Raw genomic sequence first — 72,089 nt, forward strand, 5'->3', positions numbered from 1 at the left:
TTACTTAACCAACTAAGAATTTAATTGAACATTAAATGCAAAATAAAAACGAAAACATCATTTTATTGTATAAAGTTAGTGGTAATTAATGTTTCCTTACTTTGTGTGTTTTTTATCTGTGGACAGTAATGATAAAATGATTAATTTTAGGGCAAAATGGGAAATACTAAAAAAGAAAAAATTAGGTGTCGCAACAACGGCATGGGGATGAAGATGGACCTGTAATTGCCTATATGTCATCATGGGGACGTTGATGAAAGAACAAAGTGGAGAACTATATAGGACTCAATTTTTTTTTATTATATTATATATATATAAACTTTTAATAACGATAAAAACCTTTTTTCTTACTCGTCCAGAGCATATGAGGATATTTAAATCCTTATGATCGGTCCTACATATCATGTAGGTTGATAACATGCTTAACCTTCTATGGTCTGTTTTAATAGTTAGACGGTGACCAATTAAAGTTTCTAATGTTTAATTTAACTCATTTTAATGTCAATGACCAAATTATAAAAAAAAAATCAAAACTTTCATAGTTAATTTTATCAATAATCCAAATAATAAACACGGTACATTCAAACACAGGTGTAACAGCCATGATTGTTGATGCAAGTTGGTTATAGGTATTTAGTTTTTAAATTTTAAGTTATAAATATTTTGTTATCCTTATTCACACATGTTTATGATTAAATTTGATATATTTGAAGGATTGAACATAAGATATTATTTTAGAGTTTAGAGGAAAGTGTTGTATTTTATTTTACTTCATATTAATCCGATATTGTTGCTTTTGTTAGTGTATTGTTGGCAGGGCTGTTATTTGGTCGGCTTTTTCAGTTTTCGGTTTAATCGTTCGGTTTTTTTGGTTTTTTTACTTCTTAAAACTAATCATAACTAAACCAAATAAGGTTCGGTTTAATTGGTTTTAGTTAATTCGGTTATGATTTATTCGTTTCGGTTTACCGGTTAAACAAAATAAAATTTTGCATATAAAAATAAATACTAAACTAAAGGGAAAAAACTTAATAAAATTTTACTAAATGAAAAAAAAAATACATTAATACATAACATATTATATTTGGTTTTTCATGATATGCTCTTTTGAAGTGACAATGTAGTTATACAAGTTGTAAATGCGAGTTAATATAGTTTTAGTGAGGAAATAAATGACCGAAAGTTAATTAACATTGTGCTAATTAGTTGTTTTTTAATACAATATATATATAAATTATAAATTTATAATGGTTAATAATTAAACAATGAGTTATTAAAAAAAATTAGTAAGTGATCCATCAATTTATATATATATATATATATATATATATATATATATATATATATATATATATATATATATATATATATATATATATATATATATATATATATTAAATAACTTATTCGGTTCAATCAAAATAATAAAAATTTAACCAAAACCAAACCAAATAAAATATTTTTATTCGGTTAACCAAACCAAAAACCAAATAAACCAAACATCATTTGGTTCGGTTTGGTTCAGTTATTCGGTTTCGGTTTTTTATCACTCCTCTAATTGTTGGTTGATATGTGTTCATAGGGAAGTGAAAAAAGAAGCCTTGACGGTTGACTTGGAGAATTTCAGTAGAACAATCGAAAAACATTGTCATCTTTTACAAAGTTCTTTTATTGGTAAATTAAATTTAGAGTGGAAAGTGGAAGTGAAGTTCCTTGAAAAGATATTGAGGTCACTTTGAGAAGTAATAAAATTGGAGTTTGGTATCCCGTAGGGGACTTCTCACACATTTCACACACGCCTGGAGATCTCGGATTCGATGGAGCATTTGATCAAAACAATAAAAACATCAGCATTACCCAAAGTTGGAATGATTACGTGCAAAGTCGGTGGTCAACTGAGGCAAACTGCTTTGACGCTATTGAGTAGTATACTAATCAAATCCTTGCGATCTTTTTATTTATTTATCGTAAAAATTTTATATTGAGTTGGAATTGTCATAAAAATTTATATTGATTTGGAAGGCACGCAACAATAAACTTAGTCGTTAATTTTTTTTCCAAATAATAAAACAATTTTTTTTAAAACTATATCAATAGTTCTAAGTATCATAATATTATTATGCATGACTTGTTAGACTCTATTAAAGAGTTCCACATTAACAAGCACAAAGAAACCAAACTTATCAAATGTAAATGATATAAACATGTTAATTTTTCATGCATGGTTTTTCATGTTTTGTGATGCAACTTTTAAAGCGGTTTGTCTTGCCGTGAAACTCTCATCCCTTGAGCCCATGATAGGAGAAACTCATGTTAGATTACATATTTGTATTTCCCTCTAACTCATCCAAAACACAAAACATCAATCAGTTTAAGTGTCGATCTTCCTTCTAACAGTCAAATCAAGAAGTTCACATTGGCCGCTTTCTTGGCGAAAATCCTGACACGCCTAAATACATCAAAAGAACATCTCTAATCATATTATGTCGGTACTTGAAACTCGGGAGTTCTATACAATGATCTGCATGTTCCCCAAAAGAGTTTAAGCATGCCTTGCGACAAATTGGGCATCTCCTATCAACCGAAAATAGCAGAATCATGATATAATATTGAAGGATGTACAATACTCTGTGGTGACATATGTTTCCCAATACCATCTATATGGATAGCCAAAAGAAAATCCTTAGCATGTGGTGCTTGTAGACACTCAAAAATAGTTTTTTGTATAACAACCATATTGAAGTGTACTTCCATGTTTTGGGATAATTTTACTAAAAATTTATATTGATTTGGAAGGCACGCAACAATAAACTTAGTCATTAATTTTTTTTCCAAATAATAAAACAATTTTTTTTAAAACTATATCAATAGTTCTAAGTATCATAATATTATTATGCATGACTTGTTAGACTCTATTAAAGAGTTCCACATTAACAAGCACAAAGAAACCAAACTTATCAAATGTGAATGATATAAACATGTTAATTTTTCATGCATGGTTTTTCATGTTTTGTGATGCAACTTTTAAAGCGGTTTGTCTTGCCGTGAAACTCTCATCCCTTGAGCCCATGATAGGAGAAACTCATGTTAGATTACATATTTGTATTTCCCTCTAACTCATCCAAAACACAAAACATCAATCAGTTTAAGTGTCGATCTTCCTTCTAACAGTCAAATCAAGAAGTTCACATTGGCCGCTTTCTTGGCGAAAATCCTGACACGCCTAAATACATCAAAAGAACATCTCTAATCATATTATGTCGGTACTTGAAACTCGGGAGTTCTATACAATGATCTGCATGTTCCCCAAAAGAGTTTAAGCATGCCTTGCGACAAATTGGGCATCTCCCATCAACCGAAAATAGCAGAATCATGATATAATATTGAAGGATGTACAATACTCTGTGGTGACATATGTTTCCCAATACCATCTATATGGATAGCCAAAAGAAAATCCTTAGCATGTGGTGCTTGTAGACACTCAAAAATAGTTTTTTGTATAACAACCATATTGAAGTGTACTTCCATGTTTTGGGATAATTTTACTAAAAATGGTACTCACCAATCCATGTTGACCAAAAGGGAAAATTGGTCATTAATGAGAATTTGTGAGATTATGAAGTTGTGACTTCATGAAAATGGTCAAGATGAGTTTAAGTCACTTATAAGAGATAAAATGAGTAAGTTCAAAAGAAAGAATGCATGAGAAGATGCATTTTGACCAAAATGGTAAAATGGGTATTTTTATGCTTGTATGGGCTGTGGCATCCCCATTTTTCACGGCCAGAAAAGACCTGTTTTGTTTATGCTTTGTAAAAATCAGTGTACTTTTCATAAAAATGTTGCGGAATTTGTTCCCAGAAAAACACAATAAATACGTTTTCAAAACATTTTCGAAGAAACGTATTTATTTATTTTAAAACGTTCGGGATGTCATCGTCAATACAGAAACATAAGCATAAATGGAACTTACATTTATTTACACTAGTGATCTACATCTCTTTAATCTCTCAGTTTAATGTGACTTCATATCAACACATGTGATGTAAATAAACTGAGTGGGTCAGGTTGGGAAACCTGGTGAATAAATAGGGTTTTCAACCCACAATAATATAATTATTATGTTTAAACAATCAAACAATCAACCCAATTACCCATCGCCATTATCTTCTTTAGTCTGAAGGATCTACCCTAAGAATCAGCTATCCCTCGTTTATTTATTCCTAAGGATCATCCTAAGGAATCGGCACGAAGTCCATCATTACCAAGGCTTATAGATTATAACTGGTGAGCACGTAGTCCAAACCATCTGGTAAACACTTAGTTCAAAAGTAACTAGTGAACACACTTAGTTCAAAATACCTAGTGAACACACTCAGTTCAAAGATACCTAGTGAACACACTCAGTTCAAAAACACCTACAGGTTACGAGCTTGTTATCGTTCCACTGGACTGGCTAGTATCGTCCATGGTTATCATCTATACTCCACTAGATGACTGGATCACTGTCAACATTGATGTCTTCCATCGTGTTATCACAAAACAACTATTTCATCTACCCATGTTTTACCCAACACATTTTGTAGATATAAAATACATATGGTTTAAATCATTTAAAACATATATAAAAATCTTTCACCCAGCATACACAGCAAGTATTCAGACAATATGCACACATAGCACGTAATTTATATTAAAATACTTCATATCTATGTGTAAGATCAAAGGGACTATGCACTCACCTGAAAGGTGGTGACTCAGCACTCGGACAGCGCTTTGATACTCTCAAAACAATTTTCCTTCGATAAAACCTAGTACCAATACCACTAGGGTTTAGTTTAACGATAACCGCGACAAATTAATAGTCTGACTATTATTATTATTATATAAGCGTTAAATAACACTCGATATAACTCATAATAATAGCCCAAATAATTATTTTTAGGACCTAATAATGTTACTATAATTAATTAGAAGCTATATTAAAAGTAGTGTAGGCGTAGCTCACTTACAGCGGGTTTTATCGAAAACCGGGCTTTACTTGGAGCAGCGTTTCCGAAACCGAAAGACCCTTTTTCTCGGGACTCCGGGAGCCTCGGGGCTTCCTTAGGGTGCTAGGGGATCACCTAGGCTTAGGGGAGGGTTAAAACCCTTAGAGAGAGAAAGAAATCTAGAGAGAGAAGGAAAATGGTGTGAAAAAGTCGGAGACCCTCCCCCCCTTTTTATACCCTACGAGGCCTCGGACTACGCTGGGCGTAAGGCTCGCATCGTACAACACACGTCCGAACAGGCTTGGTGCGACGTGGTTGCTTGTGGACCGAGGAAGGCTAGAACGCGGAGCGTATGGACTTCGCACGCGAGGCGTACTCGGACGCTGGGCGTCTTCGGATTACGCGGGGCATATGCGAGGACAGGTGTCACCCATCCAAAGTGAGGCGTGATCAGCAAGCGACGGTCCAGATCATGCCACGTCCTCATTATTGCATCAGGCTTCGCAAATTCATGCTTCAACTTTAAAAATTCGTAACTTTCGCATACGGGCTCCGTTTTTTACGTTACTTATATCCACACGAAGGTGGGAACGTACTCTAAAACTTTCGTTTATACTTCGTCGGCTAATTTTGAATTTATTTTAAAATTTATATTATTAACAGGCCGGGACAGGATTAGTCCGTTAAAAATTCATAACTTCATCATCTGACGTCCGTTTTCGCCCATCTTTTTCTCGTTGTGCTATTCTTAATGAGATCTTCGATTCTCGTTTAGGTCGTGTCGGCTAAAAACTGCTCGATCTAATATTCGAGTTTCGGGCTATACACTACTAATCCGAAACTTCGAAAAATCATAACTTCCTCATACGAAGTCAGATTTGGGCGTTCTTTTTATGGACGCTCTCGGTTTAACGTATTCTACGACTTTCGTTTAGATCGCTAAGGATAAATCTTGCTCCATCGTAAATTCATTATTTACGCTTCCCGGTATCGTGTCGGTTCCGTTGCGAAACTTCGACGGGTCATAACTTCTTCGTTATAACTCAGATTTTGGCGGTCTTTATATGTACGGAAACCTTGTAACATATACTACAACTTGGTCAAGATTATTTATTCTAAATAATCTTTTGTCGAAAAGTCATTTTCGACACTTATTGCCTCTAATTTGACTAGCCTGGATCTACGGGCGTTACATGGGCTTTGTGACTTAATAGATTAATACCCATATTAAGTTAGTGAGAAATGGCTAAACGGATTTGTAGAGTACGCTCCCACCTTTGTGTGGATATAAAGATAAAAAGATATAGAACAACGAAGTTATGGGCGTCGGAAATTGGAGGAAAAGTTGTCCTCAAAGTTGGAATTAAATCAACAATGCACTTTGTTGATCTCCACGTATCGCGACGCGGTAAGCAGATAACCATGATGCAGTGGCGTAAGTTAGATGCCATTAACCGAAGTCAAATGGTCACCAAGACACGGTGGAAACCCCACCACGATGCGGTTTCAAGGATTAAAGACAGGTTTTAGACCTGTTAGAGCTCATTATGATCCATTTCATGGGGAGATCAACTTGGAGATCAAAGGTGGCGATTTTGGAGTAAAATCCATGCCAAGAGAAGTTAGAGATTGTGGATTGTTAAGATTTTCATCCTCTCCACATGAAGGTATGTTTTCTCCACTTTTGGTGAAATTGTTAGTTTGTGTAGATTGGTTAAATTGATCAACGTAAAGTTGGATTATGATGTAGATAAGAGTGTTTAGAAGTGTAACGTCTCAAAAATAAGACCCAAAAATTTCATTTTTAAAGTCGTAAAACCAATATCCAAAGAACATCATCATAAAAATCCAAATAAAACAAATATATCAATTAGCGTATCACATCACAGTAAATCAAGAAAATGCGGAACGAGGTGGTGTGTGCCCTGCAATCATCCTGAGATCTTCTCTTTGGAATTGGAAGTACCTGAAACATAAACGGAAAAACTTAAGCACAAAGCTTAGTGAGTTCCCCAAAATACCACATACCATACATAATAAACACATAATGGGCCTTGCCCGTCATCGAGCCCCGCCCGACATCGGGTCTCGCTCAGTATACAGATCGGGTCACGCCCAGCATACATATAAACATATATCATATAAACACATACACATGCAATAATCACATAGATACATAGCATACAAAATGATCATCGGGCACCACCGGATAAGCATACAAGTACATAACACATGCAAGAGTCACGTAGGCATCTAGCACCCTAACATAACATAATCATGGGCCGATATTGGTGCCTTCGACTCGTTAAACCCAGTGAGGAAACTCATCTCGAACTGTTGAATCACATGAATAAATCTTTGGCTGCTGGTCTGACAAATCCCCAAGCTATCAATACCAAATATCATCCAATTAATAATTAGATTCCGATCCATAACCATCAGTCCAAAGTTTGGGTAAAAAGACCATTTTACCCCTTACCTAGTTTGGTCCAAGACTAAGGTCCAAACCTTTTCTCCAAAAGGCCCAAATACCAAAATAATTATCCAAGGCCGAAACATGGCCCAATCCAGAGATCCAATAATCTGAGGCCCACTTTGTTGAGTACGCAGGGCGTACTCATCTCGTACGTGCAACATACTTTGATGGGTTTTGAGCACTATAACCATCATATGGTACACATACAACCCAAATTCTTTGGATCTAAGTTTTCTCAAGTTATACATGCAATTTTCATATTATCCAAAGCATGAACCCTAACTAGCATACAATTTTGAGATTTACAACATAAAATAAGTTAGATGAATACCTCTTTGTTGTAGCTTGTAGAACTTGGCCTTTCAAGAGCTTAGTGCCTCAAATGTGATACCTCAAATGAGTCACAAACACCAAAAGCAAGAGGAGGTTTATGAGAGAGAGGTTAGGAAGCACCAAAATCGGCTAGGGTTTCACCTTGGAAAAGATTGGCCGATTTTGGGAAGGCTAGGGGTTCAGTTTATAGCGTGGAATCCTTAGGGTTTATTACATAAAACCCTAAGTTACTTAATCCTTTAAGTATTCCAATAATCCATATGATAGGCCCTTTGGACTAACTATTCATGGACTCTCAAATAGATTTAGTCCATCCCTAGTCAACATGGATCATTAGCCTAAACTATAAGTATTACTGATTTGCCTAATCAGTCTCTAGAAATTTAATCAGTCTCTTTTGATCACTAAATTAATTCCAAATTAATTCTTGATCAATACCAATTAAATAATAATATATTATTCATATTATATTAATAATTCACAAATAACCTCTTTCTCAAATATTCATCCTATCAAATTGCTCCGGTGAAGGCAACCCAAAAGGACCATGTTACTATCGGGTCAAGTACATACCAATTATAGTTATGGGATTATACACCTAATCCAACAGTCTCCCACTTGGATAAGTCTAATAACTATAATTGCCAATGTAACTTTAAAATCCGATTAGCAATCGTAGCTCTCAAAAGCTGCTGTCGAACTCTGACCTATTCAATAACGCGTCCTTTAGATAAGGGATTATATAATCCTCTATTCTTCAAGATATCGTGTAGATAAAGACATGGAATGAATTCATACTCATTGTCCAACAGTTTGTTTCCCGATTTCTGATTTGTTTGACATAGAACTTAATTGAACACATCAATCGAATCCTTATCGGGACCGGCACATAAGTCAAAACAAAATCATCGAGGGGCCCATGATATCGCTTATAATCCTCTTAGGATAAAAGGAACAGATAAACTTTGACTAATATGCTTGTACGAATTATTTGCTAAATTATACACAACAACATGTTTTATAACATCAAGTTACCAATGTGTTTTCATACTATCAATGCACAACCAACTCGTAATCAACAACTCATATATCTTGGTTTGAAGACTATACGATATTATCGTCTCATAATCACTTGTGATAAATTCCATGAAGTGATTCATATGAGCGTGGGTTTAATCCAATACTCAAATCTTATTTCAAGAGCACTCTTGAACGTTGTAGCAAACTTTTGATATGTCTAAACACCTTAGACAATCTACAAGCCAATGCATGACAGTCTAACCTCATAGTTTACTTCCAAAGTATGATTGAATGTGGATAGTTCGAATAATCATAATATTCTGGAAGTCAAAACATGAAAAAGTGAAACATAAAATAAATAATTGACAGAAGACAGTAAGCTTTACTTATAAATAAAACCCTTATTATTTAATCATCAAATATCAATTACATTTATTTATTACAAGTTTCTAACTGCCTATCTAATCAATAAACTAATATCTTCACTTAGGCCAATGCTCTTAGCATGCTGCAAATGCTTAACCCTACTCAGTCCCTTCGTAAGGGGATATGTTGGGTTATCCTCCGACGATACCCTCTTCTCTACGAGGAGTCTCTCTTGTACTCGATGTATTATGAAGTGATATTTTCTGTCGATGTGCCTGGATCTGCCATGATCCCTTGGTTTCTTGGTTAAGGCGACCGCACCCTCGTTGTCATAGAAAATCTCCATAGGCTCCTTTACAGGTGGTACAACTCTAAGGTCTCTGATGAAGTTCTTTAGCCATATTGCCTCCTTTGACGCTTCGCTTGCTACTATGTACTCTGATTCGCACGTGGAATCAGCTACAGTCTCCTGTTTGGAACTTTTCCATGTTACTGCTCCTCCATTTAGGGTAAACAGACTAAACACTCAGCCCGATTGAGAGTGGAAATTATATTTTTCGGTCTGAAAATTGGCGTTACTCTACCCTATCACTCTCAAGTCCTCACTCCCACCGAGGGTAAGGACCTAGTCCTTAGTCCTCCGCAGGTACTTAAGAACGTTCTTTACTGCTATCCAGTGAGTTCTACCAGGATTCCCTTGATATCGACTAACCATGCTCAAAGAAAAAGCCACATCAGGACGAGTACATGTCATAGCATACATGATCGATCCAACGGCAGATGCATATGGTACTCGACTCATTTCTGCTATTTCGGCATCGGTACTCGGACTCCGAGTCTTACTCAGTTTTGTATTACACTGGATAGGCAATTCTCCTTTCTTGGAATTCTCCATATTGAAACATTTCAACACCTTGTCCAAGTAGGTACTTTGACTAAGTCATATTTGTCTTTTACTCCTATATCTCAATATCCTTATCCCCAGAATATAAGCAACTTCTCCGAGGTCCTTCATAGGAAAACACTTCCCAAGCCAGGACTTAACCTCCTACAAGGTTGGAATGTCGTTTCCTATGAGAGGTATGTTATCCACATACAACACCAGAAAGATAAATATAGTCCCACTAGCCTTGACATATACACAGGACTCATCCTCACTTCTCCAAAACCAAAATCTTTGGCTTTCTCATCGGAACAAAGATTCCATTAAGGAAAGCGGTTTTGACATCTATCTGCCATTTTTTGTAATCATGAAACATAGCTATGGCTAGCATAACCCTTATAGATTTACTCTTCACTACTAGTGAGAAAGTCTCGTTATAGTCAACTTCAGGAGTTTGAGTAAAGCCCTTCGCAACCAATCACATCTTATATGTGTGTACTTTCTCATCCATGTCATTCTTCTTCTTGAATATCCACTTGCACTCGACCGTCTTACGACCTGGTATATTTTCAACCAAGTTGCAAACTTCATTGTCATACATGGACTGAATCTCGCTGTCCATTGTCTCTTTCCACTTTGCAGACTCCTGGCCCGCCATGGCTTCCTTGTAGTTGTTAGGTTCATCCAAATTTATCAATGTGCTATCACTGATAAACATATCACCTTTAGTTGTTATATGAAAACCATATAACACAAGTGGAACGCTAACTCTACGGGAATGTCTCAGAGGTACGGACTCGTCAACTGGTTCAATAGGAATCTCATCCTCTGGTTGATTGCTAGTGTTAGAGGTTCCTTCATCGCTTAACTCTTGAAGCTCTTCAAGATCAATTTGTCTCCCACTGTCCTCTTGGCATATGAGCTCTCTCCCTCGAAAGACTTCTCTCCTCGAAATGAAGACAACATTGTCACTCAGTCTGTAGAAGAGATATACAAAGGACTTTTATAGATAGCCAATGAAAATACAACGCTCGCTATGAGTTTCGAGCTTGTCGTGAGTCTCTCGTCTTACGAAATCCTTGCAACCCCAAACTTTGATATACGCTAACGAGGAAACCTTCCCTGTCCACATTTCGTGAGGTGTTTTGGCAACCTTCTTATTTGGGACTAGATTAAGGATATGGGTGGCGGTCTCTAAGGCATACCCCCAAAATGAGATAGGTAACGAAGCTCGACTCATCATGGCACGAACCATGTCCGACAAGGTTCGATTGCGTCTCTCAGCCACACCATTAAACTGCGGTGTCCTAGGTTGTGTCAATTGTGAAATAATTCCACATACTACTCAAAGGAAACGACGTTTGAACTTTATAGGAGGTTAAGTCCTAGCTTGGGAAGTGTTTCGCTATGAAGGATCTAGGGGAAGCTGCTTATATTCTAGGGATAAGGATTTTGAGAAATAGGAGTAGAAAACTAATTGGACTTAGTCAAAGTACTTACTTGGATAAAGTGTTAAAGCGTTTTAGCATGGAGAATTCCAAGAAAGGGGAGTTACCTATCCATAGAAATACCAAGTTGAGTAAGACTCAGAGTCCTAGTATTGATGTCGAGATAGCAGAAATGAGTCGGGTTCCATTTGCTTCTGCCGTTGGATCGATCATGTATGCTATGACATGTACTCACCCTGATGTGACTTTTTCTATGACCATGGTCAGTCGATATCAAGGGAACCCAGGTAAAGCTCATTGGTTACCAGTTAAGAACATTCTTAAGTATCTGCGAAGGACTAAGGATTGTGTCCTTGTACTTGGTGGCAGTGATGACTTGAGAGTGACAGGGTATAGTGACGCCATCTTTCAGACTAACCGAGACAACTTATGTTCTCAGTCAGGCTGGGTGTTTACCTTTAATGGAGGAGCAGTTACTTGGAAAAGTTCCAAGCAGCCAAGCATAAGACCATAGCTGATTCAACGTGCGAATCAAAGTATATAGTTAGGAGCGAAGCGTCAAAGGAAGCCATATGGTTAAAGAACTTCATTGAAGACCTTGGAGTTGTACCAGCCATAAAGGAGCCCATGGAGATTTTCTACAATAATGAAGGAGCAGTTGCCTTAACCAAGGAACCAAGGGATCATGGCAGATCCATACATATCGACAAAAAATACCACTTCATTAGACATCGGGTAGAAGAAGGACTCATCTTCGTCAAGAGGTATCGTCAGAAGAGAATCCTGTAGATCCCCTCACAAAGGTTCTGAATAGGATTAAGCATGGTCAGCATGCGAGGAGCATTGGTCTGAAGGACGATATTATTTTAGTAATTAGATAGATATTTTAGAAACTTGTCATAGATAAATGTAATTGACATTTGATTATTAAGTAATGGAGATTTATTTATGAGTATTGTTTACTATCTTGTGTCAATTGTTTACTATTATTTCTCTTTTTCATGGTTTACTTCCTGAATAATTGGATTGTTCAAATTATCCACATTCAATCATACTTTGGAAGTAAGTAGTGAATTAAGACTGTCATGAATTGGCTTGTAGATTGTCTAAGTGCTTAGACATAGCAAATGTTTGATGCAACGTTCATGAGTACTCCTGAAATAGGATTTGATTATTGGATTAAACCCATGCTCATTTGAATTACTTCATGGAATTTATCACGAGTAATTGTGAGACGATAATATCGTATAATCTTTAAACCGAGATATATGAGTTGTTGTTTACAAGTTGGTTGTTCGTTGATAATGCGTAAATGTACTAGTAACTTGATGTTATAAAACGTATTATTATGTAGGATTTGATGAGTAAATAGTACAAGCATAGTCAAAGTTTATCTGTTCCTTTTATCCTGAGGGGTAAAAAAGATATATTGGGCCCCTCGATGATTTTGTGTTGACTTATGTGATGGGCCCGGTCAGGACTGAATTGATGTGTTCAATTAAGTTCATTGTCAAACAAATCAGAAATTAGGAAACAAACTGTTGGGCAATGAGAATGATTATGTTCCATGTCTTTATCCACGTGATATCTTGCAGAACGGAGGATTATATGATACCTTATTTAAAGGACACGTCATTGACTAGGTCAGAGTTCGACATCGGCTTTTGAGAACTACGATTGTTAATCAGATTCTGAAGTCATACTTGCAATTATAGTTATTAGACTTATCCAAGTGGGAGACTATTGGATTAGGTTTCTAAGCCCATAACTATAATTGGTATGAGCTTGATTTGATAGCAGCATGGTCCTTTTAGGTTTCCTTCACCATAGCAACTTGATAGGATGACTTTTGGAGAAAGAGGTTAATAAATGATTTATTAATATATTATAAGAATAATATATTAATTAGAAATCATATTATTTAATCAGAAATTAATTTGGAATTAATTTTGGGATTAAAGGAACTGATTAAAAGAACGGGGACTGGTTTTGCAAATCATTGATAGTTGCAAAGTTGGGCTGATGGACTTCTTATGTATGGGGTGGACGAAATCTATATAAGGCACTATAGAATTCCGTCCAAGGCTTCCAGAGTAGGAGGTTCATGGACTGCTTAAGGCCTAAGTAAGGAAATTAGGGTTTCCACCTGAAAACCCTAGCAGCCTCAGCTATATAAGGAACCCCTATCATATGATTTTAGGCCCCATGCTTTTTTGGAGAACGCTGACCGAATTTTTGAAGAGTTACCTCCTCTATCCTTTCATCCTTTGCTAGTGGTATTTGTGACTCCATTAGAGGTGCAACACTTGAGGCACTAAGCTTTTAAGAGTCAAGATTTACAGTGGAATTCTTGTTATACTACATAGAAAGCAAGGTAATCTTCTAACCTAGTTTTCATATGGATTTCGAAATTGTATGCTAGTATTAGGGTTATTGTTTTGGAATTTCTATTTGCATGTATAACTAGTGAAAAACTTAGATCCAAAACAATTAGGGTTGTATGATTACATAAGAATGTAGATATGCTCAAAATCCATCATATACTAATGAGTATATTAATCTTGATGAATTGAGTGTTAATTACCAGATGAATGAAACTAGTGCAGCCTCGTCTTTGGATGAGACTGGGATAGATACTACACAACTCAGCAACTAGACTAGTGAGGTATTGTTCTGATAGTAGTGTATATATTTTGTAGTGAGGTTTAATTTTGTAAGTACATTAAAACCTTCTAGTTATTTGTCCTAAATTTATATAAGAATCGTTGATGTTGAGAATATCTAGTTTCTATATGTTCTACATAAAAATTTAAATTCCATAAAAACCATATTAGTTTTGGTATTTATTCGATTTAACCATCCAAAAGAAATTTATTTATGATTTAACATTAACTTTTGAATTCTTTGTAGATGCCATTTTAACAAAAAAAAAAAAAAAAGTTTTCCTATGCTTTTTGCAATTCATTACTAAAAAACTCATAGTGTTCTCTATGAAAAAAAAAAACAATTAAATCAGGAAAAAATGGTGGTTAAACTAAAAAAACCAAACTACAATGGTTTATATAGAATTTGGCATTATTTTTCATACTAGAAAAGCTAAGTGCTAAAAATATTAAAATATTTACATCATTTTATTAATAAGGTGATATAGCATTATAATTTTTAACTATCCAAAATAATAATTCTACATGTGTCTATATAATATGGTAAACCATTACACAAACTAATTATAATAGTAAATTTGTCAAGTAGAAAAAGATAAGCTTTGGTGACATGAGCAATGAGGTTTTTATAATTGGAGAAATTTGATAAAATTTCATAATGTCGATAAAACACTAGTTTAAATAACCTTTTAAAAACCAAATTATAAACAATTTTTGCACAACTTAAGAAAAGTTCGAATTAATTTAAAGGTTCCAAACATAACCTAAATATTCGAGAAATGATTTACTTTGTGGAGTAGAGACGTACACGAATAAAACCCCCAAAACTCGTATATCGTGAGAACTAGAAATTGAAAAATACTCATAATGAAAAGGGGGTGACCGATTTGTCAAAAAGACAAAAACAATATAAAGATTACCAAAACACGTGTCAAGACTGGCTATTGCCGGTTACCGGTAATCTCCTCAACCCCTTAAAAACAGTCGAACACGGCGGCGACTCGACGCAAAGTTAGAAAAAAAAACCCAGCTGGTTGTGGGTCCCATACGCCACCGTCGACCGCCGTCCTCCTCTTTCTCCTCCATCCGACCTCCCCCGCTTCCTCTCTCTCTCTCTCTCTCTCTCTCTCTTATCTCTCTCTCATCTCTCTGTCTCTCTCTCTCTATATATACTATAGATATGTATATGTCTATCTATGTATATATGTATGTATTTATGTATACATCTGTTCATATTAGAGATAAATTTCACAAAGAGGTCTTGAATTTGTATTAGAGATGAAGCAATAAAAACAGCAATAACAAAACCTGTTGTTATTCCCTAATTTCTCTTACCCCAACAAAAATTAACTCTAAAAAGCATTTGCTTTCCAGATTTCTAGAGAGAGAGAGAGAGATATATAAATATACCAAAAGCAAGTTTTTTTTTTTTTTCGTTTTTGTGAAACGCCAATAACTGAAGCTCACATCACAGACACCTGTATGCAGAAAGCTGGAGAAAGATAGAAAGCATTGATGAACTAACAAATTCATGTAGAGAAAGAAGATTTTTTATTGGTAATTTTCGGCATAATTCGATACAAAGGAGGCAGTTCTGTGTAAATTCTTCTTATCCACTCGGTAAGTTAAATACCCTTTTATTTAATTAGTGTAATCTCCAATCAAACAGATCTAATTAACTTTTTGATTGGGGAAAAAGTGCCTCAGCTTTCAATTTTCAGTAGATTGATTTAGGGTTTTGAAACTATCATTCGATTGGGTTGATTGACTTTGTTAAATTCTATTTGATATCGAGATTGAGAGATCTGAGTATTTCCAATATCAAATTATTATTGCATCTTGTCTTACAAAGTTTCGATTTTTATCATGCTTTGCGTTATTCGTTATTGCCATTTGTAGATTAACAGCAGTTCGATTACTGCTTCGTGTTTGTGTTTCTTCACCTACTTGATTCTATTATTTCCCAATACATCAATTTTTGCGAATAAGAATCTGTATATGATTCATAACTTGGTAATATAATAATCATATTCCTATATGCGATTTCAGTTGAAAAAGTTTCTTGCTTGGTGGTGATCAAAGAAGAAGAAGAATTCAAGAATCTTGATAATAGGGTTCATTCAGGGATACCCAAAAGTTTTCCATCTCTTTTGGGTTTGATTCAAGAAGGCATGTTGGAGGATCGATCCTTTTTTGTTTCAAGAACCTTCAACACCAAGAGCAACACCACCTGGGGTTTTATGAGTAATTTCACAATCAACAACATCGAATCCCATCAAGAAAAACGACCATTAGAACAACTCGAAGATGAAGAACCCGTTCACGCCCGAAAAATCTCCAAATACGAAAATCTTGAACTCGGATTAGGATTTCACGACCTCGCCATCGACCAATCCAACAATCATCCCAATCCCGATTCCCATTCCGATTCCGATTTCGATTCCAGTTCTCTAATCCATGCAATCGGACGAGACAACTCAATCAGTTGTCTCCTCCGATGCTCTCGGTCCGATTACGGTGCTTTAGCATCGTTAAACCGGACCTTCCGTGACCTCATCAGAACCGGTGAACTATACCGATTAAGAAGAAAAAACAACATCATCGAACATTGGGTTTACTTTTCTTGCCACCTGGTCCAATGGGAAGCTTTCGACCCAATTAACCAACATTGGATGCATCTTCCCACAATGTCATCAAACACATGCTTTCAATTCTCCGATAAAGAATCACTAGCAGTTGGCACCGAGTTACTCGTGTTAGGAAAAGAAGTTCTTGATCATGTCATCTACAAGTACAGCTTATTAACAAATTCATGGTCATTCGGGCAGCTAATGAACGCGCCCAGATGTTTATTCGGGTCAGCAAGTCTCGGGCAGATCGCGATTGTCGCGGGCGGGTCGGACCCGGTTGGAAAGGTTGTGAACTCGGCTGAGCTTTACAACAGTGAGTCAGGCGAATGGGTGACTCTTCCCAACATGTTGAAACCAAGAAAAATGTGTTCAGGGGTATTTATGGATAATAAGTTTTATGTGATTGGTGGGGTAGGAGGTGTTGACATGAGGCCGTTGACTTGTGGTGAAGAGTTTGACTTGGTCACGCGGGTTTGGACGGAGATTCCGAATATGTCGCCGGTGCGGGCTGCCACGTCAGCAACCACCACGGAGGCGCCGCCACTAGTGGCGGTGGTGGATAATGAGCTGTATGCTGCTGACTGTGTAGATATGGAAGTGAGGAAGTATGATAAAAAAAGAAAAGAATGGGAGACAGTCGGGCGGCTGCCCGAACGGGCAGACTCGATGAACGGGTGGGGGATCGCGTTTAGGGGTTGTGGTGACCGGGTTGTTGTGATTGGTGGGCCCAGGAGTAGTGGGACCGGGTTTATAGAAGTGAATTCATGGGTCCCACGAGACGGGCCGCCACGGTGGACTATGCTTGGGAGGAAACAGAGTAGTAACTTTGTCTACAATTGTGCTGTGATGGGGTGCTGAAGGTGGTGGTTTTTTTTTTATCAACAGAAGTTTTTTTTCTTATTATTATTTTTAATTTTAATTGTTCATGAAGAAAAAGAACAGATTTTTACTTGACATTAAAGATTTCTTTAAGGTTGTATTGTTTAAACTTGTCATGTGTCTGTATCAGGGTTAGAGGATGTAATAACTTGTCTTTGATAGGTAGAATTTTGTCAAAATTGATCTAAAAGAAAACATACATATCTATATTGCTTCGTGTTGAGATTCTTCTATTGTTTCTATATCTTAGGGTTCCATTTGTTACATAAGTTATCTTCATTATTGACGAGAGTAAGGGCATTAATGTCTTTTGTAAAAACATGATATTGAAGACGATTCTGTCATTCATCTTTCTTACCACATATTTTTGTGAAAAAAATTATAATTTTTGTCTCGTTGACATCAGTCCAATCCATTGAATGTCAAACCACTACAATTTTGTTATTTGTTATTTTCCGTTTCACATAACAAGCATGGTCTCAAGTTGGTCCTTTCTTTTGGTAAATAATATTTAGGAATTATTGGACTCAATCATGAACCTTAACTACCTTATGGTCTTAACTTGCCGTTTGTTTTTTCGAAGCAAAAATGTCTGAAGTCTGCTGGTCTACGGACTACCTCTGCAACCCTCTATAACAGAAGAGGGAGACCAAACGGCTACAACATGTAATAAAAAGTTTGTTTGTTTTTCAACCTCTGCAAACTACTGCAATAAGTTAAAGTAAGGTGTGAAGATGTTTAAAGTGGGGGGTCAAGTGTTGCGCCATGCAGTACATGCACAACAGTTTTTAAGTCAGAAGTCTTCTGAAAAACAAACAATTGCGAATAGTCAAATGATGTGCGTGTGTTGCGCGGCGCAACAATAAGTGGTCGGAAATTGTTTTTTAGAAAAAACAAATAGCTTTTAGCATAGGTTAGGATTTAACCCACATGAGCCATAACTCTATGGGTTGACATAAAGTCAATAACACCATAACTCCACAAAACTTGGCAATGCAACATCAAGAAATGGAGCCTATAGAATCTTTAATCATCTCCACAATGTAACTTTACATTGAAAAATGTAATCTTTAAAATCATTCTCATTTGCTAATCTTAAGTTACACAAGTAATTTGACAAACACATGAAATTAAAAAACATATAACCTCAAAAAGGAAACCCTTTATGCAAAATCTTCTTGGACTCTTCGGCTAATCTTTTCACATGTTTTGCATCCAAATAACATTCCATCAACACCTTTGAAATCTCCAAAGGGTGACAATCAATAAACGCCTTCAAAAACCTCTTCTCTGTCATCCTCAAAGCCGTAAAAACCTTAAACCCTTCAATCCTCGGAACCAATCCCAAATCCTCAATCTTCCCAGCAACAATCATACGAGGTTTCATAACCGTTTCAAGATTATTATAAAGCAAAAAAGGATGACTCAGCACTACCCTCGCTGGTAATTTCATACTTGCCACCACAAAAGTCATATTCCTTTGAACTTTGTCAACCGATAATGTCAACACAAGTGGCGAGGTGCCCAAAAGACGAAAAACCTCATCCTCAACAAACCCAAACTTCTCCAAATTCGCTATTTTTTCACGAATTGTTTCAATTCGTGAAATCGCCATAAGGGTAACAACGTATTTGTACATTTTGGAATCTCGAGAAGCACCCGTTCTTTTAATGAAATCCAATTTTTCAGGTGTTAGTGAGGTGCGTGGGATTATGGTGGGGCGTGATAGTAGCATTAGTGCTAAATCGTCTCCGGTTATACCCATTGATTTGTATAACTCGACTGTGGGTTTGATCATTTTTTTTAAATCGTATGTAAGAATGGAAGGGTTTCTAAGAATGGCTTTTTGGAGGGTTTGTTTTGATCCGAATATGTTTTCGAGGTAGTTGACACGTTCATCGAGGCAGTTGTTGAGTCTTGATTTGAGAAAACGGGGCCTACAGCTTATGATTTTGACTAAGTCAGAGGAGGTGAATCCGAGGTCATGAAGGATTTGTAATTTGGATTGAAGTTTATCGAGTTTTGCTTTGTGGAGAGATGGCATTCGTTCAAAGATTTGTGATGTTTCGTGGTTGTTGCATCCCCATTGTATGAATAAATCTTGACAGGTTTTTGAAGGCAACTGATACTCTTGGAGGAAAAAAGGGAAATAGAAGAGAGGTTAAGGATTTTCATCATTTTTTTTAAATAAAAATAAAAATTGATTAAAGAAGTTAAAATTGAGACCTGATCTTGGAGTGTAACATCTTTTTCATCGGGAATGTTGGTGGATGCTTCTGCTTCTTCCACCAGTTCATTGGTTGAATCAGAGAAAGTTGAAAAAGAAGCTGTTAACCCATATTTTATTAGAGCAAGGTTCTGGATAATGGAAGTATTAGTCTTATGTGCTAAATGGTCTTGGTAAGCCAACATACCAAACCATCTCTCCTGCAGATGACAGAGAACATCTACATGACATAAATGAAAGAACATAAATCAACCAACAAAAAGCTTCAAGTAATCATAAAAATAGGAGCACTGTGGGAATGCAGTAAACTGCTAATCAAATGAGTGAATTAGATATCAAGTTCAAACAGGCAAATGCACACCATTGACGGAGGTAAGGTCGTAAGGATAATCTGTTTCTTATAACAAGAATGGAAACTCTAGGCATTGCTGGTTTGCTTTCGTATCCGGATCAATCGTTCTAGTCTAATTTCTAAAACCCTAATTCGAAGTACATACATCTGCAAGTTTACAGGGTTTAGGAATAACATATTAGAGAACCAAATCATGGCTGCAATACGAAAACCTAAAATAGAAAAGATTGCTAAATCTTGAAATTCTGACGAACAAAAAAACCCTAGAAATTACAGACATTTAATCACAACCCAAGCGAATTTCCGAAAAGAATTAAGAGTAGCCATATATAGTAAATATTGGTAAAATTACAATCAACTTACGGCGAAAAAGGATGAAAGGATTCGAGGCTTTTGTGATAGAAGGTTACTTGTTCTTCGTTTTAGACAAGACGCCATGGTTGCGGACGGAATTTCAGTGGTAACTTAACTACTTAAGATACCCGTGTGAGAAAACAAATTTTTTTAGGGTAGAAATCAGATTTATTTGAAAATCAAGGACTGAAGTGAAATTTTTGAAACACTTCACATGGCCTAAAAAGGCTAAAATCTGGATATTAGTTCAGTTGGGCTTTGAATAGGTTGGGCCGAGTAATTGTCAATTTGTCATCAACATTTAAAACTGATTTTATGTGTCACTTGGTTATAAGGCAAATTTGTAAATTTATTACATCGACATTAAAGAAAACAGTTTGATTATAAACAAAAGGTAAGCTGCGAAAATATACAATATATTTCCATTGTTTTTATAACGTCTCATTTTCACAATAAAAAATTCTTATTTTTAGTTAAAGTAAAATTGTTCATTTTCATAATACAAGTTAAGAAAAACCATTCGTCACAGGACACATTGTTGAAAATCAGAGTATTATAGTAAATGTAGAATCTTCATTGCTACTAATGAATATTTATAGTCATGTCTTTGCGTTTCCACATTCCCCGATGAAATCTGAAAACATCAACAATTGGATAAACACGAAGCTTAGTAAATTTTCCCAATATATATAAGATTAGGATCAAATGAGAACACCTAAATTGTTGAGAACGCGAGAACAGATCTGAACAATTTAAATACTTAAATCTAAGGTCATTATTGAAAGGGGGAATTATGAAAAATTCTTAAATTGTTGGCATTAAAATGTAACTTTTAAATGGTCAGAAGGACATAACAGGAATTTCAACTTTACCTGTATCCTATAATTTCTCACCCACTCACATATTTCCTTTAATCTTCTCGTGTATATATTTCCACCTTTCTCTTTTTAGGGTTTCATAAAACTCAGGCCATCATCGATCTGGGCATCACTTACAACCCACCACGAAGATATGTTCCCCATCTTCATCTTACACCGCACCCATCATCGTCGCACACAGCTCCAATCAAGAGTGACGGCCGAAGATGATTGTGACAATTGGCAATGGCGAAGATGATTGTGACAATTGGCAATGGCGAAGATGACTGTGACAATTGGAGATGGTGAAGCAGCGACTTTTGAGGCATATTATGGTGGTACTCAGGTGGCCCAACGAGCAGACCACAACCAGTAAACCACAGTGCTGGTGTTCGTGTCATTCTACAGGTATGCTACCATTGATTCGTAGGTTGATTCTTTCTCACCTAAAGTCGGGTAGATTTAGTGGATGGAAAGGGACGCATTGTTCACAGGTATGCTCTTTGAAATTTTATTATCCAAATACAAATATCTTAACACATGGCTACCCAGATTTGGTATTTAATCGAAAATAATGGATCGCTCTCAACAATTGTACATTTTTGTTTAGAAATTGGCAATGGTCTTTAATTTGTTGAATGAATGGGAACCAATGGGGCCAAGAGGGTCTGTTCGTGAATAAGGGATGAACTGTGCACATAAAGTGCTCGATAAAATGTCTGTGAGAGCATTTTCGACTGGAATGATGGAAGGGGTCTCGATGGGGCAGTTGCTTCGATCGGTAATGATTATCTTCTCTTTTATTTTTATTTTGACTGTAAACCAATGAAGTTTAATCAACTACATTTCTTTACTCGTATTTCTTTCTATTCATACATGAATCTAGCTTAGGAATTAAGTTTTATGAACCACAAGATCTTATCGTGAAAACGTCTACTCAAAACCACAAGGTTTCTGCTATTTTGGTGTTCGGAGACTCCACTTCTGATCCTGGAAACAACAACTACATTCTGACCCCTTTCAGGGCCAATTTCCCACCTTATGTGAGAGATTTTGCAAACCAAAAAGCGACAACGAGGTGTACCAATGGAAAGAAACACAATCCTAATTTTTGATTTTTTTGGTAATAATTTCTTGAAAGGGGTGCGTGAATGGTTGTATTTATTTATGAATAACACGTGTATTCATTTATGATAGAATGTGTATTAATTTATAAATAACAGTGTATTCATTTGTGAATTGCAATGTATTCATGTGTGAATGATTGTATTTATTTATGAATATTAGTGTATTCATGTGAATGGGTGTATTTATTTATGATTAGAGGTATTCATTTTATGAAAAAATGATAATTTTTACACTTTTTTTATTTTCAATTTATGAAAAATGCATTGAATTATTTGTAATTTGATGTGTTTTCATTTATGATTGGAAGTGTATTGATTTGTGATTGGATTTCTATTCTTTTTTTTTTTGAAAAACAAAAACATGAAATATTAGAAAATAATATTTTTTTTTAAGATTTTCCTTTCAGATTTAAAATAAAAGGAAATATTAATTTTTTTAGGTGATTTTTTTGAAGTGGTCATAAATAATTTTTGGGAAAAATCATAAAAAAGATATTTATATATATTTTATTAACTAAAAGGAAATATTAATTTTGTTAGGTAATTAAAATCATTATCCCTAGATTTTAGGAAATCAATAATTAATATTTATATAAAGTTACTAATATACACTTATAAAATGATTGGTCCAGAACTGTTCTCGCGTTCTCAACCTTTTAGATGTTCTCATTTGATCCTCTCCCTATATATATATATATATATATATATATATATATATATATATATATATATATATATATATATATATATATATATATATATATATATATATATATATATATAACCTGTGAGAACCATGGTTATAAAATTAATTAAAATTTCATAATGAAAAATCAAAATTATTAATGAATATTTTAAATAATTATTACTTAAGAGATATTGTTTTAGTTATACAAAATTATAATCGATGAGTTAAATAAATACATGAAGTTATATCACCTTACAATCTATATTAATTTTATTTTATTTTTTAATATAATGTTATTAATTTAATATAATTAGAGTGAGAAAATTTAAAATTTGAAATTTAAAATAAAAAATCAATTATTAATTTAATTTAATTAGAGTGAGAAATTTTAAATTTTAAATTTTAAATGGATAATTAATATCTTGACAAGTGGTATGATAGTTGACATATAATATTAATGAGAAGTTGTAATACTATGACACTTGTCAATAGGAGAATAAAATTGTTCTTTTATTAGAATAGGGATATATATATATATATATATATATATATATATATATATATATATATATATATATATATATATATATATATATATATATATATATGCAACATCCATATTGAGTGTGTGAGCCTGCTGCCTCAACCCCAACCGTTCTCCGGGTTTGTTAGCATGTTGCCTCAACCCAACTACTATAATATATCAACATATAAACAATTACAAATCAAATAGGCACATAAATACAAACAACTACCAATCATACAACTCACTACCGCCTACTAGACCCCTCACAACACACTACTCATCTACCAGCAAATCTCCATGAAAAGCATAGCCATAAGTAACCACCCTACTGGTACTCTAAACAACATACTACTACTGTTACATCCTAACACATAAGGATGTAAATATATCAAACAACTCACTATAGCGCAGCAACATCCTAAACACAAGGATACATAACCAAATCTAGTAGGTCGACATTGATGCCTTCGACCCACAGGTATAGTGAGGAAAATTCACCTTAATCGAAGAACCTAGAAAAACTGCGATGCGCCCCCTTTTTTTGCACTGCTTTCTCCCACAAACCTTCTAACACCAAAACATGGTAGACTCCTAGTCAACAGGTCGAATCCTTCAAGTTTGACTCCAGGTCAAACTGTTCTAAAAGTCAATGGTCAACAGGTTAACTGCCCTTCACGATGTGACAAGCATAGTCTCACGTCATGAGCCACTAAAAGAAAAAATAATCGAAACTCTTTGATCCTCGCAACATGTCAGACATAGGACTCACGTCGTGAGATCTATCTGAATGGCATTTTGATGCGCCTCATTTTTTTTGCACTACTTGCTCCCACGAACCTTCTAACACCAAAACATGGTAGACTCCTAGTCAACAGGCCGAATCCTTCAAGTTTGACTCCAAGTCAAACTGGTCTAAAAGTCAACGGTCAACAGGTTAACTGCCCTTCACGACGTGACAAGCATAGTCTCACGTCATGAGCCACTAAAAGACAAAATAATCGAGACTCTTTGATCCTCGCAACATGACAGACATAGGACTCGCGTCGTAAGATCTATCTGAATGGCATTTTGATGAAGAAACTCCTTAATCCATTAAGCCACTAATCCATCTTCTCCAAAAGGCTTCCTAACATCTCAAAGACCATAAAAATCAGTGCTTTAAGGTATTGCGTGTCCAATGCAAGACTTGAGCTCAAATTAAGGCATTCATGAAGAAAAAGGAGGTTAAAACTCAAGCATGGACTCAAACATCACCCAAACTTCAGATCCACTACATATAATCACTAAGGGACGCCAAGGACCCATAAAGTTGCTAACTTTATGGAGTCACAACACTATAACTCATCTAACCATGGATAATCATGCATAAAATCTTAAATCTAGCAGCAAGAAATCACAAAGCTTAAATCTCGTTTACTTATAAAGGTCCAGAGATGTTGCTAGCAGATGCAAATAAAGCTTCTAAGTTGGATCTATGCTCCAAAGGTGATCCTTTCTTCTTTAAGCCACCAAAACACCACAAAAGGCTCAAAAATCATAAAGAGAGGCTAGGGTTAAGGGTTTTTTTTTGCGTTTGAGGACGAAGAAGGCTATAAATGAACCCTAAAATGAAGTTTATGGGGATTAAATACGAAGGAAACCCTAAAAGATCATGGGATTGGGATGCAACACATCTCACGTTGTGAGCACTAGTGTCTCACGTCGTGGGCTCAGTTAAATAAACATTTTCATTTAATCACTTGTCAAGTCATGACCTCTCTATGGTCACATCATGACACCTGGTTTTAACCAAAAACAATGCATTTGATTTCTTGAAGCCCTAAACTGATCTATGATGGAAACTGGGTGTTACAGTTCTCTCCAACTTAAATTATATTTTGTCATTGAAATCATTTCTTACTTCCACTCTAGAAGTAACCCCTTGGTCCAAAAACCCTACATCAAGCCATGGAGATAGCCAAATGGAACAGCCGCGATTTACCTTATTCCAACCCAAAATCAGATATCATAATTGTGACAACTATCAGTTTTGGGTCAGCAAAAGTCAAACAAGTCAACGAAAGTCAACAGGTTAGGACATAAATTGTGATTTATACCTTGTTTTTAGGGTTCTCGGCTTAGGACCCAAAACAATGTGATTTCGGTTGGTACTTGGACCGAAATCATCATGTGATCTTGGTTGGTACATGGACCAAAATCACCTTGTGAACTCGGTGGTACCTAGACCAAAATCACCAGGTGATCTCGGTGGTACTAGACCGAAATCACCATGTGATTTTGGTGGGTTTATGAGGTTATCGGTTGAAAAGAAAGAGAAAGAGAGTTGACTTCGTGAGAAGAGGGTTTCATTCTTTCCAACACAAAATATTACCCGACATGTATCAAGGCTTTTATCCAACAAATAACAACCTAAACATCACCTCACCCCTCCCTCTTTATCTTCGGTCGAGAACTCCCCAAAGCCCCATAATTTTCAAAGTACTTCACTTTCCTCTCAAGAGACGAGTCCAAATCTTCCATGGATTTATTTCTCCAAGGTGGTTCTTAGAATTTTTGGTAAGTATTCTTGGTAATTTAGTGTTTCTACACACTTTCATGTTAGTTTCATCTCATTTACACACATTATCATGTGTTAAAACTCATAGGATAATACCATCTTCAAAGAGTTCTTTAACCACCTTCAAGTGTTCTAAGGTTGAAGATCTTCACCATCATCTCTCTATTTAACCACAACCACACTCATGGTGAGTTCATACCCCCATATTTTCGAGTTTTTCATGTTTTAGGGGGGGATACAAGAAATATTTGGAACATTTACATAAATGTTTGCATGTTTCATTCCTATGTCAAATATAAAGCATAATTTGCATGAAATATGGTTATCACTAGTCTTGAGAACATTTAATTGTTGTAAGTTAGTTTTGAGATGTAAAACTAAGAAAAACAAATCATAAACTATGTTATATATTCATAAGGAAAAGTTATAATTACCAAACTACAAAGAATAAGATTTTCTTTGGACAAAATATGGCATTTCTAACAAAAATGGTTATAACCTAGTTATTATACCATTTTTGTGGGGATAAAACCCAAAAATATGTTGTTTTGGTCATGCATTTTGAAACTAGACAAAATATCAAGGACTTAGTTTTACAAAAAAGAAAATACTATGAAAAGATGGATTTTTAAACAAAAATGTACTTTTTCATATCAATTTCTCATACATGTATTTATATAAATGATTATATAAATGGATTTAACAAAGCATTCATAATAAACTATAATTGGTATAGTTTGGGAATCATAGATACTACACTATCATTTTGGACGAATTATATACGTACTTTAAGGTATCAATATTTTTACACTATATGGCTCCTATGGAAGAGTAATACTTGATGGGTTTTAGACATAAGAACTTTCCTATGTGCACATACAAACCCTAATGCTTGGATCTAGGTTTCTCTAATTGAACATGCAATATATCCAAGACTTTCATGGCTAGATCTAATGTAAACTAACAATAAGACATATGAAAAACAGATCTAGAATAATACCTTGAGTTACTTGCTTGAAAACCTTCTTATTCTTGGAGCTTAGAGTCATAAATGTCACTCCTCTAATGGCTTACAAACACCAACTAACAAGAAGATGATTTGAGAGAGGGAGAGAGGTGAGAAATCGGCTCTAGGGTTTCCTCAAACATACAGTGGCCGATTTCTCTAACCCTAAGGGCCTATTTATACTGTGAGCTCCTAGGGTTTCACCTTAAACCCTAATTGGATAACTTAGCCTTAAAGCAATCCAAAGATCATTCTAGATAAGCCTTTAGACAATTTATAGGAGATCCATATCCCTAAAATCGTCCACCCTCATATCCATAAAGATCCTTAGCTCAAAATACAATTATCACACATTTGACAGTTTATGCCCCTTTATTCAATTAATCTCTTTAAGTCACCAAATTAATTCCAAATTAATTTATGACTTATATTAATCAAATAATATTATTATTCCTTTAACATATTATTCTTATAATACATTAATAATAATAATAATATCTCTTCTCTCTATATAAATCACCCTGTCAAGTTGCTATGGTGAAGGCAACCCAAAAGGACCATGCACAATCGAGTTAAGTACTTACCAAATATAGTTACAACCTTAGACACTAATCCAACAGTCTCCCACTTGGATAAATCTAGTAACTATAAACGCAAACACAATCCAATTAGCAATCGTAGCTCTCAAAGACGCTGTCAATTCTGATCTTATCAGTAACTTGTCCTTTAGATAAGGGATCGTACAATCATCTGTTTTGATATCGTGAAGACGATTTCATGTAACATTGTCACATTTATTGTCCAACAACTATTTTCTCGATCTCAAATTTATTCGACATAGAAGTTAATTGAACACATCAATTCTGTCCTGACTGGGCCCGACACATAAGTCAAATCAAATCATCGAGCGACCGTGATATCGCTTTTACCCTCTTAGGATAAAAGTAACAGATAAACTTCAACTTATATTCATTTAGTTATCGACTAATCAACTATACACAACAATGTGTTTTATGAAATCAATTTACTGATGCGGTTTCGCTTTATCAATGTACAACCAATTAGTAAATAATAAACCATATATCTAGGTTTTAAGACCATATGATATTATCATCTTGCAATCACTCCAAAGTGATTCCAACAAGCGCAGGTTTATTCCAATGCTCAAAACTTGTTCATAAGCACTCATGAACGTTGCAGCAAACCTTTTCTATGTCTAATACCATTTAGACAACCTACACACCAATTCATGACAATCTTCATTCATATCTACTTCCAACATATGAACGATTGTGGACTGTTTGAATAATTCGATTATTCTTAACAAACTCAATTATTCTGGAAGTCAAAACATGCAAAGTGAAACAATAGCTAAACAATTAACATAAGACAGTAACTTTGCTTATAAATAATACTCCTTTATTTAATGATCAAATGTCAATTACATTTATCTATTACATGTTTCTAAAACTATCTAATCTAAACTAATATCATCCTTCAGCCCAATACTCCTAGCATGCTGCAAGTGCTTAACCCTGCTCAGTCCCTTCGTAAGCGGATCTGCTGGGTTATCTTCTGATGATATCCTCTTAACCATGAGGTGTCCTTCTTCAACTCGATGTCTAATAAAGTGATTTTTCTGTCGATATGCCGAGATCTACCATGATCCCTCGGTTCCTTGGTCAAGGCAACCGCTCCTTCATTATCACAGAAAATTTCCATGGGCTCCTTTATAACAGGCACAACTCCAAGATCACCAATGAAGTTCTTCAACCATATTGCCTCCTTTGACGCTTCGCTCGCTGCTATGTACTCTGATTCGCACGTTGGATCAGCTACAGTTTCTTGCTTGGAACTTTTCCAAGTTACTGCTCCCCCATTAAGGGTAAAGACCCATCCCGACTGTAAACGGTAGTTGTCCCTGTCGGTCTGGAAATTGGCGTCACTATACCCTCGCACCTTTAAGTCATCACTCCCTCCGAGGACTAGAAACCATTCCTTGGTCCTCCAAAGGTACTTAAGGATGTTCTTGACCGCAATCCAATGTGCTCTTCCAGGATTCCCTTAATATCTACTGACCATGCTCAAAGCAAAGGCCACATCAGGGCGAGTACAAGTCATAGCATACATGATTGATCCAATTGCGGAAGCGTAAGGTACTCAGATCATCTCAGCTATCTCACCTTCGGTACTCGGACTTTAAGTCTTACTCAACTTGGTATTACTTTGTATCGGTAGTTCTCCCTTCTTCGAGTTCTCCATACTAAAACGTTTTAGTACCTTATCTAAGTAAGTATTTTGACTAAGTCCTATTAGTCTCTTACTTCTTTCTTTCACTATCCTTATTCCCAAAATATAGGAAGCCTCTCCGAGGTCCTTCATAGAGAAACACTTCCCGAGCCAGGACTTAACCTCCTGTATAGTCGGGATGTCGTTTCCTATGAGTAGTATGTCATCGACATACAAAACGAGAAAGCTAACTATGCTCCCACTGGCTTTGACATATACACATGATTCATCTTCGCTTCGTACAAATCCAAACTCTTTGACTTTCTCATCAAAGCAAAGATTCCATCTGCGAGATGGTTTCTTAAGTCCATAAATGGAGTTCTCAAGCTTGCACACTCTATTTGGATGCTTCAAATCGACAAAACCCTCTGGCTGATCCATGTAAACATCCTCAGCCAACTTTGTGACAACCCAAGTTGTCCCGTTACATTTCCCCGTTACCGTTAACGGAATATTCCACTGTATAAAAGTTCCATTAAATAGAGGGCATCAATTTAATAAACATTCCATTTGGTTACCTTTAACATGCCGTTAAGTCGTGATAAAAGGGAATAAAAACACAAGACACACATTTTCATTCATTTGGAAAATGTCAAGTTTTATTATTACGACCACTAAATCGGGTGCGACCAAAAGCCCCGTTTAACGGCAGTATCGGGTAAAATTCCACTGAGCCCCGACTGTGAAACCTATATAAGGGTGAGTGGAGTCAAATGGGAGACTTTTTACACTCTCTCTCTATATACTCTCTCTCTAGACCCGTTTTCGCCCCGAATTCGCAACCAAACGCTTCCAAATTGTAAGTCCGCTTACCCTAACTTATTCTAAGCGTATTGATTTATGTTTATAGCCCAAAAATCATCCAAGAAGGCATAAGATAAGGAGTTTACGGCCCAGGAACATTCTAGGGCCGTAAACCCCTAAAAAGGTGTTAAAAATGCCTTTAAACTTGACCATAAGCTTAGAAACTAATAGGGGTTATAGCCTAGGGGTGTTTAAACACTAAAATGCATGGATTTAGGACTCAAAGAAGAGTTTACGGCCCAAGCACATGCTTAGGCCGTAAACTCCACAAGTTATGGTCCCAAATGTGCACCAAACTCATCCTAGGTCTTATTACTTATTTTAGGGACTTATTCCTTTGAGTTTAGACCCTTGAAACACTCCAAAATGAATTAAAGAAAAGAGTTTACGACCCATGAATAGTCAAGGCCGTAAACTCCCAAAAATCATGCTCAAAAGTGTGATTTTGCCCCCCAAATGGCCTTAGACATTTACCATAAACTACTAGGAGGAGATCTAAGGACTTAAACCCAAGAAAATGAGACATTTCTTGGAGTTTACGGCCCAAGCATTTATCTAGGCCGTAAACTCCCCAAAACCCCCTCAAATGTTGGTTTTAATTCTCCAAAATAGCATCACACTTCATTATAAATCACTAGAAAGGCATTAGAGGCTTGAAACTTCACTAAACTCAAAGATTGAGAGTTTACGGCCGTAAACTCCCTTGGGAGAGTTCTTAGGCCGTAAACTCCTATAAAATACCTTTATAAGCCTCAAATCCAATCATGCCTTTGATGAAAAGTGCTTAGAATAAATCAAGGAACAAGCTAGAAGCATCAAAACCCCAAGAAATTGACCTTGGGAGTTTACGGCCATAAACTCCCTTAGGTTGGGCCGTAAACTCCTTGTTTGGTCCATATTGATGCTTTAAACCCCTTTACACCCTTGATACTTGAGCATAGCAAAGTCCCACAACTGATAGGAGACCCTTAGCACCCTTAAACGCTACCCGGGACCCCAAACACTCAACCAAAAGTGTTTTCCACTCCTTTGAGTGTGTATAATTGTTTTATTAGTATATTATATGCTAATTGTATGTGATCATATGTTATCATATGTTAAAATAGGTCCTTGTGTGTGTTCAAGTCCTTGCGTGACCCCGAACGCCTAAACGGCACTACCGTCGGACCTACTTATACCAGGTGAGTTCATACCCCTGAATGAACCTTTTTAATGCTTTTAAATGTTTTCATAGGGGGGGATTACAAGTTAAACATGCCAGTTATCATATCAATCACATGTGATTGATAACCCGCATGCACAAGATTTTACCACTGTACACTGTTTTACTGAGTAGGACACTGTAAATGGCTTTCAAAAAGGGTTTTTAAATTGTTCAAGTTCTTACTTTCATAGCTTATCAAAGACTTATTTCAACTGATTTATAAAATATTCTCAAAGATTTCTAAAGATTTTCACACCTAATTTATCAAAGAATACAAATGCGATTTTCCTGAGTAACAAAGTCTTTAAGGGTTTTTCATGAATACTTTTAATTGTTAGATTGCACTGCTTCGCTTATACTTATTTTATGCTCCTACTTTGTAATGTTTTTGTTTATACCTGAAGTCACTTATACCTGATAACGCTTATACTTATTTACCCTCTTACTTAGTGATACGATTCTACTTCGTTTGTATTTGAGATCGACTTTACTTCACTTATACTTGATACGCTCTTACTTCACTTGTGGTCATATCTACTTCGCGATGCGCCTATACTTATTCGACACTTATACTTCACTTGCGACCGCTCTTGCTTCACTTATTAGACACTCCTACTTCACGAGAATCACTTTCACTTGATACCCACTTAGTCATAGTTAGATGTATGTCCGTACTTATATAGGTATATATAAGTAATGACTGAAAGACTTAGGAAGGCTCATCGGCCCTATTTCCTTTTCTTCGTTGAGATGTGGTCTGGTGGGATCGGGTAGCCGTCCGAAGGTCGTTTGGTCCATTAGTTAAATACTATGTATATGAGTATGGACATATAGGGAATTCTCTAGTCAAGTCAATTAAGAGTCTCTTCTTCTATTCTACACTCACTTTAGAAACACACTACCCACTGCTTGGAAGTCTCTACCGCTAGAATATCACTTGTGTTAGAAACCCACTCCTCTCAAGAAACACACTATTCTCTATTTGGGATGCATCTTCGGGACGCGGCCTTCTCCGTCGTCTAGTTGGTAACCAGAGTCTCCTATAGGGAGAGCGGACATTGTGTGTATAGGCCTATACGGGATTGACAACCCCGCACCCTGACTGCTAGCTACAGTCCACGACCCACCAAGCCAATGGGGTGAAAAATGTCACATTATATAGATGCTTGTAGGGCGTCTGGAACTCTAGTCAGTATGGTTACGAGTATCCTGGGTTGCCTTATAATTCATGGCTTTAAGGTAACGGTATTTTCGTCAGCAATTTACACTGTATGCTGATGTCACTTTTCAGAGTCACTCTATTTCGACCTTGCTAGCTGTATCTTTCATTTGATACTGTCTGGGGTCTATAATCTCTGTTTCGACCTTGCTAGCTGTATCTTTCATTTGATACTGTCTGGGGTCTATAATCTCTGTTTCGACCTTGCTAGCTGTATCTTTCATTTGATACTGTCTGGGGTCTATAATCTCTGTTTCGACCTTGCTAGCTGTATCTTTCATTTGATACTGTCTGGGGTCTAAAATCTCTGTTTCAACCTTGCTAGCTGTATCTTTCATTTGATACTGTCTGGGGTCTATAATCTCTGTTTCGACCTTGCTAGCTGTATCTTTCATTTGATACTGTCTGGGGTCCGTAGTCTTTGTTCTGACCTTGTGAGAGATACCTTTCATTTGGTATCGTCTTCGGTCTATATTTACTATTTTAGACCTTACCAGTTGTACCTTTCGTTTGGTACCTTCTGGGGTCTATGTCTCCCCTTTGTTAGACTGAACCAGGCGTGTCGTCAGTTCGATACCCTCCTGGAGTCTATGATTCTTTGCCTTAGTCAGCAGTCCTCACTGCTGAGGCATATGTTATTCCCTGATGTCTCCTGCTTTCTTAAATAATCAAATTCAGTATTTTGATGACAATGTCAATTAAGGGAAAACTACCTCTTACCACAATGCACTGAAACAGTCTTGGTAGAAGGCTGCTTTATTTAAAGAAAATATAGGATTTTCTGGAAAGGACACTGAAGCACTGAAAGCACTTAAACTACTACTTATTAAAGTTATTTGACTAAATGACACTAAATGCTTATGAACTCACCAGCATTTGTAAAAATGCTGATACTCGCTTTTCAAATAACTTGTAATCTCAGGTAAGCAATTAGACAGGTACATCCCCGGAGCTGCTGATGAAGATGGCTTAAGTACCTTGCTGCACTTTATATATGTTGCTTGTATTATTTTGATACTATGTAATGTAACCATGTAAAATTATTACTATTAATGCAATGTTTTGTTGTACTTTGATTACTATATGCATGTGTTGTGATACTTGACATGACGTCATCCACCCCAGAACGTTTCCGCCGTTCCGGTTTTGGGGTGTGACAGATTGGTATCAGAGCATTGTTTATAGTGAGCTAAGTATATCAATTCATAAAAGATATACAGCCTATAAATGCAATTGGATAAAACACTCTGACCAAGAATTATACTTTAAAATATAACCATATTTTACCAAAGTATAATAACATCCAGAATCTAAGCACTCGAACAAAAGTATCACAAGAAGGACCATAATAAAAGTCTTCGGATGTTGAGCACTACAGTCAAACCTGGGCAGTTATGTAATCGTAAGCTGGGATAAATGTAACCTGATCAACTACATTTATCCGAGATGCGATGAACGTGTGCTCGGGAGTGATAGTGGTGTGCAGCAGATCTGAAACTTACCAAATAGGAATTCTAGAGCCAAACATAAAGTTAAAAATACTATAGGAGTATTTTAGAACGCTAAAAGATCCACACTAATCCCAGAATCATAATCAGAAGATAAGACTCAATCAAGAATTAAAATACCATGGGGGTATTTTAGAATCTATAAACAACCTTACGTGAATAATTAAAAAGACCCTTATCGATATACCTACAACTACAGAGGGTGTACTTCCAAGATCTTATATAATAAAGACCCCATAGGCTAAGAAGGTGTGGTTTCGCTCTGTTTCCTTTTCCTCGTTGGGATGTGGTCCTAGAGTAGTATCACATATTCGAAGGCCTATCGGATCTAAGCTATATAGGATTTGTATACCCTGTGTAATCGTAGCAGGACTCGATATGGATCATACAGTGAAATGTTAATAATCCCTTAGGATTCTTTAGACATTTCCATTCTCGCGCGAACCCTGTAGAAAAACCCTATCCACTTCAGTGCTTGACAGAAGAGTTGATTTCGACCCCGAGGAGATTCATTGAGAAGATTTCCTGTTCGGAAGTAAATGAACCGGGTCGGGACTATTGAATACACCAAGTGCCCATATTCTCTTAGGGACAGTGGTGAGAGATTCGCCTAAACTTCGGAGATTCCTAGTCATCCATCATGAAGTGATGACACCCATAGTTGGAATCAGAAGGAAGGCGGAGTAGAGATTCGATATGTCCATACAAGAAGACAACCCTAGGAAACTACCCGAAGGAAGCCAACGCCGATTCCAGCCAAAGATACGAGGCAGACCGAGGGAGCTAGTACATAGAACCCGGGAATTGTCTTTTCCTCGTATTCGCCACGATAATTCACCCTTAAAAATGATGCAATTTAGTGAGTTAGTGGTTACACTACTCACTTTATGTGTTAGGTAAATCGTCGTTTCCCGTTGCCAGATACGCAATTAGGGCGGATCCCCGCATCTCTATTGAGAGAATTTTAGCCATCTGCCCTTGTGAGCCTCTCTTTCCGCGATTTCGTTCCGAACCGTTCTCAAATCTCTCCAGGCCGGAGAGTGAAACCTTTCCCCGGTATACAGGAAACTTAGTAGGAACGACTCGCATCTTATGGCTTTTTCCGATACTCATACTCTTACCTTGATTTCCAGGACTACATCATAGGGATGTAGGTCAACGTTCAAACAACTAGTACCCGAGGCACGGGAAAAATTTATGCCTAATGCGTTCAGGACAGAAATGTCCAGGGCTAACCATCATCTCTCATTACCTTGTATTCCTCTCCGTGTAGGAAAAACCATGCCACCGAAGAAGCGTAACCAATCCGCAAGCAAGAAACCTGCCCTCTTATTCGATGAAGCTACATTCCAAGCTGCAGTCTCAGCAGCCGTAGCAGCTGTCATGGCTCACCTGAATGCTAACAACGCCAATGTTAGCAAGGGCCCTGTCGGGATTTCTAATTCTGGCAATGGACGGCAGCAACCCACTCTTCCCCACTCAGCCACCCAAGAACCTCCACTTAACCCGCTAAAGAGAAAATTCAAGATAGAGGAGGGAAGTACCTCGGCTCCAGGACCTTCCGAAGGGCAACGAGCTGAGGCAGTCGATACCCCTGTAAATCCTTCCCTCCCGACCTCAAGAAGACCATACCTAGGAGACCTTCCCCACTGCAGCAAGTGCAGCTACCATCATCATGGTACCTGCCGGGAACTTTATTGTGCTAGGTGCCACATGCTGGGGCATACTGCTCGTGTCTGCAGAACCCCGGTTGAGTTCATTACACCAACCACCAATGTGGCGACCCGTATGGTTTGCCACCTTTGTGGTAGAATGGGACACTCTAAGAGGGACTGCCCAACTGAAGAGAAAGACAAAGACACAGAAGGAGCCTGACACTACTGCTTAGGAAGAAGCAGCAAAGAAACTCGTTGGATTTTTGGTACGTCTCTCGATCCCGGATAACTAAGCTAAGAAAACAATAAAAGACTAATTCAAGTATAAATTCTTTCTAGTAAGGTGAAATTCGCAGCACTGTTATAAAATTTAAAAATTCATTAGGTAAAACTACAATGGCTAAACATATACGTTACGGCCATGTATATTTAGGATGGATAGACCTAGAGTGAGCGAATGCCGCCTCATTTCCTGTTCCTCGTTTGGTTGTGGATTTAGGGCGGGGTCGCTCAATCAACAGTCCTCCCCACCTTAAATATACATGACTAGTATATGTGAGGCGATTATAGAAATGCCTCGTGAGAATCCATTCAAGAAAAGATACTCTATTCGGAAACACTTAGAACTCTCTATAGTTCCGCGTCGACTCTATCGGTCCAAGTATCCGCGGTAGCGATATATGGGACGAAACCCGAGACGCCTAGAACTTGTGTGCCTGTTCGGCACATGACTCTATCGATCTTCACTTTATATCATGTCGAAATGAGCCAACTTCGACGACTCTATTGAGCACGGTTTGACTTCGTGCAACCATGTGTACATTCTTAGTGCTGTGAGCTTTCTCCATGGCCACCAATTGTGCCTTATATGTGTGCACATTCCCATCCACGTCGGTCTTCTTCTTGAAGATCCATTTTCACCCAACTGTCTTACGTATAGGCACATTGTCAACCAAATTCGAAACTTGGTTGTCATATATGGACTGAATCTCGCTGTCCATCGCCTCTTTCCATTTTGCAAACTCCGGGCCTGACATGGCTTCCTTATAGCAATTAGGTTCATCTAGGTTTATTAGTGTACCATCACTAATATACGTGTCCCCTTCAGTAGTAATATGAAAACCATAAAACTGGGGTTGAACTCTAACTCTTTCGGAACGTCTAAGAGGTAATGACTCATCAATTGGTTCAACCGGAGTTTCCTCCTCGGGTTGAGCGCCACCGGCAGAGGTTCCTTCATCACTCGAATCTTGAATCTCTTCAAGATCGATCTGCCTCCCACTGTCTCCTTGGTTTATGAGTTCTCGTTCTCGGAAAACCCTTCTTCTTGCTACGAAGACAACATTATCACTCGGTCTATAGAAGAGATATCCAAAGGATTTCTGTGGGTAGCCGATGAAAATACATCGCTCACTACGAGGTTCGAGCTTGTCATGAGTTTCTCGTGTTACGAAAACTTCACAACCCCAAACCTTGATATGTGCCAACGAGGGAGCTTTCCCTGTCCACATCTCGTGAGGTGTTTTGGCAACCTTCTTTGTAGGGACTCGGTTAAGGATATGGGCGGCAGTCTCTAAGGCATACCCCCAAAATGAGATAGGTAGTGAAGCACGACTCATCATAGAATGAACCATGTCTAACAAGGTTCGATTGCGCCTTTCTGCCACACCATTTAACTACAGTGTCCTAGGTGGCGTTAATTGAGAAACTATTCCACATTCCTTGAGATAGTCGTGGAATTCAAGACTTAGGTACTCTCCACCTCGATCGGATCGAAGCATCTTGATCTTCCTGCCCAATTGATTCTCCACTTCATTCTTGAACTCTTTGAACTTTTCAAACGTTTCAGACTTGTGCTTGATTAAGTAAATATACCCATATATACTATAATCATCGGTGAAAGTCACGTAGAAGCGGTTTCCATCCTTTGTGGTGGATCTGAAGGGACCACATACATCGGTATGTATGAAATCCAATAAACCCTCACCCCTCTCATAAGTTCCAGTGAAGGGTGACTTGGTCATCTTTCCAAGTAAACAAGATTCGCACGTGTCATCTTCCCTAAGGTCGAATGACTTAACACTCCATCCTTTTGGAGTTGGGCTATGCGTTTCTTATTGACATATCCAAGACGACAATGCCACAAAGATGCTTTATCCATACTATTGGAAGAATCCATACACAACACATCATTTCCTAGGTTATCTACAGCCATAACAGTTTCATAAGTTCCATTACAAGGCATTGCTTCAAAGTATAAAACACCATTTAGATAAGCATAAATAGAACCATTCATATTATTAAACGAATATCTAAATCCTTGTCTAAACAAACCATGAAATGAAATGATGTTTCTTGCCATATTTGGCGAGTAGCAACAATTATTTAAATCTAAACCTAATCCATTACTAAGCACTAAAGAATACACTCCAATCTTGGTGACATGCGACGATCTTCTGTTTCCCATGATTAGATTTATTCTTCCTTGCTCCGCATCTCTATCTCTCTTAGTCCCTGCAAATCAAAACAGATGTGGTAACCACATCCTGTATCAAGAACCCAAGAAATAGTATGAGATGAATCATTAGATTTAATTGTGTATATACCTACAAAAGATGGCTTGATCTTTCCATCCTTGATGGATTGCAAATATTCCGGGCAGCTTCTCTTCCAATGCCCTATTTTGTAGCAATGATGGCACTCTGCCTCCTTTGGCTTAGGGTTGGGCTTAGCAGGATCAACCTTGGTCCCACTAGAAGAGGAACCATCTTGGTACTTTCCCTTGCGGTGGCTCTTTGACGGAGCCTTCCTCTTCTTGCCCCTTCCCTGCCCTATAGCCAAAACAGGAGCAGCGGTTGGTGCGGGAGTTGGTGCAACAGACTTGTCCTTTAGGTTGCTCTCAGCAGTCCTTAGGAGTCCTTGGAATTTGCTTAGGGTGACCTCTTCCTTGTTCATGTGGTAGGTCATCCTAAATTGGTTGTAGCATGAAGGCAAGGAGTGAAGAACAATGTTGATGGCCAAATCCTCCCAAAGTTAACATTTAACTTGCGAAGACGATCAACATATCTTTGCATCTTTTGCAAGTGCACGGTTAACGATTCTCCACTTCCCATCTTGGCGGTGATCATGTTGGTGATGATCTCGTAGCGCTCTTGCCTCGCGCTTTGGTGGTACCTCTCCATCAAGTCTTGATGCATTTCATAGGGATACATGTCCTCATAGGACTTTTGGAATTCTTGGTTCATAGTGGCTATCATGATGCAATGGACTTTCGTTGCATCACGTTCGTGTGTCTCAAAGACAACCATCTCTTCGAGAGTAGAGATTTCCGGGTTGACCTTCTCGAGCTTTTCGTCGAGGACATACTCTTTGTCCTCGTAGCGTGAAATGGTGCGAATGTATCTTATCCATTCGCTAAAGTTTGTACCATCGAAGGTCACCTTTTGGCAAAGACTCATTAACGTGAATGAGTTAGCAGCAGCTTTGTTTGCGTTTGACATCTACAAATAGAAATGACAAAGTTTGATTAGAATTGAGTCCCTAATTAAACACCCAAAATGAAAAATTAGGGCTAGGACCCAACAACATTATTTACATATTAGAAAATGGATACCGTAATCCAATATGCAAATAATTTGGAGGTAAGTGAATGACGATTCACTAATTCTTCACCACGAAAAACATAATCTTTAGGTTTTAAATGTATTGAGAATTCCTAGATTTTTGAGATTCATTGAACTTTTCAATGGCATGTTTAAATCTCGATATGCCCCTCTAGTTTGTGACTGGGATACCGAGGATCACAAAGCGGGTGTGAATAACCATGCAAATCTACATGGCGCCTTCATTGTTACAATCACCTATTCGATGTGCCGGTAAACCACGCACGCTCCATCGAACTATGACAAACAATGAATCACCCTTTGCCACCTTTTCTTAGAACCACTTAGTGTGCCGGTTAACCACACACGCTCCACTAACTTCTTAGCAAGGGTGCAAAGTGTAATTTCATGGGATTGCATCAATTCACTTTTCCTAAAGTAACTAAGATTGAGAATTTTATAAAATAGTTTAGTAATATTAATGAGAGGAGGTTTGCCCTATCCTACCCGTTCGGCTAACGACCCTCCACCAGTCAAGCAAGCGGTGGGTGTGAGTGTATACCCATTAAGCGCCATTTTATAGGCAACAACCTTATACCCACCTTATAGACCGACTTCGTGAATGAGGCCTACTAACGGTAAGACTAGTATTTTAATTTTACTTATATATATATATATATATATATATATATATATATATATATATATATATATATATATATATAAAGCTTTTAATAATATAATAGTATATGGTTGAATTTTAAACTTGTAAAACTCTAGGGGTTGAAATTTAAATTCTTCTAAATTAAAATATTAATCACAAAATTCAAATTTCAAAACTTCGGGATAAATTTTGAACTTTTCCAAAACAATAGGGATCAAACAACAAATAATTCAAATTAAATATTTAATTTCATAATTATCTATATTTGACCTAATCCAATTTTAGTCATTAGATAATTACCAAATAATCTTAAATAGACCATATTTATCATATAAATAATCAATATTCAAAAGATTTAAAATTATCTATTGTTATGTCAAGGATAATCATTAAATTAGGTTAAAATTCGGATTTTTACATAATAAAATGATTTAGGTATCAATCCAAGACAAAACAGCAATAAAATCCCGAATTATCCTCTGTCTGACGCTGGGACTTGCCGAGTCTAGACACTGACTCGCCGAGTTGGGTCGGACAGAGGTGAATAAAAACGATTTTCAGCAAGCAAAACAGTTAAGCATCACATTCAGTTGAAACCAATCATGGCTCTGATACCACTGATGGGTTTTAGACATAAGAACTTTCCTATGTGCACATACAAACCCTAATGCTTGGATCTAGGTTTCTCTAATTGAACATGCAATATATCCAAGACTTTCATGGCTAGATCTAATGTAAACTAACAATAATACATATGAAAAGCAGATCTAGAATAATACCTTGAGTTACTTGCTTGAAAACCTTCTTATTCTTGGAGCTTAGAGTCACAAATGTCACTCCTCTAATGGATTACAAACACCAACTAGTAAGAAGATGATTTGAGAGAGGGAGAGAGGTGAGAAATCGGCTCTAGGGTTTCCTCAAACATACAATGGCCGATTTCTCTAACCCTAAGGGCCTATTTATACTGTGAGCTCCTAGGGTTTCACCTTAAACTCTAATTGGATAACTTAGCCTTAAAGCAATCCAAAGATCATTCTAAATAAGCCTTTAGACGATTTCTAAGAGATCCATATCCCTAAAATCGTCCACCCTCATATCCATAAAGATCCTTAGCTCAAAATACAACTATCACACATTTGATAGTTTATGCCCCTTTATTCAATTAATCTCTTTAAGTCACCAAATTAATTCCAAATTAATTTATGACTTATATTAATCAAATAATATTATTATTCCTTTAACATATTATTCTTATAATACATTAATAATAATAATAATAATAATAATAATAATAATAATAATAATATCTCTTCTCTCTATATAAATCACCCTGTCAAGTTGCTATGGTGAAGGCAACCCAAAAGGACCATGCACAATCGGGTCAAGTACTTACCAAATATAGTTACAGCCTTAGACACTAATCCAACAATGCTTTCATTGAGGGTTTCATTGAACCGGTTAATACAAATTTGTGAGACAAGCTTTCATCTTACCTACCAGAGTACACACTGAAGTCCTGAATTATAACCAGAGTCTCGGTAAGAGAGCGTGACACTTGTGTATAGATCTATACGGGACTAGCAACCCCACACTTAAACTGTTAGCTACAGTTAGACCGACAGGTATATGGTGACAAATGTCTAACATTCTGACACCTGAAGAACGTCGTAGCAGGTCACTAGTCACTAGCATGGTTATGATAACTCACATGGGGTATTAATAATACATTTGGTTTACGGGGTTAACATACATTCAATTAGGTGTTGTTTGTTTTTTGAAGCAAATATCCAAGTCTGTGGACCACCTCTGCAACCCTCTGCAGTGGAAGAGGTGGACCAAACGACTGCAGACTGTAATAAAAAGCGTGTTTGTTTTTTTAACATCTGCATTCTGCTGCAAATATTAAAAAATTAAAATAAACTGATTTTATAATCCGAATATAGTTTTTCACTACCGAAAAATTAATATGTATGACATTTCGGCAAGAATTTATGATATTTCAACAAAAAAATAATGATATTTTAACAAAAAAAAAATAAAGATATTTTAGCATAAAATAATGATATTTCATCAACAAATTATTATTGTTCAATATAAAAAAAAATTCAACAAGAATAAACAAAAAAAATGTGAAATAAAATTCAGCAATATATAATCAATATTTTAGCAAGAAAAAAAAGAAGAGGTTGGAAGAGGTAGGAAGAGGCAAAACAAGTGTTGTGTCAAGAAGAACACGCGCAACGGTTTTTTAATTCGAAGACTTCTGAAAAACAAACAGCTGCGAGATGAAAAGTGTTGCGCGTGTGCTGCGCCGCACAACAATAAGAGGTCTGAAGAGGTTTTTTTTCCAAAAAACAAACAGCGCCTTAGTTTTATACAAAGATAAAACTTCAAAATACTATTTTCCAGTACAACACTACTTACATTTTTAGTCTTTGGATTTAAGAGTTACAACTCATTTTAAAGAAAATATTGGATTTTCTGAAAGTACACTTTATCATTTTTACAAGGAAAAGTTACCAATTCTTCTCATACAAAACTCTTATTAACTCACAAACTTAATTGTTGAAACTTTTTCAAAACTGCTTGTATTCTCAGGAAATCAGTAAACAGGTAACCAAAAGGGTTTTGAGGATGGGGCGTCGCCGCTTCACGTTATTTAGTTTTGGACATATTGTATTTAACATCAAGTAAACAATGTTTTTGTGTACAATGTAACTTTTTTAATTATCAATACAATGGTTGTATGGCTTTGATCACTATTATTCATTTGTTATGATATTGTACATGAAGTCATCCACCCCCAGACGTTTCCGCTGTTCTAGTTTGGGGGTGTGACAGATTGGTATCAGAGCATTGTTTATAGTGAACTAAGTATATCAAACCATGTAAGATATACAACTATAAATATAATGGGGCTAAAACACTCATACTAAGAAGTATACTTTTTAAAATATAATAATATTTTTATAAAAGTATACATACTAGAACAGTGTCATAATAAGAACCATATAAAAAGTATTAAGATAAGTTGGATGATACAACTAAGCCTAGATAGTTATGGAATCATATATGGGATAAATATAGCCTGGTCAACTATATTTATGTGAGATATGACTAACATGTGTTTGGAAACGATCGTGGTAAACAACAAATCTAAAAGTTACCAACCCTACATACCAAGAAACTCTATAATCAAACATAAAGTTTAAAATACTATAGGAGTATTTTAGAATACTATATAATCATAAACTTAAACCCTTCTTATATTTCTCATATCTCTATTCTTGCACAGATTTCATGGCTGGATTCCATATGCCTCGAGACCCCTATTTCCCTAACCAGGGAAATGGCAGTTGGATCGAAGAGGATCCCGAAGAGGATCCTGAGGAGATAATGGAGGAAGACCCCAAAAAGGATCCAGAGGAGGAAGAAGACGAGGAGGAGTTAGAGGAGACTCGGACGCAAAGTCCGAGGTCATTAACCCCTTATGTCGCCCGAGTTCCCACACATCGTCTGGGCTACCAGGGGCCCACACCCCATTAGGCGGAGGACCTAGAAATGTGGACCAGAAAGCAACACCAGTGTTCCCCATACGACATGGAGTGGGGTTTCTATAACCTCAGTCATGAAGGTCTGGCAGACAGGGCCCTCCTTGTCATGGTTCAGCGGATCACACATCTCGGGGATCAGACCAGGGCATCGACGAGTCGGATCTTGGAGTTGGGGGCTGTCGCGGAGGCCACTGACACACGAGCTCGATGACTGGAGAGGGACTACCCCTGGATATGTAGTGTCGTTAACTGCCTCCAGGAGGACCTCACCACCACTCAAGCGAAAACGAGGGAGTACCAGGAGAGACACTCAACTCTCAAGGAGAGGTGATTGCGGCTGAGCGCCAGATAACGGAGATGTAGGCCTCCACGACTTCATTCCATGACCCACAGGGGACCACACGCCATGAGTAGGGCTTATACTACTCACATTTTGATATAGACTAGGAGCTACTCTTCCCTATGTGTAGGTTCGACCCTATGAATAAGTGATTACACTATTCTAGGGGTCATTATGCTGTCAAAATTTTCCTTTTCTTATCTGTTGATATTTTGTAGACCTTCTTAAAAGTCAATTTTCACGAAACTAGGTACTAAAACTATATTATCAATGAAATGGGCATGCATTTTATTTCATTGAGTATGGCTGTTAAATTCATAAATCGTTATGCAAATTGTTTACTTGTTATGGTAGATCTTTGTTTATGAATTGCCTACAAGTTACGATAAAAACATAACATAGTTCATGCATAACTAAAATACTCTATAACGCCCGAATTATACTCACCACTGAAGACTTATCATCATTCTATCATTGAACTTTATGGCAGAAGAATGCCACCATGAAAATCTAACAAGCACTTCAACAATACATCAGCACCACCACCACCACCACCTCCACCGATGGACTCTGCCGTGTTCCAGGCTACTGTAACATCCGTTGTCGCTACCGCTATGGCCCAAATCAACAATAATGACACGAATAGGAACGGGAATGGAAACAAAAATGGAAGCGGAAACAGGATCAACAGTTCCAATCTGGGTGAAAGCCAAGGGCACCCACGACCGTGCTCCTACAAAGAATTCATGAACTGCAAACCCATGACCTATCATTGCGACGGGAGTGTCATCACCTTGACAAGATGGTTTGAGAAAACCAAATCCATGTTCGATATATTTGCATGCCCACACGAATTCAAAAATATATATGCAACGTGTACATTCGAGGACTCGGCCTTGTCATGGTGGAACGGCCACGATAAAACCCTGACTCTAGCTGTGGCCAACGTCATGAGTTGGGAGGACCTGAAATTTATGATGCTTGAGGAATACTGCCCAAGGAGCGAGATGTAGAAGCAGGAACAAGAATTGTGGGATCACACCATGAAGGGCTCTGATATTGCCAACTACACCGTCCGATTTACCGAATTGGCAACCATGTGCCCTGGTCACCCCAGAGGCCAAGAGAGTGGAACGTTACATTTGGGGACTATCCCCTCAGATCCAGGAAATGGTCATATCCGCCAAACCGAGCACCTTCGACAGTGCCAAGCGTTTGGCACTAACTCATTTCAACCACGGAGTCCATCAAGGCATTATAACCCCCACGCCTGAACAACCAAAAAGAGGAGACAACAAGCGGAAGTTCGGGAAAAAGAAAAATGGCCAACCTGGTAAAGAAACAACAAACTGTGGTCGTCCATGCCATCACCGCCCCTACCACCCCTGCACCAGCCAAGCAATATGTTGGGACTCTTCCAAAATGCAACAAGTGCAACTACCATCACCATGGAGCCTACCGAGAGATACAATGTAATAATTGCAACAGGAAGGGGGATACCGCCCGTTTCTGTAAAGCGCCAGCACAACAAACCACCCAAGCCGCTAATGCTGGCGTGAGTCGGGCATGCTACGTATGCGGTGAGACTGGGCATTTCAAGAAGGAGTGCCCAAAGGCACATAACAGAAATGGCGGAGGCATGGGAAGGGTTTTAGCAATGGGGGAATGAGGAGGCCATGAGGTATCCCACCGTGGTTACTGGTATGTTTCTCCTAAATAACTCATACGCATGTATACTTTTCAATAGTGGTGCGGAGAAAAGTTTCGTGAGCCACCGGTTTAAACACTTACTCAAACAGAAACCCAATCGCTAAATGAAACATTCACCGTAGAAATGGCAAATGGTAAAACAGAAAACGCTAAAGATATATACATAGGATGCACTCTAACTTTAAACGACCATTCTTTCCAAATCAACCTAATGTCATGATGGGTTTTGAGCACTCTAACAACCTTAAGATGAACATAAAACCCTAAATGCTTTGGATCTATGTTTTCTCTAATTATACATGCAATTTGATTTTCCAAAGTATTGTCCTAACTAGCATACAAAACATGAGTACTTGTATAACAAAACTAGTTAGATGACATACCTTTTCTTTTAGCTTGGTAACTTGGACCTTTAAGAGCCTAGCATCCCAAATATTGTAACGCCCGCAGATCCGGGCTAATCAATTTAGAGGCAATAGGGGTCGAAAACGACTTTTCGACAAAAAGATTATTTAGAATAAATAATCTTAACCAAGTTGTAGAATATGTCATAGGGTTTCCGTACATATACAGAACGCTGAAATCCGAGTTATAACGAAGAAGTTATAACCCGTCGAAGTTTCGCATCGGAACCGGCATGGCGGCGGGAAGCGTAAATAGTAAATTTATGATAGAGCGAGATTTAGCCTTAGCGCTCTAAACGAAAGTCGTAGAATATGTTAAACTAAGAACTTCGATAAAAAGAACGCCCAAATCTAACTTCGTATGAAGAAGTTACGATTTTTCGAAGTTTCGGATTTGTAGTGTACAGCCTGAAATTCGAATATTAGATTGAGCGATTTTTAGCCGACACAACCTAAACGAGAATCGAAGATCTCATTATTAGTAGGGTAAAAATAAAAAAACATACGAAAATGGACATCGGATGAAGAAGTTATGAGATTATAACGGACCAATCCTGTTCCGGCCTGTTAAAAATATAACTTTAAAAATAAATTCAAAATTAGCCGACGGAGTCTAAACGAAAGTTGTAGAGTGCGTCTCCACCTACGCATGGATATAAAGAACGTCAAAAACGGAGTTCGTATGAACGAGTTACAAATTATAATAGCATATTTACGTATTAAAATAAAGTATAAATCATATATACGTACATATATATATATATATATATATATATATATATATATATATATATATATATATATATATATATGTATATATACATATGTATATATCATTAGAAAGGTATCGACGATGCGGTCATTATAAGACTAATGTTGAGTTCTTTCGACATTAGTTTAGTACAAATATATTTAAATCTATTTAAAATAGTATTATAAAGGGGTGTTTAGTTGTTTATATAACTATAAGGTCATTAAGTAATTATGGGGGGTAGTTTTTGTAAATTCAATTACTATAAATAAGAGGCTTGGGCTCTCATATTTCTTGCACCATTCTCTTGATTCAAGAGTCTTTCTCTCCTTATCCCCCGAGCATTTCGGTCCCTCGTGATTCGACTTCTCTTTCTGTAGTTTTAGTATAGTAAGGTGAGCGCTGAAGCGCTGCACGAATCTTTCTTAGAAAGATTCAGCGACGAAGTTCTGCCCCTACAGAGCCCGACTCCTAGCTAAAATCCCCTTGTAAGTTTCGTCGAAGGAAATTATTTTAAAGTAAACGAAGTGTTGTCCGAGTACCGAGTCACCACCTTCTCAAGTGAGTGCATAGTTACTTTCATCTTACACATAGATATGAAGTATTTAATATATATTACGTGTTGTGAGTGCATGGTCCCTTTCATCTTACACATAGATATGAAGTATTTTATTATAAATTTATGTGTTATGTGTGCATATTGTCTGAATACTTGCTGTCTATGCTGGTGAAAGATTTTTATACATGTTTTAAATGATGTAAACTGTATAAAGTATTTTATATCTACAAGATATGTTGGGTAAAACATGGGTAGATGAATGATGAGGGATAAAAGCTGAAATAGAGGAACATTAGTAGCATGGACCTAGTGCCCTATAGGTATACATTGGCATCAGTGGACCTAGTACCCTATAGATGAGCACTGGCAGCTGCGCCACAACCCGTAGATGTTTTAGATCTACGGTAAACGTCCTAGCAGCTGCGCTCTAAGGACAGTATCGACAGCTGTGCCTAATAGGGAGCCTTATGACCATGACAGTGGCGTTAAAAGGTCAATACCGGCAGAAGCGCCTCATAGGAAATGTCCCAATTCTGGCAGCTGCGCCTAAGTGACAAGATTAGCAGCTGCGCTTGACCAAAGTGTCATTGGCAACAATGGACTTCATGTTGTTTCCTTAGGATGATCCTTAGGAATGAATGAATGAGAAATAGTTGGTTCTTAGGGTAGATCCTTAAGAATAAAGAAGATACGGATGGGTAATTGGGTTGATTGTTTGATTGTTAAAACATAATAAGTATATTATTGTGGGTTGAAAACCCTATGTACTCACCAGGTTTCCCAACCTGACCCACTCAGTTTATTTGTATCACAAGTGTCGATATGAAGTCACATTACACTGAGAGATTTAAAAGAGATGTAGATCACTAGTGTAAATAAATGTAAGTTCTGTTTATGCTTATGTTTCTATATTGACGATGACATCCCAAATGTTTTTAAAAGTGAATAAAAATATGTTTCTTTAGAAATGCTTTGATAACGCGATTATCATGTTTTTCTGGGAACAAATTCCGCAACATTTTTATTAAAAGAAGTATTCTGATTTTTATAAAGCATAAACAAAATCGGTCTTTTCTGGCCGCGAAAATGGGGATGTCACAAATATGATGCCTCAAATGCTTCACAAAACACCACCAAAAATGAAGGACTTGAGAGAGAGTAACTTGCACACAAAAATCGGCTATGCTCTTCCAAAGATCACTAGGTGCCGATTTTAGTAACCTAAGGCCTTCTTATATAGTGTGGCTAGGATTGGGGTTACACCCATGTAAACCCTAATGTGCATGACTTTTCATCTTACTTAGGATCCATGGGTTAAACCTCCATGGACTATCCATGGACTACCATATTGGTTTAGCCCATCCTAAATAACCATAAGCCCACACCATAAGAATGATTGATTTACCAAATCAATCCCCTTACATTTAATTAGTCTCTTTTGTTCACTAAATTAATTCTTGATCAATACTAATTAAATAATATGATTTCATATTAATATTTTAGAACTTATAATACATTAATAAATCATATATAAGCTCTTCTCAAAAGTCCATCCTTACAAATTGTTCTGGTGAAATGCAACCCAAATGGACCATGCTACTTTCAGGTCAAGTACATACCAAATATAGGGGTTGTTTGGCAAGATCTGAATTTTTAAGATTTGAAATTTTAAGAGGTCTGAATTTCTAAGAGGGTCTGGATTTTTAAGATCTTAATTTTTTATTTGCTGTTTGGTTGGAACCTCTTATTTGATGAACTAAATGATAAAAATGATCATTTTACCCTTATGTATTATCTTTTGTTGAATTCAATATTTCAGATTTATAAAAATAACTCAACCAACTCCTTGAATAATTATATATATATATATATATATATATATATATATATATATATATATATATAAATATATATATATATATATATATATATATATATATATAAACACTATAAAAAATCCAAATCAAACATAAACATTTTCAAATCCACTTAAATAATACTAAAATACAAATAAAATCCTACAAAATCTGAATCATAATAATATATTCTCAAATCCATGAAACCAATGGCTAGTAGCCATTGATTCAACAACTTTTGCAACTGATTTTGTTGAACCATTCTTCTCGAAACTGTGGTTGCTAATGTTGTTTTGATGCTTGAATCTTATGTCAACAAAAATGTCTTTTGATCAACGAAAAACTCTTGCCAAAATCATTATATATGCACCTGTGACATACAAAAGGAAATCTGGAATCAAATAAACAACAAAACTTTTAAATATAAATGTTCCATATCATTCTATACAAGAAACTCAAGAAATTGTATCAATTAACAAAAAAGATTTCAAACAAAAACACATACAGATTAGATTTCAACATCAGATTTCAAGCAAAAACACATACATATTCAAATTTCAATATCATATTTCAAGCAAAAACACATAGAAATTTCAATCAAAGACACATACATATTTCAGAAACTTAAGAACTTGCATCAATTACATATCATATTTCACAGCATCTCCAGGTCTGATTTTAAGAACTAGAAATACTAGCATAGAAAGTTCAATGTACTCATTCATTACACTACCAAACATATTATAACAAATCCCATATAACTAAAACTTCATCAATCTCCAACATCAGCTACATAAATTTAAAACCCTAAATTACATATATAAAGTAACTCATCAGCAAGAATTTTCAATTGAACACACATCACAATTATGGGGTACTGTATAAATCTAATGTGAACACATAGGTTTCGGAAGCTATATTGAAAAGTTAGGTTTTCCAGAACTCACCTTATATATAAAACGCCACCACCAGAAACAACTTTCAATTGCAAATAGATGATTTCTCCACCCTTTTTGTTCTTTCTCGACCTTCTTTGACCGCAAAGTAAATAGCCACAAACTCAATAAACTCAATAGGTCGAAGCCAATATTGGGGTTAGCGACAAAAGAAAAAATACTAGTGATAGCATCCAGTTGCCGACAACTCAAACCCTAGGCTCGGGTATGGTTGCAGATCGGAGAGGGATTGGTGGGAGAAGGTGGTCTGCGAAGATGACGTACGATGGTGGTGTTGTGCGATGGCCGGCACCGAAGTCCCACGAGATACAACGAGATACAGGGGAGAGGATGGAGGCGGTTCTTCTTGATGGCTGCTAGAAAAGAGAGAAGAGTGTGACGAGGGTATGATAGGAAAAAATACAAACGTGCGCCTTCCTTTTTCTTTTCAGATGCATAGTGAAGTCTGAAAAAATAAGAGGTTATTGTCATATTAAGATGCAAAAAATAAGACTCAACCAAACAGTCTGAATCTGAACTTTTAAGAGCATGCCTCTTAATTTATCAATTAAGAGGCTACCAAACAACCCTATAGTTATGGACTTACACACCTTATCCAACATGTTGATCACCATAAGGAGTTTTGACATTATCATAGGCATGGATTGGTTAAGTCCTCACCATGCCAATATTCTATGTCACGAAAAGGTCGTTCGCCTTAACCTACCAAGTAGCGAAACCCTCGTCATTTATGGCGACATACCCAGCGTGAACCTCTCTTGCATCAAGGCTCGAAAGTATCTACGCAAGGAATACCACACCTTCTTAGCCCACGTTGTTGATGGGGAAACAGGAAGTGAAAGACATCAAGGATATTCCAGAGGTCTGTAACTTTCCCGGTGTATTACCATAAGACCTTCCGAGAATACCACACGTACGCCAAGTCGAGTTCAGAATCGACTTGATCCCTAGCGCCACCTCATAGCCAAATCCCCATACCATTTAGCATTGGCTAAAATGCAAGAATTGTCCAGTCAACTGAACGGACTGCTGAGCAAAGGATTCATCAGACCGAGGTTCTTACCTTAGGGAGCTCCGTTCTTGTTCGTGAAAAAGGACGGATTAGTTTGCATGTGCATAAACTATCGAGAACTGAACAAGCTCACTATCAAAAACCGTTATCCCCTACCTCGAATCGATGACCTCTTTGATCAACTACAAGGATCGAGATACTTCTCAAAGATTGATTTTAAGGTCGGGGTACCACCAATTGCGAATTCAGGAAGAAGATATTCCTAAGACGACATTTAGAATGCGCTACAGTCACTACGAGTTTGTAGTGATGCCCTTCGGTTTGACTAATGTGCCAATAGTGTTCATGGACCTGATGAACCGTGTATGCCGATCTTACCTTGATAAATTCATGATACTATTCGTCGACGACATATTAATCTATTCATGAAGCAAGAAATAACCTAGTTAGCACTTACGACAAGTCTTGGAGACATTAAGAGCAGAGAAGCTGTATGCGAAATTCTCGAAATGTGAATTCTGGATTCGAAGGGTAGACTTCTTGGGACACGTAGTCAGCGAGGAAGGGATACACGTGGACCCCTCCAAAGTCAAGGCAATCGAAAACTGGGCAACACCAAGAACACCGACAAAGATACGCTAGTTTTTGGGCCTTTTGGCTACTACTGAAGGTTTATACAAAATTTTTCCAAAATCGCAAAGTTGCTCACTACCTTGACCCAGAATGGAGTGACTTTCAACTGGGAGGATAAACAAGAAACTGCCTTCCAAACACTAAAACAAGCGCTATGCAGTGCTCCAATGTTGTCTCTCCCTGAAGCAACTGAGGACTTTGTGGTCTATTGCGATGCATCCCAACATGGCCTACGATGCATGCTCATGCAACGAGAAAAGGTCATTGCCTATGCCTCAAGGCAACTCAAGACTCATGAGGTCAATTACACCATGCACGACCTCGAATTAGGAGCAGTGGTATTTGCCCTGAAGATTTGGAGACACTACCTTTACGACACAAGATGCACCATCTTCACAGATCATAAGAGTCTTCAGCACATCCTCAATCAAAAGGAGCTCAACATGAGACAACGAAGATGGGTAGAACTGCTAAATGACTACAAATGCGAATTTTGTTATCATTCGGGCAAGGCCAACGTAGTAGCAGATGCCCTAAGTCAAAAAGAATACTCGAGCCATCGGGTAAAATCATTGAAACTGGGGAACATTGCAGGCAAAGCCTTGCCGAGAATGGACAAAAACCTTGAAGCTAAGGAGGACGGAGCTTACTATCTCATGAACCGAATCTAGATGCTGAAATTTGGAGGGTAGAGAGACGTGGTCATGAACGAGTCTCACAAAACCAAATACTTTGTTCATCCCAGTTCAGACAAGGTGTATCTGGACCTCAAGATACCAAAAGCCCTCGGATTTGCTTCAGAAACCGGATATACCCGAGTGGAAGTGGGAGCGGATAACCATGGAATTTATAACCAAGTTGCCCAAGACAACAGGCGGATTTGACACCATCTGGGTGATCGTTGACAGGTTAACCAAATCCACACACTTCCTACCAGTAAAAAGAGACAGACAAGATGGAGAAGCTAACAAGGACGTACATTAAAAAAATTGTACGACTACATGGGGTGCCAATATCCATCATCTTTGACAGAGAGAGTAGATGCACCTCACAGTTCTGGCAGTCACTACAAAAGTCCTTGGGGACCAAACTCGACATAAGTACAACTTATCACCCTCAAACTGGCGGGCAAAGCGAGAAAACCATTTAGACGCTGGAAGACATGTTGAGAGCATGTGTTCTAGACTTTGGTAAAGTGTGGGATACCCATTTACCACTCATCGAATTTTCATACAATAACAATTATCACACCAGTATTAAGGTTGCCCTATTCGAAGCCCTCTATGGGTGAAAGTGAAAATCACCTCTGTGTTGGGATGAGGCGGGTGACACACAACTGGCAAGAGGACAAGTGCCTAATAAAACACTCACTGGCCCTAAGATCATACGGGAAATCATGGAGAAGATTGTTCAGATCCGTGAACGATTAAAGGCATCTCGGGATCGGAAAAAGAGCTACGCAGATAACCGACGAAAACCATTGGAATTCCAGGTTGGTGACCGCGTTCTGTTGAAGGTCTCACCCTAGAAGGGAATGATACATTTTGGAAAACGTAGGAAACTAAAGCCAAGGTATATCGGGCCATTCGAGATCCTTGCCAGAATCGACCCGATAGCTTAGAAACTTCGACTACCACAAGAACTCAGCAACGTACAACCCACATTCCACGTATCCAACCTGAAGAAGTGTTTGTCCAACGAAACTCTTTTAACCCCACTTGATGAAATCGTAGTAAACGAGAGTCCACAATTCGTAGAGGAACCTGTGGAAATCATGGATACTGAGATCAAAAGAACTAAACAAAGTCGCATACTTATAGTAAAGGTCAGTTGGAACGCTAAGCGAGGGCCTGAGTTTACCTGAGAATGAGAAGATCAAATGAAACAGACGTACCCACATATTTTCCCTAGCTCATTAGTACCCACTCAAGAAATAATTTCGGGAAGAAAGTCCCTCAAACAGCGGGATAATGTGACAACTGACAGTTCTGGGTCAGCAAAAGTTAAATAAGTCAATGAAAGTCAACGGGTTAGGACATAAATCGTGATTTATACCTTGCTTTTAGGGTTCTCGGCTTAGGACCCAAAACAATGTGATTTCGGTTGGTACTTGGACCGAAATCATCATGTGATCTTGGTTGGTACATGGAACGAAATCACCTTGTGAACTCGGTGGTACCTGGACCGAAATCACCAGGTGATCTCGGTGGTACTAGACCGAAATCACCATGTGATTTTGGTGGGTTTATGAGGTTATCGGTTGAAAAGAAAGAGAAAGAGAGTTGACTTCGTGAGAAGAGGGTTTCATTCTTTCCAACACAAAATATTACCCGACATGTATCAAGGCTTTTATCCAACAAATAACAACCTAAACATCACCTCACCCCTCCCTCTTTATCTTCGGCTGAGAACTCCCCAAAGCCCCACCATTTTCAAACGCCTTCACTTTCCTCTCAAGAGACAAGTCCAAATCTTCCAAGGATTTATTTCTCCAAGTTGGTTCTTAGAATTTTTGGTAAGTATTCTTGGTAATCTAGTGTTTCTACACACTTTCATGTTAGTTTCATCTCATTTACACACATTATCATGTGTTAAAACTCATAGGATAATACCATCTTCAAAGAGTTCTTTAACCACCATCAAGTGTTCTAGGCTTGAAGATCTTCACCATCATCTCTCTATTTAACCACAACCACACTCATGGTGATTTCATACCCCCATATTTTCGAGTTTTTCATGTTTTAGGGGGGGGGGATACAAGAAATATTTGGAACATTTACATAAATGTTTGCATGTTTCATTCCTATGTCAAATATAAAGCATAATTTGCATGAAATATGGTTATCACTAGTCTTGAGAACATTTAATTGTTGTAAGTTAGTTTTGAGATGTAAAACTAAGAAAAACAAAACATAAACTATGTTATATATTCATAAGGAAAAGTTATAATTACCAAACTACAAAGAATAAGATTTTCTTTGGACAAAATATGGCATTTCTAACAAAAATGGTTATAACCTAGTTATTATACCATTTTTGTGGGGATAAAACCCAAAAATATGTTGTTTTGGTCATGCATTTTGAAACTAGAAAAAATATCAAGGACTTAGTTTTACAAAAAAAGAAAATACTATGAAAAGATGGATTTTTAAACAAAAATGTACTTTTTCATATCAATTTCTCATACATGTATTAAATGTAAAGTTTTTATGATATAATCTTTTAAAAACATCTAGACAAGATAACTATTACGTATTTATATAAATGATTATATAAATGGATTTAACAAAAGATTCATAATAAACTATAATTGGTATAGTTTGGGAATCAAGATACTACATTATCATTTTGGACGAATTATATACTTACTTTAAGGTATCAGTATTTTTACACTATATGGCTCCTATGGAAGAGTAATACTTTCATTGAGGGTTTCATCACACTAGACGTGAATCGGTTAATATAAATCTGTGAGACAAGCCTTCACCGTACCTACCAGAGTATACACCGAAGTCCTGAATTATAACCAGAGTCTCGGTAAGAAAGCGTGACACTTGTGTATAGATCTATACGGGAATGACAACCCCACACCTAAACTGTTAGCTATAGTTAGACCAAGAGGTATATGGTGACAAATGTCTAACATTCCGACACTTGAAGAACGTCGTAGCAGGCCACTAGTCGCTAGCATGGTTATGATAACTCACATGGGGTATTAACAATACATTTGGATTACGGGGTTAACATACATTCAATTATTTTTATATAAAGATAAAACTTCAAAATACTTTTTTCCAATACAACACTACTTACATTTTTATTCTTTGGATTTAAGACTTACAGCTCATTTTAAAGAAAATATTGGATTTTCTGAAAGTACACTCTATCATTTTTACAAGGAAAAGTTACCAATTCTTCTCATGCAAAACTCTTATGAACTCACAAACTTAATTGTTGACACTTTTTCAAAACTGCTTGTATTCTCAGGAAATCAGTAAACAAATAACCAAAAGGGTTTTGAAGATGGGGCGTCGTCATGTCACATTATTTATTTTTGGACGTATTGTATTTAACATCAAGTAAATAATGTTTTGTGTACAATGTAACCTTTTTAATTATCAACACAGTGGTTGTATGGCTTTGATCACTATTATTCATTTGTTATGATACTGTACATGAAGTCATCCACCCCGAGACGTTTCCGCCATTCTGGTTTGGGGGTGTGACAATAATTAGAGTCCATAACTACAAAACCAACTTATTGACAAGTCGCAGCTAACAACTACTCCCACAATCGAAATCATATAAATATCAAAACTCATGTGACACTTAGGCTCCCAAAACAACGCCAGGTCCATAACTATATGCCAAAATTCTCAAGGGTCTCAAAACCACCATCACCACCCACCTCCTGGTATTCTAAACCATTGAACCACCACCCCTATGTCAATCTAAACGGTTATGGGTTATCAGCAACCTTGGGTCTATTAGTATTCTTGAGGACTATCAGCAGTCCAGGAGTTATCAGTAACTCTAAGAATATTGATACATCCACCGGTTACAAAGACTCAACTAGTCTAGTATACACATCATTATAACATAAGCAATACGGTGAGAAGAATCACACGAAACCTCATTATAAGACGAACACAACCCACTAATAAGAATCACAATAATGGGCTGCTAATATAACACCATGACTTCGCCCGCAAGCCAACACCCTACAGTTGGCCGACTCCACCTACCGGTCACTTAGCCACCAATGACAACAATATACTGAACAACGCCTGTCCATACCACACGACTAGCAAACCAAAACATGGGTCTCTGCTACATAACCTCCAGCCCGAATCACACAAGTGAAATCCATGTTGACCTACGACACGTATCGTTGCCATCCAGTCATTGGGATGAAAAGCTCAAGGCTCTTTACTGCCCCTGCCATCACCTAGCCACAACCATGAGAACTCCCAACCAACATCCAACAGTCTAAAGACACATTGTCATCATCCCACTCAGTACTATCAAATTTCAAGAGCCATACCATTCTAAAACACACACTCTTCTACAGTCCAACTGCCTCTAACACTACGTTAGATGAAACCTGACCGCACATAATCAAGAAACAAAATAGATAGTCGAACGTCTGCTCTATCTTGCAATCACAACATGACATAGTCCCAAGGACAAAACACAACACTCCTAAGGGCAAATGTGCTTCTTCTTAAACGTGACCTTACCTCCAAGGTGACGTATAAGCAAATCAAACAAAACGATGAATCCCCAACCATTATTAGACACATCCTTCTATTGACCATATTTGAGATCCCATACCTTGAAAAACTGAACATATCCCACCAATGCGTAAAAGATCAAATAAACCTTCAACTTTGGGAAGGACTCAAAAATTGGTCGGAAATGTTGCCAAAATCATGTTGTAACACCCCGACTCCCAGGTATAAGTTTTAAAGCCTTACATACATGTTTATGGACCTACTCGACGAGTTGGTTGCCCCAACTTGTTGTGTAGAGGCAGGTTAGCCCACGTGGATTATTGGACCTACTTGACGAGTCGAAGGACCCTGACACGACGAGTAGAAGATGGAAAATGAAACCCTAATTTCCAGGTTCTTCACTCTATTTAAAGGGTCATTAGCCTCCACCAGCCTCCTTTATTGTCCCCTTTGAGCTCAGAAAACCCTAATCGTGGTTTTACTCCATTTTGTGTGTTAAGAAGCTTGGAAGGTGAATTTGTGGAGAGGACTTGAAGTCTAAGGAGCTTGGAACAAGGAGAAGCTTGTGGATCCGACTTCTACTTCATCTTGGCATCATCTGGAAGGTAACAAGTCGTTACCTTGATTTTTCTCTAAGCTAGATCTCTTCATGCTAGGTTTAGGGCTATTTGTAGGTTGCTATGTAGTTATTTCGGGTATTGGCCATGATCTGAAGTTGTAACTTCAGATATGGACTCCTCTAGGTCCCAAATTTAGAAAGCTATCAAATTTACCTTGTATTGACCTCTCACCATGCCCTAAAACTCATTCTAGACTTGGTTTTGGTGTTCTAAGCCTTTAAAACCTTACATGCACGTAAAGTTTCCAACTTTACGTGGAATATGTGCCTTAGGAAGCTAGATCTACAATTTGGAGGTTTAGGGTAGCTTAAAAACGTCTGAATGAGAAATGGACCGAAGGGACTCAACGAGTTGCATGGTCAACTCGACGAGTCTAATTAAGATTGGTTGCTATTGGTTTCTACATGAACTCGGCGAGTCAGTGAGACGACTCGACGAGTCAATTAGGGTTTTTCCGACTTTTGGACACGCATGGACTCAACGAGTTGTTTGGAAACTCGGCGAGTCGACTAGGGTTTTCACGGTTTCTTGAGTTTTGGAAGGACTTGACGAGTCGATGAACTACACTCGACAAGTTGGGTCAACATGGACTGTTGAACTTGACCGTTGACTTTGACTTTGACCAAGGGTTGACCAGTCTGACTGCTAGGGTTATTTTAGTAAATTGGGAATTTATAGAAGTGGTCCTATGATGAATATAGGTGGTGGAGTTCGTGGTAGTGATTCGAGAGTTTGATCTTAGCACTACATTTCGACATTTGTGAGGTGAATTCTTCCCACTATATCAACAAGGTCTAAGGCACCAATTTCGGCCCTTTCGGATTTGTATTTGGGTTTATTGCATGATATGCTTATTGATTTGCATCCTGGTAGTTAGGATGGTGATATGCTTAGTGACCCGGTTAGGTCGGTATCCTGATTATAGGATGTTGCTATGATTTGTGATCTGTTGGATCTGTATGATTATTATATATGCTAGCGTATCATATTTATGTGCACATGTTTGTTGATTTGGGGTTGGGTTGGGGCGGTCCTGCTTTGTGCTGAAGGCCCACATACCCAGGGCGGACCGGATAGACTACATACCCAGGATGGCATACTAGTCAGGACAAAGGCCTGACGAGTGGTCTGGATAGGATGAAGGCCCTGCGAGGTGGTCCAAACGATCCAAAGGCTCGGAGAGCGGTCCAGAGAGACTGAAGGCCCTGCGAGGCAGTCCATTCAGGCTGAAGGCTCATTATGTTGTTTGTTTATATGATATGATTATGATTGTATGACGTTTGTATTTTGGGGGAACTCATTAAGCTTCGGGCTTACAATTGTTAATTATGTTTTAGGTACTTCTGATGATCGCGGGAAGGCGAAGGCGTGATCATACACCTCGTTACGTTTTATGATTTGATATTGGGATACTCTGACACTATACTGTTTTGAAAACAAGTTTTGTAATAATTATTGGTTTTGAAATGTTTAAAAAATATAAATTTGGCATGATTTTTATGGATGTTACACTTGCTCGAAAAAAATCCTAATACCAACCTAACCCATGCGATCAACCAAAATGGAATCTTGTGCAACCACAATCATTCCTTAAAATTGAACATCGTTGATTTGATATACGATCTTCTAATAACTAATACCAACTATTATCTCAAATCACAAGAATCAAAAATTTTACAACCAATAAAATCAAGAGGTCACCTACACCGAGACCAAAACACAATTTTACTAGACTTAACTAAGGGTCATCTCATATGTCACACCCTTAGATGATTCAGATTGAATCATTCGAGCAACCTCATCTGCTACTGATAATCGAACAACCAACGATCGAAAATGGACTGGGAACCAAACCCGATGACCCTACACATACCGAACAAGATCCCCGCGAGAATACTCTTAGAGAACTCAGAAACTGCCCCACACATTAATGACTGCCCATTCTCGGCCAGGAATAACTAACCTATACTATGAGCTAACCATGATGCCTATAACTGATACACAAACGAGTGGTTCAAAGCCCTTCCATCCATATCTATGGTGCTACCCAAAAAGGAGTTATTGTCAACAACAAGTTCCTTACCCATCAACTTTCTATTGTGAGAACAACTCATGCGTTCTTAAAGACGTGCACCTAACGACAACTTGCTCTACACCCATGATATGTCCGAACCTTAAATTATCCTGATCCGTGGAGGGTTCCGACAAATCCGTGCAACGGGAAACTTATAAATCATGAGCACTTTAATGGTAACCAACTTTCTTAACCCCCCCCCCCCCCCCAAACGACCATAAGCTTGAACCAAAATCTAGCTCACATGAACTACAGATTCCTCCGACCCCTCGCAACGAAACATGAAATCGAATCAACCAATTATCCTCCAAGTAGAATACCCAGTTCTCCCCAAATTAGAGTTTGAACCATCATCGATTAACGTCTGCAACAACAAAACCATAGAACGGCTTAACCATGGTCATACTCGACTTGACTCTCAGAATGTATAAACAACACAAAGTGATCATTCGAAAAAGAAGACTCTGAATATCAAGTGGAGAATTCGAAGACCTTTCTCCCAACATCTTCAACTAAACTAATGAAAACGATCAGAACACCATTAGATAGGCTAAGCACCTTTCAAATTGAACTTGTGCCCAAAAAAAATTACACTTGGAGAGTTGATCCACAACCTCATCCTCTTCTAGAGACTTCAAGAATTTTCCCCATGGATACTCAAACACAACTCCGACAAGCTCATAATATCACGTGAAATACTCCTATCCTAAGACAGGAATAGCTCAATGCCTCCTCGAGTACACCCACTCTTCTATATCCTGCAATACATATTCCTCTTGCGACATTGCCTTCACCTTGGCCATCGAACCACAATAACCATTGATTCTCAAACATCACTTCACTATGATACAGAGACGATTTACTATGAACTAAACTTCAAATTCTTAGAATAGAACCAAAGAGGAGATCACCATCTCCTATCTCAACCATAAATGACCTACATTCGATCTATCTCCTCTCTTGAGCACAGGAGATAGGAAAACACAACCCCGATGTAGAAAGTAACATCCCGTGCCATCGCCTGACCACTCAACCTCAGGCTGTAATCCTCGATTCGATCATCATAGTGGCTTCCTTCTTGAGCCTTGCAACTCAAACTAGTACTACTTCGAGTAAGGTCTCCGAGACCTCTGAATCAGCTAACTCACACGGATGCACTATCCAGTCCCAAACTGGTACATACACTAAGGCCCAATTAGTTACCAGTCTCGTTCTGAAAAATCATGGTCGACATGACAACAACAACAAGAACAACTGCAACTAACGTTAGTGATATACCATAATATTTACCCTCCTTAGAAACCTTTTTGACCTTTCTCGATCCCCATACGGATCATGTACTTTCAGTAGTATATGCCCCTACTACCTTCCACACCTATCCATATGTGTCTCGAGAATTGCCTCAAAGTCCCTAAGTGACTACACTAAACCACCATCAATCTCAGATCTTTAAGCCACCCCAAGCACACACTACCACTCATCCTAGACTCTCTCCCTCTAGGGTTTCTCTCACGCATGATCAAGCACTAGAATTATTTTCTAGGAACTCTACCACTGTCAGGTGTATCAGCAAACCCCTACGCTTAGAAAAGCCACCACAACCACCTAGACTCCCGACTTAGATTTCCTCATACACCAACACTCACATAAGTACACTATAGCACTCCTCTAGGGTCACTAGGAACACTCACCCCCACCATGCTATTAGTTGTGAAAGAAACTTTTACCAATGCCAACTAACTATCTTATGAGTACAATTACATGCAACAAAACTTAAATAATCTTTCTACTAAGAGACCCAACCTCACAATGGTTAGACTTAGACGAGAGTTGCGCAATAGGGCTGAATCAATCATTCCAAGATTATTTACCATTTACAACATATAACTTAATATATTCACTTAATAGTTAACTGACATCAATAAGCAACAGAACATCAAAAGGATAAGGAATTTCTAACATGTAATTTCTGAGGATACTTAGCCCATATACTATCTAACACCTTTAACAACTCAAATATCACAAACAAAAAGGCATCTATCCTAAGAAGGCATTCTAGCATGCAACCTGAGTATATCCTTAGTCTAATTATAGCATGCATATCATATTATAACACATATAACAAGTCAAATACAACATATAAAGTAAGTATGGATATTTTGGGAAGTCACTTTTTGAGCTTCGACTGATTGTACACATCACATATTCTCCTTTCTTTTCTTGAAATGAATATTGTTCAAAAATGTTTTTGTTCACTGGACTAAACTCAAAATTCTGCAAGTTACTTGATTTGGGCTTGAACTTTATGTTGGGCTAAATTCAATTATCTATTGGGTTAAACCTCATTTTATATGTGGGCTAAATTAATTTTCTACAGTGCCCAATAAAACAAAGTTTTTCAAAATTGCACCGCCCGACAAATCAAACCCGATTGAATATTGAACAAATAGAAACAAAGTATATTAGGTACCAGTCCAACCCTAAGCATGTCCAGTCAATCATTTGACGAACTTACTTGATAGACAAGTCATTTCAATCAGTCATATAACTTAACCAACCTTACGCTTATATATTTATATATTATTAACTTCTAACATTTAAATATAATCATTTATATTTATTATAACTTTACGTCATTTAAATACAGTCATTTATATTATTATAACTTTACGTTATTTATTTACAGTTGTTTATTTTATTATAGCTTTCAGTCATTTACAGCTATCATGTAGTGATTAATAATTCCATATTAATTTTCCACATTTTTGTCTTTTTAATTTATATAACTGTCACACAATAATTGGTATTCGAGCCTTTATTTGTGGTGATGTTTAATTTTCAACAAATATTCTTCAAAAAGGTTTAGCAAAACTCTCAGCTATATAGTTTGAGTTTGGAATTCCACGAGTGTTCATCCAAATACCTCAATCAGGGCTCTGAAACAAACTTGTAACGTCCCACTTTCACAACCAAAATTTTTCATTTTTTATAAAGATAAAACTGCTCATTTTCAGAATACAAGTTATCAAAAAATATTCGTCCCAGGGCACATTTTTGAAAAGCATAGTATTATAGTAAATGTGGAATCTTTATTGCTGCTGATGAATATGTACAGTCACGTCTTCGCATTTCCACGTTCCCTGATGATACCTAAAAACATTCACAGTTGGATAAACATGAAGCTTAGTGAGTTTCTCCAAAATACCCTACACAACAAATACATATATAACATGCATACTGGGTGTGTTGGCATGTTGCCTCGATCCCAACCGCTCACCGGGTTTGTTGGCTTGCTGCCTCAACCCAATTGCTCTCCGAGTTTATTGGCATGCTGCCTCAACCCAACTATTCCCCGAGTTTATTGGCCTGCTACATCAACCCATGCAACTGCTACAATATATCGACATATAAACAATTAACAAATCAAGTAGGCACATAAATATAGGTAACTACCAATCATACAACTCACTACCGCCTACTAGACCCCTCACAACTCAATACTCTACTACCAATAAATCTTCATGAAAAGCATAACCATAACTAACTAGCCTACTAGTACTCTAACCAGCATACTACTATTGTTTCATCCTAACACATAAGGATGTAAATATATCTAACAGCTCACTACAACGCAACAACATCCTAAACACAAGGATACATAACCAAATCTAGTAGGCCGACATTGATGCCTTCGACCCATAAGTAGAGTGAGGAAAACTCACCTGAATCGAAGAACCTAGAAACACTACGATGCACCCTATTTTTTGCATTGCTTACTCCCACGAACCTTCTAACACCAAAACATGGTAGAATCTTAGTCAACAGGCTGAATCCTTCAAGTTTGACTCAAAGTCAAACTGGTCAAAAAGTTAACTGTCAACAAGTCAACTGCCCCTCACGACATGAAAAGCACAGTCTCACGTCGTGAGGCACTAAAAGACAAAATAATCAAGACTCTTTGATCCTAACGACGTGACAAACATACACCCACGTCGTATAATTTGTCTGAATGGCATTTTGATGAATAAACTCCTTAATCCATTAAGCCACTAATCCATCTTCTCTAGAAGGCTTCCTAACATCCTAAAGGCCATAAAAATCGATGCGTTAAGGCCTTGAATGTCCAATGCAAGACTTGAGCTCAAATTAAGGCATTCATGAAGAAAAAGGAGGTCAAAACTCAAGCATGAACTCAAACATCATCCAAACTTCAGATCCACTACATATAATCACCAAGGGACTCTAAGGACCCATAAAGTTGCTAAATTTATGAAGTCCCAACACTATAACTCATCTAACCATGGATAATCATGCATAAAACCTTAGGTATAGCAAAAAGAAGTCATAAAGCTTGAATCTTGGTTACTCACAAATGTCAAGAAATGCTGCTAACAGATGTAAATGAAGCTTACAAGCTGGATCTATGCTCCAAAGGTTATCCTTTCTTCTTCAAGCCACCAAAACACCACCAAAAGCTCAAAAAAAGAGGCTAGGGTTAGGGTTTTTTCCGTGTTTGAGGACGAATGAGGCTGTAAATGAACCCTAAAATGAAGTTTATGGGGTTTAAATACAAAGGAAACCCTAAAAGATCATGGGCTTGGGATACAACGCATCTCAAGTCGTGAGCGCTAGTGTATCACGTCGTGAGCTCAGTTAAATCATCATTTTCATTTAATCACTTGTCACGTCATGACCTCTCTATGGTCACGTCGTGACACCTGGTTTTACCCAAAAACCATGCATTTGACTCCTTGAAGCCCTAAACTGATTCGTTCTGGAAACTAGGCATTACAGTTTTATTAACTTGCACAAATATACAAAAGATATATCGATGTTACATAAACTTCGATATAGACAAATACACTATCATTGACATTAAAATATAAGACTTCGCATATGAATATCTTCGCAACTTATGAATTCTACATTCTCCCCTTTTATGAAGAGTATTAAAGTCTTTCATACATTTGGTAGTGTCTTCACCGCTTCCATCGACGTCTTTCTCATCTCTAAATACCAACAAACTTTCTTGTGAATCACATGTCTATCTACATAAGAATTCTTTTTTACAATTTGCAATTCTAAACAAAATGTTTGTTAAGGTTGCTGTAGAATACTTATCCTTCACGGCTGTGTAAAATAAATGCTTCTTTTGTTTTCCCTTGATCTTCTTTCCTTAAAAACAACCCCCAAAGGCTTCAAGAATATCTCCCTATCATCATACCTCTCTAAGTCTACTTCATCAATGGTAGTTTTTGGATTCTTCTCAGGTTTATTGTATGTCTTCGTTATCTCAAAATCAAATAGTCCAAGGTGTGCAAAATAGAAATCAATGTAATTCTTGAGATACGCATATCCAATTACATACACCTTCTTATTAGTCACATACTTATCATCCAACGTTTTGATCATGTATGCCAATGTGATCAGATCATTTAGGTTCATCAATGGGAAGTTAGCAATAGTGAATTCGCAAGCATTATCTGTGACAACTGGGAAATTTTTGTCATCAACCGTGATTAGAGATTTGTATAGACAAATGGTAGCATAGAGGTTTTCATATTTCGGGAAAATATAATCATACATGTTATGATTTATAAGTAAAAAAGGGGGTTAATAGGGTCAAAAATGAGTAGCCAAAAAGTCATATCACTATTAATAACAGTTAGTGTATTTGGAAAGTACACAGTAATGTGATCCTAATGATATAAATTTTGTAAAAATCTGACTTCGATTAGAAAAGTTATGATTTTATGAAAAGTAAAAATTAATTGCGTAACTAATATAACTAACATCAAAATAGTATAAAGAAATCGTTTGAGTTTTGAGTAAAGTAGTTGAAAGGAAAATCGTAGTACTTCAAGAGATAAGAACTTTGAGATGAAACAGGTCAAAAACGGAGTCCATATAAAGAAGATATGCATTTTGAAAAAAAATGTAAAATACGAGTTATAAATAAAAGTTCAAATTTGACAACGCAAACTTAAGAGAGCTCAAGGATAGTTACACGGATATATAAAGAGGGTAAGAAACAAGATTCATATAAGGAATATATATTTTTTGTAAAACATTTAGGAGAGCGCACAAAGTGCATGCCATGCACGATGTGCATACCTGACACCACGATTCATGGAGATTTGAGAGACGTGGACCACTAGAAGTGTGACACGTGGTAAGTTTTAGTTGGAGCCACGAATCATGTGCACGGCGCGCACAAGGTGCGTTGCGCGCATAAGCCCTATAAGTAGAGGCTTTCACGCCTCAATTTTCACACCTCATAAATTCATTCCATTCTCTCTTTTAAAAATATGTTTCGGCATTCTAACATCCTTCTGATAGCACGAAGCTTTAGATGTGATAGCCAAATTCTTCACGATCACGCTACTAAGGTGAGTTCACGGTCCCACTTTTATGGTTATAAAATATTTTACGGGGGAATACATGCTTATCAAAATGCTTTGTCAAAATAAATTTTATAAATATATTAGTATATTATACATATAACATGAAACAATAGGATAAATTGCCTGTAGAAACTCTGCCTAGTTTTAAGCAATGATATTATGTCTAATCATTATGCTACCCGATATACTAGGAAAGGATTATGCATAGTCGTTATGCTAGCCGTTTTCCTATGGTAACATAGTACCTAGAAATAATGATGGAAACATTTTAGGATAGACATTGTACTTAGCTGTTACTTTACCCTAAAATCCTGTTATATAATCATAATTATTGTAAATATGGTAAAAGAATATATATATATATATATATATATATATATATATATATATATATATATATATATATATATATATATATAGATATGCAATGTACTTAACAAAATGAGCTTTGATATTACCATCTTCAACATGATCTTTGATGAAATGGTATCGGAGTGCAATATGTTTTGTCTTTGAATGTTGAACTAGGTTATGACATATACGAATTGTACTCTGAGAGTCACAAAGCAAATGAAATATCTTCATGTTGATCGCATAGTCTAGCAATTAACTTTGGATCCATATCACTTGGAAAGTACATGAAGCAGCAAAAACATACTTCGCCTTCGTAGTAGATATCGACACAGTTGTTTGCTTCTTCGACTGCCAACTCACAAGTTTTCCATAAATAAATTTACAACCTCCAAAGTCTGCATCAGAATAGGCTTGTATGAAAATCTTATATTCACAGGATACCAAATTCCAAGCGTAGGATTTCAATGTAAATATCAAAAGATATTCTTTGCAGTAGTTAGATGCGGTTCCCTTGGGTTTGCTTGATTCCTTGCACAATTACACATAGAAAACATGATATTAGGTTGGCTTGCTGTTAAATACAACAAAGAACCTATCATGCTTCAATATGTCTTCAAATCCATAACAGGTTTATCCAAAGATAGACTCAAGCGTATGCCACATGCCATATGAACCTTCGCATCTGAACAATTTGTCATGCCAAATCGCTCAAGCAAATTCTTCGTGTCAGATTCTTGATTGATAAAAATGCCTTCTTTGCTCTGGCGAACGTTTAACCCAAAGAAATAGTTGATTTTACGCATCATACTCATCTCAAATTGACTGTGCATTAAATCCTCAAATTCTTTTGATAAAGCGTGGTTACTAGAACCAAAAATTATATCATCTACATAAATTTGAACAAGCATGAGATGATCCCCTACTTTCTTGCAAAATAATGTAGGATCAACCGATCTTTGCATAAATTTAGAGATTTTCAGAAAATTGGTTAACGTTGCATACCATGCCCTTGGTGCTTGTTTTAAACCATTAACTGACTTATCAAGAATATAATAATGATTAGGAAACTTATCATTCATAAAGTGAGGTGGTTGTTCAACATACATACTCTCTTCGAGTACACCATTGAGAAAAGCACATTTAGCATCCATTTGGTAAACATCAAAATTCTTGTGAGCTGCATATGCAAGAAAAAAATGCAAACAGTTTCGAGTCTTGCAACATGAGTAAATGTTTCTTCATAATCAATACATTATTGTTGACAATAACCTTTAACAACAAGTCTTGGCTTATTACGAACAACATTACCTTCCTTATCAACTTTATTTTTAAAAACCCATTTAAAAGCAACCGCATATACATCTTTTGGTTTTGGAATTAACCTCCAAACTTTATTTCTATCAAACCAGCAAGTTTTGCTTTCATACCAACAACCCAATCAAGATGTTCTAATGCAACCTTAGAAATAAAAATATTAAATATACAAAACTCTTGGTGAACATTAAGAACTTCATTTCTATCTCTAACTTGTGCTCTTGTTAATACACCAGAATTAGGATTACCTAAAATTTGCTCTTTAGGATGATCACACGTCCATTTCTCCATTGGAGGATAAGATGAATCAAAATTAAGATCAGCGACCTCAAAGATTTCTTTTGCATCTGAAAAGTCTTCTGCAACAGAAAGAATAATTTGCATTACCTTGAACATCTTGTTCATCTTCAACATTCATTTGATTTATGTCTTCGACACGTGTTTGATATAGCTCCCCCTAACCACATGGATCAGCTAAATGTTGCCCCCCCTCAACAGTAGCATTCGATATCAACGGCTCCCGCTCAACTCGAGATTGTGTTTGTAGTTGATCCCCCTTAATTGGAATTGGTATTCAAGTTTGACCTCCTTCGACATGAATGCTTGGTATCGAGCTTACATATTCATCAAGTTGTCCATCAGTAATTATGGAATCATCACAATGTTTTGATGCCTCAAGGACTTGATTATCTTCGATATTCACCTCAGTATTAATGGCCTTGTCAGCAATACCAAAAATTAAGTCAAAAGTAGGCCTGAAAATTGGGTTAGGTTCAGGTTGGCGGGTCAGAAAACATAAACTCAACCAACCAATATAATATATGGGTTGGCGAGTTGGCGGGTCACGGGTTGGTGGTGTTGGTTTTTAAGCATACTACAACATCATATGGTGCACATACAACCCTAAATACCTTGGATCTATGTTTTCTATATTATACATGCAAATATGAAGTTTCCAAGATATTACCCTATACTAGCATACAAATATCATATACTTGGGCAATAAAATAAATAGAATACATACCTTGTTGTTGTTGCTTGACTCCATGAAGCTTGAGAGCCTAGTAACCCAAGTGTGACACCTCAAATGGTTCACACAACATCATGAACACTTGGAATAACCATGAGAAGAAGACACACCAAGCTCAAATTGACTAGCCCTCATATATGTATTACTTGTGTCAATTTCTTGAGCTAAAGGGGTCCTTATATAGTATGCACATTAGGGTTACACCATGTAACCTATGACTTTACCCATTCCTTATGCTCCATGGGTTTTAACCTCCATGGAGTATCCATGGACCACCACATGGGTTAAACCCAACATAAGGAATCTTGGATCATAAGCCCATATATATAAGAATGAATGATTTACACAATCAATCCTCATATATTTAATTAGTCTCTTTTGATCAATAAATTAAGTCCAAATTTATTCTTGATAAATACTAATTAAATAACATAATTTTATATTAATATATTAGAACTTATAATATATTAATATGTCATAAATGTCCTCTTCTCGCAAACGGTCTATCCAAATGTCCCGATGCCATGCAACCCAAATGGACCATGCCGAGTCGGGTCAAGTCTTACCAATTATAGTTATGGACTTAGACACTAATCCAACAGTCTCCCACTTGGATAAGTCTAAAACTATTATTGCGTATGACTTCAAACCTAACTGGAAATCGTAGCTCTCAAAAGCTGTTGTCGAACTCTGACCTTGTCGATGAACTCCGACCTTTGTTAATTACTTGTCCATTAGATAAGGGATCATATATTCCTCCATTCTAGATATCATATGGACTGAGACATGGATTATTATCATTCTCTCTGTCCATTTGTTGTTTCCCGATTTCTGATTTATGATGACTGACTGATTGAACAAATCAAATCAATCCTGGCTTAGCCAAGCACTCACATGTATCATCATTAAATCATCGAGGGGCCCACAGATATCGCTTTTATCCCGAAGGTAAAAGGAATGGATAAACTTCGACTCATATGGCTTGTTCTACTACTTGTTGAATCATACACAAAGGCACGTTTTATAACATTGAGTTACCAATGTGGTTTCGTGCAATCAATGTACAACCAACTCATAGTAACAACTCATATCTTTAGGTTTGAAGAATATAAGATATTATTGTCTTATGATCACTCGTGATAAAATCCATGAAGTGATTCAAATGAGCGCGGGTTGAATCCAATACTCAGAACTTATGAGCACTCATGAGTGTTGTAGCACAACTTTGTCCACCAACTTGGACCTCTACAAGCCAACCCATGATAGTCTTGATTCATATCTACTTCCAGCATATGACCGACTATGGATGGTTTGAATAACTTAGTCATTCTGGAAGAATAACCTAGTTATTATGGAAGTCAAACACATGCAAAGTGAAACACAAGAATAAATGAATCAAATATGGTATCAAACCCTATGAATATAAATAGACCACTTTTATTAATCACCATACTGATTACTCATTATTTATTGTTTCGGTTTTATCAACTTTATACATGAATTAAAAACACTAGTTGTCCCATGCTCCAAGCATGTACACTATGTTTTTCTAAACAATAGCTTTGTCATACACCAAGTATGCACTCTATGTTGATCTATGATCCTTACTTTGTTAACTAGATCGATTGAACATAATTTCAATGATTCTCTTTTCACACTTCCAAATCCTTGTCGTAAATGTAAGAATTCCTAACATTTATCGAAATCTGTTTAGATTTTAAACTTATATGCACTGTTCCTCTTGTAATGATTATGCACAAAGCTACAAAGACTTGGCAACAATCATTACAAAGTATTCCAATGGAGAGAAATTCCATGGAAATGATGTCTCCAATTCAAAGCGCATTGCTTTGAACATGCTTCTTGCATTAAGTTTCTTTAACCTTACACAGATTGCTTCCACCTATGAAGACAACTCTATATTCCCATTTTGACTACCACTTTTGAACAAGAGTTGCCTCTTTTCAGACTACGTCAATATGGTCCTTCCAATATTAACAGTATACTTCCAACTGTCCTTGAGCAACCAATATTTGGTAAACCTTAGATTGTCCTCGATAATTGCTTAATCACTTTAGTCATATCCAATTCTAGACATTGTTCCCCTTAATGCCCAAGGCATTTGGAAAATTCAGAAAGGATAAATATTATAGCATATGTAATCGATCTTGTACCTAAAGTAAATGGGACACGATTCATGTTGTTTCACATAAAGACATGGTTCTAGACTAGTCTTTTGCCATAATATTTTTTTTGTTTGCCATATTCTCAATATTTGACTATGAAAAGGGATGCCGTAATCATAATCGAATTTTGAGAACGCAATATATAGAATTTTCTTAAATTGAACCAATCCAACATGAAATTCATATATATATATATATATATATATATATATATATATATATATATATATATTCATTCTTGACTAAAGGTGATTAAAATCTCAATATAAGCTCTTTAGAATAATTATAAACTCAATCTAAGCTTTTTAGAATTGAAATGAAGTAATTTCCTCTCCCTTAATTATAGCAAAACAACTTTTTCAACCCCTGCAACCTTACGAATTAAAACTTTTATTTTCTATAATTAACATTGCTAACTTGCAATACTTATCATAATTATCATGTTCCCACTAACATGATGATTATTAGCATAACATTTATGCTCGCACTAGCTTTGACATGTATCCAGAAAACAGCTGGACCTCTAGAAGTCAATACTTTATTGACATTCTTACTAAAGTTTAGATTTCTGATACTAGATTGCTTTGATAAGGCTTTATCAAAATTATACACCTTATCTTAGATAGCTCACAGGTGTGTCTAAACAATTTCAGAACTATGAAAAGGGATGTCATAATCATAGTCTCAATTGTTTAGACCTTTTGCCATTTCTCATAAGTCAATGTTAGTGTGTCGGTTAACCACACACACTCGACTAACGACTTCGA

The 72,089-nt window shown here is 37.0% G+C and overlaps 2 protein-coding genes and 1 long non-coding RNA gene across 4 annotated transcripts; 1 reads left to right on the forward strand and 2 right to left on the reverse strand.

Annotated features, from left to right (window-relative positions):
- Nucleotides 1–6,750: 6,750 nt before the first annotated feature.
- On the reverse strand, nucleotides 6,751–15,235 carry LOC122197262 (uncharacterized). Its single transcript, XR_006190054.2, has 2 exons — nucleotides 15,101–15,235; nucleotides 6,751–6,957 (listed from the first exon to the last, which is right to left on the reverse strand). It is a non-coding gene; the product is annotated as an uncharacterized LOC122197262 (long non-coding RNA).
- On the forward strand, nucleotides 15,189–17,906 carry LOC111879921 (F-box/kelch-repeat protein SKIP11-like). Its single transcript, XM_023876353.3, has 2 exons — nucleotides 15,189–15,800; nucleotides 16,230–17,906. Exon 2 carries the CDS (start codon nucleotides 16,352–16,354, stop codon nucleotides 17,666–17,668), a length of 1,317 nt encoding a protein of 438 aa, XP_023732121.3. The 5' UTR covers nucleotides 15,189–15,800; nucleotides 16,230–16,351; the 3' UTR covers nucleotides 17,669–17,906.
- Nucleotides 17,907–18,690: 784 nt separating this feature from the next.
- LOC111879933 (transcription termination factor MTERF9, chloroplastic) lies at nucleotides 18,691–20,788 on the reverse strand. Of its 2 annotated transcripts, none has more exons than XM_023876361.3 (3): nucleotides 20,632–20,788; nucleotides 19,916–20,116; nucleotides 18,691–19,811 (listed from the first exon to the last, which is right to left on the reverse strand). In XM_023876361.3, exons 1-3 carry the CDS (start codon nucleotides 20,704–20,706, stop codon nucleotides 18,837–18,839), a joined length of 1,251 nt encoding a protein of 416 aa, XP_023732129.1. In that variant the 5' UTR covers nucleotides 20,707–20,788; the 3' UTR covers nucleotides 18,691–18,836. The 2 variants fall into 2 exon arrangements, with proteins under 2 accessions (XP_023732129.1, XP_023732137.1); XM_023876369.3 differs by having other exon boundaries at nucleotides 19,916–20,136; nucleotides 20,632–20,780.
- Nucleotides 20,789–72,089: the final 51,301 nt, after the last annotated feature.

This window comes from Lactuca sativa, chromosome 4, assembly GCF_002870075.4.
Source record: "Lactuca sativa cultivar Salinas chromosome 4, Lsat_Salinas_v11, whole genome shotgun sequence".
NCBI classification, from domain to species: domain Eukaryota; kingdom Viridiplantae; phylum Streptophyta; class Magnoliopsida; order Asterales; family Asteraceae; genus Lactuca; species Lactuca sativa.

Excerpts from the sequence above, each read along its gene's own strand:
- LOC111879921 (XM_023876353.3), top strand. The coding sequence starts at position 16,352 with ATGTTGGAGGATCGATCCTTTTTTGTTTCAAGAACCTTCAACACCAAG.
- LOC111879933 (XM_023876361.3), bottom strand. The coding sequence starts at position 20,706 with ATGGCGTCTTGTCTAAAACGAAGAACAAGTAACCTTCTATCACAAAAG. Across the intron at positions 20,117-20,631 it reads TCCTTTCATCCTTTTTCGCC|GAGAGATGGTTTGGTATGTT; the intron begins GTAAGTTGATTG and ends TGTCATCTGCAG. Across the intron at positions 19,812-19,915 it reads ATGTTACACTCCAAGATCAG|TTGCCTTCAAAAACCTGTCA; the intron begins GTCTCAATTTTA and ends CAAGAGTATCAG.